The sequence below is a fragment of the Rutilus rutilus genome, assembly GCF_951802725.1.
Source record: "Rutilus rutilus genome assembly, chromosome: 18".
Lineage (NCBI taxonomy): Eukaryota > Metazoa > Chordata > Actinopteri > Cypriniformes > Leuciscidae > Rutilus > Rutilus rutilus.
The window spans coordinates 26,049,821-26,121,121 of NC_140231.1; the positions used below are offsets into that span (position 1 = coordinate 26,049,821).

At 37.4% G+C, this 71,301-nt stretch overlaps 7 protein-coding genes across 7 annotated transcripts in view; 3 read left to right on the forward strand and 4 right to left on the reverse strand.

The window, feature by feature from the left end:
- Positions 1 to 899: 899 nt before the first annotated feature.
- ubap1 (ubiquitin associated protein 1) lies at positions 900 to 9,645 on the reverse strand. Its single transcript, XM_084386523.1, has 7 exons — positions 9,445 to 9,645; positions 7,727 to 7,775; positions 7,490 to 7,614; positions 6,622 to 7,410; positions 4,334 to 4,492; positions 4,112 to 4,213; positions 900 to 1,904 (listed from the first exon to the last, which is right to left on the reverse strand). The coding sequence occupies exons 2-7, from the start codon at positions 7,764 to 7,766 to the stop codon at positions 1,764 to 1,766; spliced, it is 1,356 nt and encodes a 451-aa protein (XP_084242649.1). The 5' UTR covers positions 7,767 to 7,775; positions 9,445 to 9,645; the 3' UTR covers positions 900 to 1,763.
- A 1,061-nt stretch (positions 9,646 to 10,706) lies between these two features.
- Positions 10,707 to 18,238, forward strand: ube2r2 (ubiquitin-conjugating enzyme E2R 2). The gene is made up of 6 exons (XM_084386760.1): positions 10,707 to 11,435; positions 12,190 to 12,390; positions 14,427 to 14,513; positions 14,651 to 14,748; positions 15,617 to 15,751; positions 17,217 to 18,238. Exons 2-6 carry the CDS (start codon positions 12,214 to 12,216, stop codon positions 17,470 to 17,472), a joined length of 753 nt encoding a protein of 250 aa, XP_084242886.1. The 5' UTR covers positions 10,707 to 11,435; positions 12,190 to 12,213; the 3' UTR covers positions 17,473 to 18,238.
- A 2,224-nt stretch (positions 18,239 to 20,462) lies between these two features.
- On the reverse strand, positions 20,463 to 23,827 carry nudt2 (nudix (nucleoside diphosphate linked moiety X)-type motif 2). Its single transcript, XM_084387140.1, has 3 exons — positions 23,651 to 23,827; positions 22,781 to 22,907; positions 20,463 to 21,558 (listed from the first exon to the last, which is right to left on the reverse strand). Exons 2-3 carry the CDS (start codon positions 22,902 to 22,904, stop codon positions 21,248 to 21,250), a joined length of 435 nt encoding a protein of 144 aa, XP_084243266.1. The 5' UTR covers positions 22,905 to 22,907; positions 23,651 to 23,827; the 3' UTR covers positions 20,463 to 21,247.
- A 308-nt stretch (positions 23,828 to 24,135) lies between these two features.
- Positions 24,136 to 26,657, forward strand: rfesd (Rieske (Fe-S) domain containing). The gene is made up of 4 exons (XM_084387139.1): positions 24,136 to 24,279; positions 25,507 to 25,685; positions 25,889 to 25,923; positions 26,036 to 26,657. The coding sequence occupies exons 2-4, from the start codon at positions 25,535 to 25,537 to the stop codon at positions 26,345 to 26,347; spliced, it is 498 nt and encodes a 165-aa protein (XP_084243265.1). The 5' UTR covers positions 24,136 to 24,279; positions 25,507 to 25,534; the 3' UTR covers positions 26,348 to 26,657.
- Positions 26,658 to 32,960: 6,303 nt separating this feature from the next.
- rhobtb3 (Rho related BTB domain containing 3) lies at positions 32,961 to 57,159 on the forward strand (the record flags this gene model as incomplete). Its single annotated transcript, XM_084387379.1, has 12 exons — positions 32,961 to 33,460; positions 34,296 to 34,536; positions 34,759 to 34,951; positions 38,231 to 38,388; positions 40,838 to 40,946; positions 42,865 to 43,254; positions 47,626 to 47,735; positions 49,956 to 50,058; positions 50,391 to 50,564; positions 52,660 to 52,826; positions 56,348 to 56,444; positions 57,041 to 57,159. Coding segments are annotated over exons 1-12 (1,863 nt in total). The 5' UTR covers positions 32,961 to 33,458.
- On the reverse strand, positions 56,952 to 59,055 carry glrx (glutaredoxin (thioltransferase)). Its single transcript, XM_084387380.1, has 3 exons — positions 58,765 to 59,055; positions 58,334 to 58,449; positions 56,952 to 57,174 (listed from the first exon to the last, which is right to left on the reverse strand). Exons 1-2 carry the CDS (start codon positions 58,966 to 58,968, stop codon positions 58,336 to 58,338), a joined length of 318 nt encoding a protein of 105 aa, XP_084243506.1. The 5' UTR covers positions 58,969 to 59,055; the 3' UTR covers positions 56,952 to 57,174; positions 58,334 to 58,335.
- A 1,403-nt stretch (positions 59,056 to 60,458) lies between these two features.
- ell2 (elongation factor for RNA polymerase II 2) overlaps positions 60,459 to 71,301 on the reverse strand; it is a 15,445-nt gene continuing 4,602 nt past the window's right edge. The window contains exons 3-12 of the mRNA XM_084387626.1: positions 69,827 to 69,948; positions 69,577 to 69,740; positions 67,546 to 67,805; positions 65,584 to 65,708; positions 65,378 to 65,444; positions 64,018 to 64,684; positions 63,517 to 63,580; positions 63,118 to 63,289; positions 62,946 to 62,990; positions 60,459 to 62,865 (exon numbers count right to left, since the gene is read on the reverse strand). Coding sequence (XP_084243752.1) covers positions 62,749 to 62,865; positions 62,946 to 62,990; positions 63,118 to 63,289; positions 63,517 to 63,580; positions 64,018 to 64,684; positions 65,378 to 65,444; positions 65,584 to 65,708; positions 67,546 to 67,805; positions 69,577 to 69,740; positions 69,827 to 69,948 — 1,803 coding nt within the window. The 3' untranslated portion in view covers positions 60,459 to 62,748. The remainder of the gene's footprint in view (positions 62,866 to 62,945; positions 62,991 to 63,117; positions 63,290 to 63,516; positions 63,581 to 64,017; positions 64,685 to 65,377; positions 65,445 to 65,583; positions 65,709 to 67,545; positions 67,806 to 69,576; positions 69,741 to 69,826; positions 69,949 to 71,301) is intronic.

Consider the following 71,301-nt stretch of genomic DNA (forward strand, 5'->3'; position numbering starts at 1 on the left):
AGTATGAGGTTAGACATTGGATCTACATTTGAGTCAAAAAAATTCAACCGGAGTCAGATATGTTAAAAATGATGTCAGTAAAGTTCCTACATTGCACAGTTTCGCCTCTTTTTTCTGCTTTCCTCTAAAGAGAAAGCCATTCTCTGAGCAAGTTGGCCAGTATTTTAACAGACATACACTTTACCTCTTGTGATCAAAGCTCAAAGTCCATTCAAAGAGTTTCTACTGGCCCAAAAGATGTGCCACAAGAATTCACAGTCTCAATTTCAGATCTATTGCACAACTATCACTTAAGGACACTACGGCTCAAAAGTTTGGGGTCGGTAAGATTCATTCATGTTTTCTAAGAAGTCGTCTCTTATGCTCACCAAGGCTGCATTATTTGATTGAAAATGCAGTAAAACAATAATACTGTGAAATATTACAATTTAACTGTTATGTGCTGTTTGTTCAAGGCGTTCACGTTATATCAATCAATTTCCTCAATTTGTAATAATTTACATGTATACATTTATATAAAAAAGACACATTTTATGTAAAAAAATCTTGTCTAAAGAGTCACATGATCCTTCAGAAATCATTCTAATATGCTGATTTGGTAACATCTAATTATCAAACTGAAAATGGTTGTACTGTGGAAATTTGGTTTCCACATATTTCTTCAGTTCGATTCTTTGATGAATAGAGGATTTATTTGAAATAGAAATCTTTCTAATCATAAAGGTCACTTTTGATCAATGTTTGGCATCCTTGCTTAACAAAAATATACATTTCTTTAAAACAAAATCTCACTGACCCCAAACTTTTGAGTGCTAGTGTATACCTCCATTTTTCTTGTGCCTCGTCCAATAGATTTCAGAATAAATCTCATATTAATGTGTTAACCTCAGTAGGGTGTGTTAATGTTCTCAATTTCTTTATTACAGATGGAAACCGACAGTGTATCTTTACAGATCTTTAAATATGTTTATATTAACATCTGTGATTCAGTGTGCCTGTGCAGTATTCGCATGTCATTTGTATGAAAACGTGGCGGCATTATTAAAATTTTGCAGCTCCAGCCGAACTTACCAATTTCTCTTGCCGAGTGTGTTCATTCCAGTGCAAAAGCCAACTGGGCAAACTTACATAATGCTGATTAGTTGTTAAAGCAGTTCCTAACCATAGAGCAAAGAAACACAATCTCAAAAAAGGACAAAATGAAGAAAGATAAAGTATTTCCACCTGTCAAACATATAAACAATGTATGAACAAACAAACAGCAGAGACAGAATAGAGAGAGGGCACTTCAGTGGGGTTTCTGTTTAGCCATGGGTTGTATTTATGAGTGTTCAGGTTTCAATTTTCGAAAGCCTGCGTCCAGCAGCGGGAGATGGCAGCGTAATAGCTTCGAGTGTCACTCCGAGTCCGTAATCTGTCAAACCTGGCGTCAATGGGGCTCCGCTCAATTCTGTTTCTCCAGTCCCGCCCAGTCCAGCCTGTCACCATGGCAACAGAGACACTAGCCAATGCCGATTCTCGGAGGAGGGTTTGGGCTCCTCCCACTCGTCACCGTTCTAAGATCACTTAACAGACATACAGCTGAAGAGGGATGAATGCACAGTTGAGCGGTGCCATCAATCCCTACTCCAAGAGGTATATCTTTATTAGGATACAAAAATCAGTCGTCCTGTCTTAGAGATAAGAGAATCACACCCTTCCACAGCCAGGACCCCTCGGAGGGCCAGGGGAGGGGTGGCTCCAGGTGGACGGACTCTCGAAGCTCAGCTCGCAGCCGCTCGGGCCATCAGATCCTCCAGCGCCTTATCCTGGTCATTGTTGTGCACGAGTAGTACCTCTTTAATAGTGTCTCTCTCAAAGCCCATTTCCCCAAACCGTGACATCAGCTGCAGAAACTCAAGAGCCTATGGGAGAGAATGTTGCATAAATATAACAACGCACAACTGAAATGAAAATGTCATCATTTACACACAACCTTGTTTTGTTTAAAATATTTATGACTTTTTATTCCATGGAATATAATACAAAATGTCCAGAATGGGCACAGGGATCCAAAAACAACCCCAAAAAAAAGAGACGACAAAAGTAGCCGATATATTCCAGGGATTCAAAAACCGCTTTGTGTGAAAATAAAATGTTTAAGTAAATGTTATATATATATTTAATGACATATTTGAACTGGATTTTTTACTGAACTGCCATATTTAAACTGAATTTGATTAAAACTGATTTTATTAAAAATACAGTAAAAACAGTAATATTGTGAAAATGACAATTTAAAATGACTGTTCTCCATTTGAATATGTTTAAAAATTAGGGATGTCCCGATCCGATCCACGGCATCGGTATCGTGCCGATACTGGCCCAGAACGCTAGATCGGATATCGGAGGGGAGAAAAAAAAAATCCGATACCTATGATCCCATACCTATTAGGGGTGGAACGGTACGTGTATTCGTATTGAATGTACGTGCGTCACGCTTCGGTGCATGGATTTACACGGAGAATACAGGTATAAAAATAAATAAAACTTGCGTGCACATTAATTAATGTAATGCGGAACTACTGTTAGATACGCGCATAGACATGCAGGTTCTTTAGGGACATCTAATCTGTAGCCCCGCCTTAGCGAATGGATTCAAACTGTTCAAGCATCGAACTAGACGCGATAGACACGAATTTGACGCTCTATTCGCGTTTGGTGTGAACGCAGCAAAATGAACAGGCTGCGATGTCAAGATTGCAATGCTGGAATGTGTATGTGTGTGTGTGTGTGTGTGTGTGTGTGTGTGTCAGAGAGAGAGAGAGAGAGAGAGGCACGGGCGCGATCGAACAGTGGAAACATAAAAAAACATAGGCTACTCCGTCATTTTATTCATACAGGACATCATTAAAACTGCAAAAAGTGTTTAGCCTACTTATATTTGTGTAAAACACAACATTGTGCTTTTGTCAAACTGTAAACTTTTGTCAAACTGTAACCTACAACTGTCACCCAACCAAAATCACACACACACGCGCGCGCTGTTTAAAAGCAAAAATTATCTCATCATTTGGACATTCATCATATTGCATTGGTTTTCATTTCTTGTCCTAAAACAGAGCACTAATCTGTTTATTTTGAAGTTACACATTCTACATTTATTAAAAAAGAAAATCAAATGTGTTTTTAATGGTAGCCTAGTATTATTTTATACAGAAATAAATTATTTATAATTCAGATGAAAATAACGTTAAAGTTAATTAAAATTTTAAGGAAACAAATTAATTTTAAATTCATTCAGGTACAATTACCAAACATATCTCAAGGTCTTTTGAATAAAGGGTGGCAGTCTTTCATTATCAACTGTTGTTGTGGACTATATAGCCTACTGGAGAAGTATTTGTTCTCCATTTGAGTGAGATGTTTTTATGTGGCTAATTGAGCAAAGTGCTTCCATATATTTTATTATTAGTAGTATTAGTTTAAGAATAAAATAAAAATATCGGATTGATATCGGTATCGGCAAATAGCCAAAGCTGCGGCATCGGTATCGTATCGGAAGTGAAAAAGTGGTATCGGGACATCTCTATTAAAAATGTAATTTATCACTGTGATGCAAAGCTGAGTTTTTCAGCATCATTACTCCAGTCTTCAGAGTCACATGATCCTCCAGAAATCATTCTAATACGCAGATTTGCTGCTCAAAAAACATTTATTATTATCAATGTTGAAAAACTGTTGTGCTGCTTAATATTTTCATGGAAACCAGGATGCATTTTTTTCAGGATTCTTTGATGAATAACAAGTTTCAGAGTACAGTAAATATTTTAAAACTAACCCTTTAATAAAACATGTTAATGTTATTATGATTATTGTGAGCTAATGGTCAATAAAAGTTTGACTTTTGATCAGACAAGTTTTGTACGTTTGCATCTGAAATGAACTCTGTTATGTTGCTGTAAAGACATTATATTTACCTCACAGACTCCTAAACGACACTTGGTTCACACAAAGTATAATTCTCTTTAAATTCTTTATAGGATCAGTGTTTTCAAGTATAGATGCAAATGTATATTCAAATGAGTAATTCAGTCTTTGTGTGTATTTGTGGCTGTCAGAATTCACCAACCTTTTCCTCTGAGCCCTGGTACATCTCCAAGCACTCCTCCACAGCAGTCACATCAAAACCTCGATCGCACAGTCGGCTGAGAGTAAACAGGTAGTCCAGCACCTACGAATGAGAGAAGTGGAATAACAACTAAGTAATTATAGAGTCTCATTTAATCGTTTACATAAGCAACACTATTACAGAGACTGGTAGTAAGGATAACCAAGCCTATAAAAAAGTGACCTGTTCCACATTCTGTCCTTGTCTTTGCATGGCTCTGAGAACACCCTCGTAAGAATAACCCATGCCCACAATTGTCTCCACGCACTGTCGTTCACTGGGAGAAAGGCCGAGAAGGATCGTGGCAGCAGGCGGATGGTTAGTAGCTGTGACGGCGTTTGACTGCAAAGACGTTTAGAAGAAAATTAGTTGAACTACTTTCAACCTTGGCCCATTGGAAAAACGTGGCTCTTCCTACATTGTGGCAAAACTGTAACATAAGTACATAATATAGATAAAAATTCACTGCAGTTTGACCAATAGTGGCAGTAAAACACCAACCTTTATTCCTTTTTCACAGAAATTATGATTAAAGGGCAGATTATTATAGATTGCTTAAAGTCCCCCTGTAGTCAATCATTTTATCCTTTAAAATTCATCTTTGATCACCAAAATTGATCGTTAAAAAATGTGTGAAAAAACATTCTTTGTGCCTTAAAATAGCTTGAATGTAACTCTACACCCTTGCTTCATTTAGTAAATGCAGATCTATTAATATGCTAATTAGCCCCACCTCCACTCATTCACACCAGCTCACAGATTCACTCAACTTAGGCAAACGCTGCACAATGGTATCGCTCTTAACCACGTCGGACACATCCCGGTAATTAATATAATTAGCCTTTTGCTCGACTGTGTTATAAAACAGCTAATAACGTGTTGCTAATGTTACATGAACCATGTTCCCGTTCGCCATCTCAGAGTCAGACAGCTGCCTCAGAATCCTTAGAAATGCTTTGAACAGAAGAAGAGGGAACTTATTTACATATGATTTGGGAACGTGCTTTAGCTCACCCATTCTGATGTAAAATTCTGGCAGTACTTGAAGAGTGGATGGGGTCTAATTTACCTGTGGAACCACGACTATGCCTTCTTGCCGATAAATCAGTGATGCCCAACATAGCAAAAAATACATTTACCGTTTTTATTACAGCTGCCAGGATGGTTTTATGAAATTGGAAATGCCCCAAAACCCAAGACTGGATTGATGGGATGATTGAAATTGCTTCATATGAGAGCATGTTGGGGAGACTGCATAATGAGGGAGAAAAATAAATAAATAACATGGGATCATTTTTGGCAGCATATAAAAATGGTGTAAATGAATAGGGCTGCTTAACAATAGTTTAATTTCCATGTGCTTTTGTTTTGGTTGTTTTCCACTGATGGTGACTAGTGGCTGAATGTGTAATCGCAAATCTGCTTACTGAATAATGTGGTGATGTACTCTGTAGTTTTGACTGTTGAACAATAAAAAAAGTTGAATTATAAAAAATAAATGCTTTGAACAATTCAGAATGTCAGTGTAGAAAGGCATATAGTTCATCAGAACATCGTAATATACATAATTCCCCTGTTATAGTGCTAAATCTATCTGATTTTTCATATCAACAGAAAAATATACCGGGATAACCTGGCTTCTCTTGAGACTTCACTGCTTCAGAGCGGTCATAGTTAATGATATGCTAAAGCCCGCAAGCAAATATGCGATTGGTTACATGGTAGTTTGTGACGTCTTTAGATCACCAGTGCAGTTTTAAAGAGAAAATACTCAGCAATACTGTTGCTTCACGAATTTGCACATGGTTTGTCTTAAAGCATATTAAAAACACCACATAGACAATTAAAAACTTGATTTTCACCACAGGGGGACTTTAAGAAAGACTTGATTTACTATGTTATGACTTGATTTGTAGTGAATGATTTGTGAACTAATACATTTGGCGTTCGCATCACATAACCAGCTCCATTTGTATGGCTTTTCTGACATAGTAAAATTGCTCGGTAGCTCACATGGTACAGCTAGTCAGCTACCATTTGATTCAAGTGAAACGAGTCAAGAAAAAGGGCTCAAAGCAAGCTAAAACAGCATGGTCGCTTTAGCAAATACTTTGATGTCTCACGTTTGCTTTTGTTAACACTACCGGATAAGATTAGGGTAGGGTTCAGTGTAGGAGCTATGTTATTTTCAAATGCGATTAAGCACGACTCACTCATTTCACTTCGATACGTACAACAAGCAATAAAATAAAACGTTGCCAGATTCAAGTTCATGGGTTTCAGATAAAACTGAACACGCGTTTAGCACCACTCACTGGAGATTTTACTTTTTGCGAAACATGCAAATTCTGCGTAATATAATTTTGCAGAAATGTCGTCACATTCGTGTTTTTCCACTGAACCTGGGTTGACTATTTTACATGCTAACAATCAGCACTGAAATGCAAATGTTTTCATCTATTTTACGATACCTGCTTCGTTGTTCCATTCTGAGCATAGACAGGTTGCTCTTGGGGGAGTGTCGTGTTGGATGCTGTTCTCTGCAGGGATGGTGGCATGCCGTTGGACAGACTGCGTGGTGGGTAAACGCTGAGAGGAGGTTCTGAGGGGGAGTCTCCTGGGTCTGAAAGCTTGGGGAAAGTCAGTGAGCGAATATTACATGGGCGGTCGGCATCAATCTGTCCCCGAGGGGTCCCCACAACCCCACCTCGTTCTAAGTCCAGCAGTCCAACCAGTCCATTGGGTTTATGGAACATTCCTGCTTTGGCCTGAAGAGGAGGCGTAGTACTTGGAGAAGTGGGGCGATTTTCGGCTGGAGGAAGCTGAGGAGGCGAAATGGATGACTGCGGTTGACTCTGCAGGATATTTCGCAACTCTTCTTTGTCGTCCAGTGTCTTAAGCTCAAGTTTGTCAAAAGGGTCCTCCTCTCGCTCAAAGTCAGCTAAGTTCAGACTCTGCGGGGCCGGGCTGCTAGGTGCTGGTTGCGTCGGTCCAAAAGAGGGGGCTGGGAGAGGCGTAAGGATTGCGTTGTGCCACAGGCCAGCTAAAACCGGGTTCAATGCTGGTGGGAGAACGTCCTGCTCATCAGAGGGGCGGGCTTTCTTCCCCCCAACCAATCCGACATCTGCATCCTGAACAGCAGCCTGCCTTTCATTTTCAGAGTCCACCCGGGCGACCTCCGCCGCTCGAGCTTCGGCGGCTCGTGCTTTGGCAAGCTCCTCCCCCCACTGAACGCTCCGTCGCTCTAGACTGAAGTCATACTGGAGGAAAAGCAAAGCGTTCATTATTTCTGACAAAAACACTTATATGATGAAAAGTTAGAGGGAAAATCCGACTTACTTGCAGATCTAAGAGTTTGGAATTACAGTCGGACAAAGAGAAGCCAATGGGAAGACCCACTTTTGAGGGACAGCGGAATTTCTCATTGAGCTTGAAGGGAACATCCTCAAGGTAGCTGACGGGTCCTTGAAACATCAAGTAAAGTAACAGAAGAACAAGGAAACCAAATGAGTTAAAATTAAATGTTGTATTTTTAAAACATAATAAACAGTCATGACAGCTGCTTGGCTGACTCACCGTTGTTGTGGATATCTGATCCAGACTTCCTCGCAGCCATTTAGAGTAACTAAAGAAATAAACAAACAACATAAATTCACACAAACTGAGGACAGTTACCTATTTTCTCTTCCTTGTACTTTGATTTTCTCGACAGAAGTAACTATTTTAACATAGGAAATTACAATATATATATCCAATATCACATAATAACAAGCAAGGTTTGAGAAAATCTTTTGGTTATACTTTGCTAAGAAGTATAAGAAAGACAGAATTAGAATGATATTGTTTAAGATAACAACAGAATTGCTTGGTTGTGAGTGATTATGCCAACACAATACTAAGGAGATTTAAGACTCTACTGAAATATGCTATTGAAATTCAACGTTAAGAGCTGTAGTAATCTTACTATTGCTCTTAAATACAAAGAATTACACAAACTAAATTGAAACTATGTCATAACCAATGGAAAAAAGTTTGACCTATATTATACACTACTGTTTAAAGTTTGGTGTCAGTACAATTTTGAAACACTTTTTTCAGGCCAGGGCTGTATTTATTTGATTAAAATACAGCAAATTCAGGAATATCATGAAGTATTATTACAATTTAAGACGAAATGTATTCCCCTGATGGCAAAGCTGTTGATGTTGAACGCTGAAAACAGAAGTGATACTTTTTTAGGATTGTTTGATGAATAGAAAGATCAAAACAAAAACATGAATTTGAGTTTTGAATTTTTTTTTTTGAGTTTTGAATTTTATGAGTCCTGACTGAACAACAACAAAAAAAACTCTAATAATGTATTGTGTATATTGTTTGCATTATTACTCTTTACATAACATTTATTCTCAAGTGTAAAATGCATACCGGTTTAAGTTTAACAGTAAACCATTCCCAAAACAAATATTGAAAACAATAATAATGCATATTAGGGCATGTTGTCGTTGTCGAATGATTTGATTACGTCAAAATGTACAAATTGGTACTGCATATTGGTAATCGGATACTGTCGAACATTTAAAAAAACAATATTGTCAGATCACTAGAAAACAAAGCATAGGCATAGTCCAAACAGCATTAAGTTACAAGAATCGCTTGGACTTTTCTTTTGAAACTGTAAACACACAAGCTTCTACATTTACAGGAAGTTTAGCACAACTAACAATCTGCTTCATGATAACCAGGAGGGAACTAGCCCAAAACTGTATCACATGCTGACATACAGGCTGATAAAACCGGTTTTGAAGCCATTTCACCACCCATGATGTCTTACATAAAAAAAGCATAACAGCTGATCGTCTGTTATTACTACATACAGCCAACAGATCTGTTGCGTACTAAAGACAATGAAAAATACATACAGACAGCATGCTAGATGAGACCAATACCAGTTTAAATTCAACAATAAATCTTTAGATATACTGATGAGACAGTCTTTCGAAGTTGATTTATATTAAAACTGGATGATGACACATATTTGTTCCTGGCATCTTACCAAGCTACTACGATTTTCTCTTTTCGATCTGACATGTCAATCAAATAACGAAAATATGTATTATCTAAAAGCAAAGATTTGGTACTTCAGAACTAGAAGCACAGAAATGAATGTGGACACCTGGTTAAAAACAACTGTCTAGTTTTGTTTCAGTTCAGGTTAGTGAAGCGACCTAACAGGGCCCGACTTCCTCTGCCACCGCCCCTCAAACTGTCCCTGCACGTCCCACCGGTGTCCTTACCAATATCTGCTCTGTCTTCAGTCTCCGAATAAGTCTCTCACTTGTCCTCGGACATACAAGCTCCGGTCGACGCTCTCAAATGAGGAGATTTACTGAAAACCGAGTATATTTCCTGCTTCATCGCGGAACGCCATCTTGGTTTGACCGCCTCCTTTGGTTCCTGTGTGACGACATGCGTTGCCACTGAATGATTATAGATTCGACCAATCAGCGAGGAGCAGTTGAGGAGACGTCATCTGTGTCGGACTTTGCACATGGGTTCAGCACGGGTTTGAAAAGGAATGTTTTGATCTATTTTAGTTTGTTAGATATTGTTGGTTAGTGAACTGTTATAACCATTAAGTAAAACATTGATGAAAATAAATAATTTGTGTTTGTCCATACACTTTCAAAAAGTAGACCAGTTTTTCTATCCATCAGCTATCTATCTATCTATCTATCTATCTATCTATCTATCTATCTATCTATCTATCTATCTATCTATCTATCTATCTATCTATCTATCTATCTATCTATCCATCCATCCATCCATCCATCCATCCATCCATCAGGCTACACATTAAAGCTTGATCAACTCATACCAAAAAAACTCATTAAATAGACATTATGCAAAGTAGATTATTTTGACACAATAAGGATGATATACAGGCAAACATAGGTAGGCTTTTTGGAGGGAATTTTATTTTATTTCCCCTTACTTTTCCATTTTGATTTTATCTTATTATTAGTATTTTTAAAATCTATATTACTTTCTTACGTTTACATACTTAAATCGACTAACTCTTCTACTCTTAATTCCCATATATATATATATATATATATATATATATATATATGCACATTACTACCTATGTAATAATGCATAACATTATGATGTGTAGGCTACATGTAATACATAACTCTATATGGGACTGTACTATGGAGTGGACTGTACTGTACTACTGTACATTAACCCCAAGTTTCCCCAAGCAGAAAAGGGTTAAGCCTAGTAGTCCCAGACTAAAAAATGTTTGAGCAGTTTTAACTGAAAATAACTTTCAGTGACATATCTTTAAATATGACTATGAGCGTGCCATTGCTTTGTCTCAAGATGCACACCAGTAATGTTTTCTTCAGAGGCACGTTTATAAAAGCTACTTAAATATCCTAATTGAACTAAGGAACACCTGACATAATCTAAACCCTGATTGTGAAAACGGGCCTGAAAGTGTATTTACAGTTGAGTGTCTTGCGTCATGACGCACACGCGTAAAGACGTATTCAGGCACGCACTGTGATAACCGGAAGCATCAATAGACGCGATTGAGAAACGGCGAAAGAAATCATCACCTGTCGATATCGTTCATATCTGTATCTCTACTGCGCTATCTTTAATCTCCATATCCCACTACCATAACACCCATACCATTACGTTAATTCGCTGTCGAGTCGGTCTGGACGGATAAAGCAGAGTTTGCAGTGTAATTCTGTGCGCAAACGGGGGGTTTTGAAGGTGCGTTGAAGCCTCGCACCAGAACAAATGTAAACAAGCAGCTGATCAGCTGTGCGGCCGAAGACCCGCAACGAAACGGCGTGATGACAGCGACCTGCAGGGTTTGACAAACATATTCTGCACCATATAAAGCGAATTTAGAGGTTTATTTGCATGCTGTAGAGTTTTTAGGCGTTAGGGCAGTACACGAGGACAACTCCCGACCCATCGCCTTCACCTCCATTGCGGGCAGCAGTAGATACAGAACAAACGGCTTCTTTATTTTTGTACTGTTTTTAAGGGCGATAAATTGATTGATTTGTCTTTATTTCTGCTTGAAGACTGGACTACTTCACGGCTAACAGGAAAAGCAACAGGATTCGAAAAATAACAGGAAAATTTATGTTAACAATCCCTTCTGGGCCCCAAGGAATAAATAAATATCAGCAACGTATTAATATTTACATGAAGCTGGAAGTTTAAGGAACTCCAACATCACATTTCTTGAGGAGCTGCGCTGGTAATTAACAGTTTATCAACGTTTTTATTTATCAGAATGTTGTTGCATAGTTTTTGCTTACTAATCTAATCATAAATTTGTAAACAAGTGTTTTTGTTTTTTTCTTTTTGCAAATTTCTTTACCTCTCTCTCTCTCTCTCTCTCTCTCTCTCTCTCTCTCTCTCTCTCTCTCTCTATATATATATATATATATATATATATATATATATATATATATATATATATATATGAAGAGTTCAGATCCAAAAGTCTCTAAGTGCCATCTGAAATTTTCTTCTAGAATGATACTTTTTTTTATCAAGCTCGTATATTTAAGTTCAGTAATTTCAATTAAATGGCAATGAAAATTACCTATACCTAAATTTTCAGATGGAACTTAGAGGCTTTTGCATCTGAACTCATATATATATATATATATATATATACACACACACACACATATATATATTAGTGCTGTCAAATCGATTAATCACATCTAACAAAAGTTTATGATGTTTACATAATGTGTGTGTGTGTGTATATATATATTTATATATAATTTATTATTTATAATGTCTGTGTGTGTACACTGTATGTCTTTTTTAGTAGTAATACCTCTGTTAATACCACTATGCATAAATAATGAGTTGAGCAGCAAGATCTTCTGATCTCCTGAAATATTATTATTGTTGTCATAATGGCTAAAAAAAAACGATACAATAATATATTATTCTGTAAAAAAAAAAAAACCTCCACATTTTCTTTGAATCCACAGTAAGGCTGAAGGATTGGGACTGTCATGGCACACCAGCAAATGCCGAGCTCTCAGAAGGCTCTGATGCTGGAGCTGAAATCCCTGCAGGAGGAGCCAGTGGAAGGTTTCCGCATCACTCTGGTGGAGGAGTCGGACCTCTACAACTGGGAGGTGGCCATCTTTGGCCCTCCAAACACACTTTATGAAGGGGGCTACTTCAAGGTAAGCCTGAAAAATGTTCTTGAATGCATACCATCGGACCAGGGTGTTTCGAGTCAGGTCAACAATCACAGTTTTTATAATTATATTTCATTTTATAGTATATCTCACACCCCATGTTCTCCCATGTTTTGCAATCTCTAGTTCTTTCTCTCCCTGGTGGTGTGTTCCTTATACTCTAGATCTCTATTAATAGCCTTGACAGATATTAATGACATCTCAATATGAGAGCTAAAAAGAGAAGGACAGTGCGTTTCAACCATATCCCCCATAGTTATTTATTCTCAGTGGAATATTATCAACTGCAATAGTCAGTACTTTCACAGTGACGCATCATCAACTTTACCACAACAGAGTTCCTCCACTTTCCTTCAGAGTTATATTATTGTATCATAACAATGCCACAGGTCACAGTCTGTGGGGATGTTTTAGTATTTTGAGTTTATGGTAGCAATTCAGTTTGACGGATTCATGTAGTTTTAAAATGTGTCTTTATGTGCACATAAAAATAAACAATAAAATACTTTTTTCAGTCCCTTAAAAAGTTTTGTTTGTAGATTGATCCCTCATGAGTTTTGATCACCTTTTTGTCTGAATTGTAAAACATTCATTATTTTAATGTGGTGCATTTTAATGTGGTTTTAGCTGGGTGATATATGTGATACAGCATGTTTTGAGGAAGATTATGGTATCTTTGTGAGCACAGGCTTGGGTTCCACCCATCAGACAAAGTATTTGCATGGATATACATTTTGCATCTTTGGGGAACAGCATTTCTAGTTTGTTATACATCAAATGTAAAGTTCATTTGACTATATATTTATACAAGGTTTTCCTGTTTCCTAGCTTCAAAGAGCAGTATCGTTTGTTCCCATTTATTCCTAATGATCCCTGATGAAGTTAGATTACATCAGGTTGTTGCTTTCCAAGACTTTCTAAGTTCTTTGACTGTGACACAGATCTTCATTCACACCGTCACAGTCACGCTACACTTAAGCACCAGCCAGTTCATCTGGTCACACATAATCAGCGGCCAGCAACAGTAGCGAGTAGCAGGATTTCCAAAGGCAGAGAAGCAGCAGCACCGCACTCATGTTCAAAGCAATAGTTCACCCAAAAATGACAATTCTCTTATTATCTGCAGGGCTTCGAACATCAAAAAAGATGCAGGAGCTGTAAAAAATGACCATAAAAGTAGTCCATATTACTGAGTATATTCCAAGTCCTACAAGTCATACGTTAGCTTGTTGTGAGGATCAGGCTGAAATGTAAGTTGTTTTCACTGTTATTCACTGCAAAGTGCAAACCATGAGAAACCTGCCATAGCTCTACTTGGTGTGTTTGTGAGCAATGTCTGCATGATCTAATCAAAAAATGTTTATTCTGATCCATTCAATAAATCAGTTCCTAAATCAGACTTATTGTCGCTCTAGTGTAACTCACTCAATTATCTGGTCGGAGGGGAAGATAATATGTTAAACTTTAATGATTTTTTTATGGTTCTTTTTGCAGCTTGAAAGATATTGTTTATTGTGTCTTGAAAGCTTGTGCACTGTTCAGAATTTCTCCTTTTGTGTTCCATGTGAGAAAGAAAGTCGTATTGGTAAATAATGTAGAGTTTTCATTTTTGGCTGAACTAGTCCTTTAATACAGTACTCATAGTCAAATAACAGCGACTGCAGTTGTTATAACTAAACTCAAAGCCACAATCACTTTCAAAATCACTGGTGTTATAATAACCACAATCACAAAAGTCAGCACAAAACAGTACTAGGCCTATATCAACAGTGGACTGGAGAGAGTGCAGCATTTAACACAGCACTGCACTGCACTGTTTAGTCGTCTCAAGCTCCCTTTTGGCACCATATCAGAAACCTGATGAAGAGTACATGATGTTGAGATTCATGAGCATTATATTTATACCAACCCTTTTAGTCTAATGTGTCCTTTCCATTTTGGGACTGATTTATAACGGCTCATTTACTAGCTATAATACGGCTCACATGCAAGCTAAGAATGCTCCATGTCTTTTTCCCCAGGCCCATATCAAATTTCCTATTGACTACCCCTACTCTCCTCCGACTTTCCGATTCCTCACCAAGATGTGGCATCCAAACATCTATGAGGTGAACATGCTTGTGTGTGCGTGCATTTGATGCGTGTTTACTGCACCACCAAATGGATTACAACAGCTTAAAACTTACATTAGTAATCATAGTATCAATGCTGCAATTGTTGCTTAATATACATCTCTCAACCCCAGAATGGCGATGTTTGTATTTCCATCCTCCATCCTCCTGTGGATGACCCCCAGAGCGGAGAGCTGCCCTCGGAGCGATGGAACCCCACACAGAATGTCAGGTATTAGGGTGAAAATACCCACAATTACCCACAAACCGCCCTGAATGACTATGGCTATGCATACACTACTGTTTAAAAGTTTGGTGTCAGTAAGGTTTTTTTAATACTTTTATTCAGCAAAGGTGCATTAAATTCTGTCATTCTTTACTCACCCTCATGTTGTTTCAAACCTGTGTGAATTTCTTTCTTCTGCTGAACACAAAAGAAGATATTTTGAAGAATGTCGGTAACCAAACAGTTTCTTGGCCCCATTGACTTCCGTAGTATTTTTGTTCCATACATCAGTTGTTTGGTTACCCATATTCTTAAAAATATCTTCAATTCATACAGGTTTGGAACGACTTGAGGGCGAGTAAATGATGACAGAATTATCATTTTTGGGTGAACTATTCCTTTATTAAAAGTGACAGTAAAGATATTTATAATGTTACAAATAAGTTTCAAATAAATGCTGTTCTCTTGTACTTTCTTTTCAACAGAGAATCTTGTTTTTTATATAAAAAAAAATCTTATTAACACCAAAATATTAAGTAGCACAACTGTTTTCAGCATTGATGATAATAAAAAATGTTTTTTGGGCACCAAATCAGCATATTAGTATGATTTCTGAAGGATCATGTGACACTGAAACCTGGAGTAATGATGCTGAAAATTCAGCTTTGACATTACAGGAATAAATTACATTTTCAAATGTATTAAAATATTAAAACATTTATTTTAAATTGTAATATTTCACAATATTACTGTTTTTACAGTATTTTTTATCAAATAACTGCAGCCACAATGAGCATAAGACACTTATTTCAAAACATAAAAAAATGTTACCTACCCCAAACTTATGGTAGTGTGTGTGTGTGTTTGTTTGCAGAACAATCCTGTTGAGTGTGATCTCACTGCTGAATGAACCCAACACCTTTTCTCCTGCAAATGTGGACGCCTCAGTCATGTTTCGCAAGTGGAGGGACAGCAAAGGCAAGGACAAGGAATACGCAGAGATTATAAGGTACCATCACTTTATCATTCAAACGACTTGCATTAAAAAAAAAAACAAAGTCAGCTTTTTCCATCAAATTATATTAAATTTAAAGGTCAGCCTGTCACCTTTTTCCTGCTCTTGAATTTTTAATATAAACAAGATTTTGCTGGACCAATTTTACAGAATTTTCTTTTGCATTTTTATTTGTTTCAACGCACAGTGTAGAAAGTGCATAGCATATGCATACAGTTAAATGATTAATATATTATTTGAGATGCTAGCTAAAGTTTTTAAACTCTAAGTATTAAACTTCAGTGTATAGCTTTTCCGGCACTGTCTGTGCTACTACAGAACTGAATAATATTTCAAAGTGTGAGGCTTGTTGTATCAGGCTTATTGTAGCCTATTGAACCGTAAACCGTGTGAAAAAAATCCATAGACTTACTTTGAAGTAGGAGAACTAAGACATTTCTAGAGATGAGAATATCATAAAGACCATGTATGCTTTTGATCAGTTAAGCAGTGAAGCTTAATTCATTTGTTGAGTGCAGTGATCAATTCATCAACATACTAACACACAAAATCTCAATAGCAACTGTATAGCAATGCTCTAACAGCAACATGAGGATCTACAACATAGCAGCGCTACTTACATATTCTTCAGGAAATGCCAAAATTGAATTATACCTCTGAAGCTGGCTGGGATCTAGAGTAAACATTGGCTGAGGCCAAATTTTGGCCCAACACGCTTACATTGCACCATCCCACTGAAGTTTAGGACATACTGTCCTGAGTGTCTTTGTTCCACTTTGGGCAAGTAAACATTAGTGGAAAATTTTTGAACTTTTCTCTTATTGACAATCTTTTCTAACAAAACATCCATCAATAGAAAACTGAATGATTTTCTTGTTCTTTGGAAAAAGAAGTGAAATTATACAGTAACGTTTAAAAAAAAAATATATATATATATATATATATATGTTTTTGAAAGAAGTCTCTCACCAAGGCTGCATTTATTTGATAAAAAATACAGTAAAAACAGTAATGTTGTAAAATATTATTGCAATTTAAAATCAGTGTTTTATTTATTTTAATGTGATTTATTTCAGCAACATTACACCAGTTTTCAATGTCACATTATCCTTCAGAAATCATTCTAATATACTGATTTGCTGCTTAAGAAACATTTATTATTATCAATGTTGAAAAGTTGTGCTGCCTAATATTTTTGTGGAAACTGCAATATTCTCATGATTCCTTAATTAATGGATAGTTCAAAAGAACAGTATTTATTTGAAATAGAAATTATTGATAACATTGTAAATGTCTTTACTGTCACTTTTGATCAATTTAATGCATCCTTGCTGAATGATTTCTTTACCATTCGAAATTATTTGGTCTGTAAGTTTTTTTTTTTGTGTATATTTGTAAACTGTGGTTACATTTAATAAACTGAATTGATTTTCTGACACTGTGTCTGCGTTGTACACAGGAAGCAGGTGATGTCCACTAAGGCAGATGCAGAGCGGGATGGAGTAAAAGTACCAACTACGCTAGCCGAGTACTGCATCCAGACCAAAGTGCCTTCGCACGACAGTAGCTCCGACCTGCTCTACGACGATCTATATGACGACGATATAGAGGAGGATGATGATGACGATGACGAGGCAGAGGCCGTTGGGATTGGCAGCGAAATGGTCGGGGACTGTTTTGGCGACGAAGACGACTCTGGCAATGAGGAGTCTTGACCTCCTTCCACCGTTTCCGTGACACTGACCTTCGCCTTCTCACTATTCTTTACCCCGACAGCCTCATGTTTCAGATTCTCTTTTCTCTTTTCCTATGCTTAAAGCTTTCATTTTTCACTCTGTTCCAAAAACCTTCAGATCTCTGTCCTTACAGCACCTCCCAGTTCCTCAGTAAAGTACACTATGGGTTCATAAAACCAGTCATTTGTAGTTACATTTCACATCCCACCTTCTCCTGCCTCTTAACCTCAGGGCTTTTGGATATTCAGAGCTTGTCAGGCCACCTTAAACATGTTCATTTAAAAAAAAATATTAAAAACTTTAAGGGCTAGTTCCCACAAAAATTTAAATTCTGTCATGATTCATTCGCCCTCGTGTTGTTCCAAAACCTGTAGGACATTCTTTCTTCCATGAAAAAAAAAAAAAAAAAAAAGAGACATTTTGAAGGATGGTTGATCTGCTTTTTCCCATAGATTATAACCAAAAAATACCTGCCTCCGAATATGCCTACTTTCCTGCTATATAGTAGGTGTAAAACAGTACATGAAAATAGTATTGATAGTAAATATCCGGATGACCTACTACTTCCAGCGAGATTCTAAAGTGAGCATCTGATGGACGCTTTACTATCCCACGAGGCCACGGGAGAGGAGTTGTGGCGTCAGCTGTGTTGCTTCACTGCCATTCACAAGTAACATGACCGTTGCAAAGTTCGTTCTTCGTCAAATGTGCTATGTGATTTCAGACAAGCTCCTAAAACGACACTAAAAACACCATAATAGTATGACTAGTGAGCTACATTCTAAATGTTTTGTAGCCATACGATGGCTTCAGAAGAGGAAAAGGCCAAAACTTAAGTTGTTTCATTTCATTTAAGCATTCATGTGCCAAATTTGCTTGATTCTTGCGGGTTTCGTAACCGAATTCAGTGTGCCAGTTTGAATCAAGGGAGCCACACAGGTTTGGAATGACATGAGGGTGAGTAAATAATGATAAAATATATATTTGAGGTAACTAACCCTTTAAACTCAACCATTAGCTAGTTATGCCTGGTAAAATCACCAACAAATGAATGTTCTGTTCTTTTCCCAGATTCTTCATAACTGTCTTTACAGTATAGGGCTTCACTGATTCCACTCTACAGTATGTACCTAATTTACCACTTTTCCACAAAAAAGGTAAGTATTCAAGGGTGGAAAAAATGGACAATGAATAGACTTTTTCTTCCTCATAAAATTTAAGTGTCATCATTTTGATCAGCCATCCACATCAGCAGGGTCACCTTCACAACTACTAACTACACACACCCTTTTATGCGCAGCTCGTACCCCCAAATCACTTAAGCTTTTTGAGCCATTAAATCACGGTGTCAGATTATATGGCACATGAAGGTGCTTTCAAGTGCTCAGCAACACAAGCATTACAGCTACTTCCAGCACACCTTCGTTCGCTGACCCAGAAACTATGAGGAGACTGTTTAAGTCACTACGATGATGTCCCACGTTCGGCTCCGAATATTTGATCCACCGATTTTGGCTGAAGGTAATCATACTGTTATGCTTTTAAGCGTACACATACTCTTGGTAAGTGATCACGTATGACTGTCTGAGCTGCTGTACCAAACCATTTCTATTTCTCCTTTTCCTCACTGATTTTGGGGATAATCTTGGGTGTTTAAGTTCGGGGTTTGAGATCAGTGACTGCTGAGGACATTTCGCTTACCAATGTGAGCCCTCTCATCCCCGGTCTTATGCTTTTTTTGCGTTGGCCACGGTGGGCCGTAGCTTTCAAGAGCATGCTTGTGTGTTTTAATGTGTTTTATATGATGTGTCAATCATCCAATGAGGCACGCGAATCCCTAAGGTCTCATTAATGGGGGTGGAAGCGTATACGTTTATGCACATGGGGTCTCAGGTACACCTTTATTCCCGCAAACCAGCCAAGGACACGGATGCTGATTCCTCGTCCTACGAAACCCCTCCAAAAGGGAGTGTGGATCTGAGGATCTTGAGGGAACGGTGCTCTCTTATTCTGCCGAGCATCTGGAACTCACTGAACTATCGAGAACAATCGTTCCCGACTCAATCGCTCTCTTGAACCTCCGGACTATGAGCCAAGGGGGCTCAACAGGGATGCGAATCGATTAAAACGGACTGGATTTTTCACGTTCAGCAAGAGACTCTGTGTATTTACACCCCTGTGCACAGCAAAACAACCAAGTTCATTTCAAAGTGTTGTGACATTAGTCAACTGTGGATTTGTCTTGAAGGATTTTATTATTTGTGTCATGATTGTGTTTTTAATGTTTCATTAAGGATTTTTTTGTTTTTCATATGCTAATTCTTAGACAGGATTTGTGGTCCTCATCAAAACAGCCGAATTCATTATTTGCTCTTAAGTTCAATGTATTTCCTTTTTCTTGTAATGTTGTTAAAGGGAATATCATTCTAAAGATTCACGTAAAGAAGAATGGAAAAACAGTAAGAATGAATCTAAATTGATACCTATTTCTATTCTAAACGTAAGTATTTGAGTTTTGTGGTGGAGGTGCGGGTCGGGTCGGGTCGGGTGGGGTGGGTGGGTGATATGTCCAGTATGATCATTTTAAGACTGCTTGTATGATCACAATTCAATTCATTTTTGTTTGTGTGTATGTACAGGAGTTAATGCTCCTTAGCAATTAAACCATTAGACAACACATTTACAGGTGCTTTCACTTCATGACAGTGTTGTAATTGTTATTAAAATTACAACGCTGAACACAAAATTACAAAAAACTATTACAAATATTTTTGTTAATTGAAACAAAGCAACTAACAGTAGCAACTTAAGTTTAAATTTAAGTACTAAAATAATTTAGAAATATATTTTTAAAACTAATTTAAAAAAATTACAAAAGCACATAAAAACATTATTTAACTAAAAGCTAATTAAAAATATTATTATTATTATTATACTATAATATATAAATAATACTAAAACAGCACTGGTTCACGAGCATTGTTTTTTTTATTTACTGGCTTCATTATAATTGATTTAGGACAATCTGCATGATTCAGGAGTTCACAAAATAACTTGCATACAATTCACAAATAATTTCTGATTCACTTGCTTAATTACTAGTCACATAAACTGCAACTTGGAAAAAAATTACAGTACGCAGAGAAACTTTTGTGGAAACAAGTGATAATTAGATTGGATGGTTAGGTGTATAAAAAGTGACCAAAGACCACATTGTCTTCTCTTGCAAAACTTGCCTTAAAGAAACGTTTCAGGTTAAATACAATGCAAGCTTTATGAGGCACACTGTTGATTACCACAGATTATTAGTTTTATTTTTTTAATTGAATATGTTTTACAAGCCTGGTAGACTTCCATTTTAAGTGTACTTTTTCAGTGCGTTTTTTTTTTTTGTAGGGTGACTCAAAATTATTTTCTGTGGTAATTAGCAGCTTGGCGTCATTAGAGCTTAACTTGTATTGAAGCCGGAACATTCTTTGAAATGAATGGCAGCTTTGTTTTGTTTGTTGGTGGAGATTTAGTGGTTGTGAGTTTATCTTAACATTTTTAACTATGTGGAAGCAATTTATTATGAGTTCAAATTAAATTCAGCTTAGCAAGTAGAGACGCAAAAAGCTTGGGAGCAAAAAGGACGGATGTCAAATGTCTCTTTACACATAAATAATTTTCACTATAACAAATTTAGAAAGATGAATGCAAGTATGTCAGTATGTCAACTCTGTCAGTGTCTAAATGTCAAACCCAAGTGTAAATGTTACTGTGTTTCTAGATGCCGCTGTGCTGCTGTAAGTGTGTCCTGTAAATCCTGGTATTTTGCCAGCTTGCAGGCTTCCTCTAGTTTTGCCCAGCGGTAATCCTGGTGTTCTTCTGAGAGAATGACCTGTGTGTTTGGGTCACGGAGCTCTGCCAACCAGTAGAGGACTTCTTTGTCCTTTCCCCGGACCTGATAGCGCAACCTCTGCAGGAAGCCATCGACAATTTGCAGGTGATCTTTACCTAAACCCGCTTCTTCCTGTGTTTCTCTCAAGGCGGTGGTGAAGTCGTCCTCTCCAGGGTCAACGTGACCTTAGAGGGGGAGGACAATGTTATTCTTCCAGTAACAATACTAAGAAATTGCAGATAGCCACATGGTTTTACTAATAGATCATGTGACAAACTGTAAAAAGTTGTAGTTGATTTAAAAAATAATAATAATTTCATATTTAAAATAGAAAAATCCAATACACTGTTAAATAATTATTTGTTTTATATATATTTTTTAACTCATGCTTATTAGTGTCTGTTGACATGGTGCATATCTTGACGTTGCAGTGTGTGAGAAGACCTATTGTAGATTATTTTTTATTTAGTTATTTTTGTAGAATTAGTCTCTCTCTCTCTCTGCTTCTGGTCATGTGACTTAAAGGTAGGGTAGGTCACTAAGTTAAGTGGTCTAAATGTATTTCTATGTGTATATATCGTCTGTGGAAGGCGTAGGACTGTAAAATGTTCGCCCAATGCAATGATACGATGTCCTACCTGCCTGTCAACGTATGTACTTTAATACCTCGAGCACGGAGCGCGCCGGCGCAGACATCACACGTCATCAGTGCGTTTCATGCTATGCAGAGTTAGACAGACGTCAGTCACCGAGCACCGCAACCGAAACAGCAGCCACCTTTCACAGTTCCCCCTGAACCAAAACAACGAGTTTATGCTGCTTTCACACCATAACTACTGTAATTTGGAAGAGATGGAAACCTGCGACGTTATACATGGAGCAGTTAATAACTTGAATTTATGCGTTTCAATGGCAACACTATCGACGCCGAAATGAATCTGCAGCAGTCAGGCGGTACAGGTCTGTGCTCTTTAAGCTGTTTATAATCATTATTATTGTAATGACATGATGCAGTTTAACACCATCTCTCGTCTCGTGCTCTGAAAGGATCTTATACTTTCAAAGATAGCTTGCTCTTGCTAGCCACTCCAAAAACTGCCTACCCTACCTTTAATCACCAGTACTTGTGGTAGCGGTTGTGGTTTACTTTAATTCCTCAGCAAAATGTTTTTTATTTTATTTACTTGAACTGTAAATTTCAAGTGAGGATATTTATAGGTGGAGGATCTTCTGGTAATGCCTTATGGACTAATTTTCTGTCAGTGGAGATAGACTCTATGTTGAAAATAACCCATAATATGTTCTTTTAAATTGGCAGAACTAAAGGTAAAGCTTGTGGTTTCAAAATAAATTGATAGTCCAGTGAGTTCAACACTTAAAAGCATCATGAGAAGCTGTGAGATGCACCTTTGGGTGGTGTCCAGTGGTGTTCTCCATAGGATGTCTGCAGCAGCAGGAACTCTATATTATCAGGGGGAGGGTGCTGGGCCAAACGCCGAAAAATGACAAATCCACATGCCCGCAATGCCATGACCTGGAAATACACACTCTAGTAAAGCACATGCAACTGTCAATTATAGTTTTAACATAGAACATGTTTCACTTTGCTTTCTTTATTAAAATTATATAATAATTAAAATCATAGTTTGAGATGAGACAATGTTTGAGAAGGCCTATCATAGCTGATTTATCTAGATATTTTATTTTTATTTATTAGAATAAAAAATGGTTCTAAGTCTTGGTAAATCACATGCAACTGTCTTACAGTTTTAACACAAAGAGGTTTCACTGTGCTTTCTAAAAGGAAACTGCAAAATACCTACCCAAATACCCAACATAACTACTCTTTTATGCTTTGATTTGTAGAATCCCAGCTGAGAAAACCACATTAAACCACTCAAAGTTGGTCTTAGCAGGTCTGTTTTGATGGTTTTATAGGAGTTACAAAGTCTTTACTGTCATGTTTAGCACATCGCATGGCAATGGATATTTATGAAAAACAACAGTGAAACATAGTAGACAATTTGGGCACAAGACTTTTAAACCACCTGGTTAAAGATGATTTTTGCCCACGGCCACAGGTAATGCGCTCTACAAGTCTCTTGAAAGCGTTTTCAGTTATTTAAAATTGTGGGTTAGAAATAATAATGGACTAAATTGGACTCGTAAGTGTAACATGCATGTACTTCCTGATCTAGACAAGACAGCAGGCTAACACCATTCAATAGCTAATCTTAAATTATGGTTTGTTTTAATTTAAGGAATTATTCAACTTACGTCTAGCCGGTAATGATAGAATGTTCCTTTTTGTTTAGAACAGATGAAACATAACCTTGTTCACATTAATAAGCGAATGACACATGTAAAAGAGCTAAATATGAAGGCTACTTTCTGTTTTGGCTGCGCAGCTGTGGCGCAACGATGATGTACAAGAGTACGCAGTCTGAGTCGCTCTCTGATTGGCTCCCTAAGTGTAATTTAAATAATAGGAGTCTAGGCATTTTATTGTCTGTTTTAAAGGTAAAACATATATAAAATGTTATTTGGATGGGTAGGACGTATTATTTAATAAATAAAAAAAAACAAGAAATAATTGGTTTAAATAATGTGATATGATGCCACTAATAGTTGGGCAAATTCCAATCAAATGCAACTTTTTAAAACTTCGTTTTGGTATGTTAGATATCGAAGTGTATTAATCTGTCAGTTAATGATGTGACGTTAAGTTTTATACATTAGACATAGATAATGTTGAGCGCGTTGAGTGGGTCCTGATCTGCAGGGCTGATAGTGCTGGACGCAACACCCGGTGGGCTTGAGATAACGGGATCCTTCAGACCAGAAGACATTTAAACGTTACTGGACGCACATTTCACAAGGTTCACAACGACCAAGACAAGGACAAGGTAAAACTGTTTACAAATTTTGATCAGCAATGTCCATATATATTAGCATATATATGTACAGTTAACGAGTTAATTTAAATGATGGATTAAAACGATTAAATGTGTTAAATGCTAATGCATTTTGTCTTTTTAACTGATTTGAAACGTGGTTTGAGAAGCCTAGCTGATTTATCTTATAGATATTGGACCTATTTTAGGCCTACTTTAGAACAATATCAGACTACTTTATACAAAATTTGATAGTATATAATACAAATTTAGAATTTTGTATATTCTATTTTATTTGTAACTAGAAGGCCTGTGTTTTATATAATATTGCACAAACATTGGCACTTTGAAAAAAAGCCTAATATGCCTAATAAAGCCTAATATGCAGGCAACTTATTTTGATGTGTGTGTGTGTGTGTGTGTGTGTGTGTGTATGTATGTATATATATATATATATATATATATATGTATGTATGTATGTATGTATGTATGTATGTATGTATGTATGTATGTATGTATGTATGTATGTATGTATGTATGTATGTGTGTGTGTGTGTGTGTGTGTGTGTGTGTGTGTGTGTGTGTGTGTGTGTATATACCAAAGACTGGAGTACTTGCTGATGAAAATTCAGCTTTGCATCACAAAAATAAATTACATTTTAAAGTATATTAAAAAAGAGAACCATTATTTTAAATTGTAATAATATTTCATAATATTCCTGTTTTTTTTTGTTTTGTTTTTACTGCAGGCTTGATGAGCATAAGAGACTTCTTTCAAAAACATTAAAAATAGTAATGTTTCCAAACTTTTGACTGGTACTGTGTATATATATATATATATATATATATATATATATATATATATATATATATATATATATATGTATATATGTGTGTGTATATATGTGTATATATACGTATATGTATATATATATGTGTGTATATCTATATCTATATGTATATGTATATATGTGTATATATGTGTGTATGTATGTATGTGTGTATGTATGTATGTATGTGTGTGTGTATGTGTGTATGTATATTATGGTGAATTCAGGTTGATTGGGACACTGACTGGATGATATATATATATATATATATATATATATATATATTGTAAAATGTCACTGAAATTATTTATTATAAATTTTGGTGACTAGTAGGTGGATTGCATTTTGGTGACTAGTAGGTGGATTGCATTGAAATAAGTGAGTTATATTTATAAAACTGTTTCCACAGAAGACATAATTAAAACCCCACCACATCCATGGATGAAAAGAACCCTTCTCGTTTGTATTTTATCGGCAAGAAAGAAGATCTCATTCAGGCCAAGAGAATGACTGTAACTCTGGACGGAAGAGACATTCTTATTATACATCATCAGAGAACTTTCCACGCAATGGACCTGCAGTGTTACCGTGAGTAGCATGAAAAGCATCTTTGCTTATTTTTCTGCACTAGAGGGAGACAAAGTAGCAGACTGAGCACTTGTAGCATTGCTGTTGAGCATGTGTGCCAACTATAATACTAACAGCATAAGCAAAGAACCAGAGGTCATTTGCTCAGGTCAGATGATTCTATATGTCTGCTAATGACACTTTTTTTGTTTTTTTTTTAACAGATGCTGGCAGTAGCTTGGAGACAGGAGATATTGAGGTAAAACCATTTCTGCTCAAGCAGCTGAATCATTCAGTGATCCATAGAAGCACTTGAAACGCTTTGTTACCTCCCATTTGACATCTGACCCTGTTTAATGTTTCATGCATAGGAAATCAACAACAAGCACTGTATTGTGTGCCCAAAGCACAAGTATAAGATCACTCTGGCTGAAGGTGAGGGGTTATACAGGGCTAAAAACCCCATGGAAGAAGACCCTACCCTGCGGTGGTATTCCAAAGGCATAAAGCAGAGAGTGCACAAAGTGACGGAAGTAGATGAAGACATCTTTGTGACGTTGTCCCATTGCCCCGGGTGGATTGAGTCAGACTATTATCAGACTGAGACGGGCAGGGCAGAACTGAGAAAAGCGCAGGAATCGGAGGATGGAGAAGCAGACGTGTATGCAGATGAAGATTTTTAGTCTGGCAGCAACAGTGAGACGAGAGCTTCAGAGATCCTAAGGGAACTGCATATATTAAGATTGATGATTTCAGAGTCAGGCTACTTGAATAAAACTGCCATTTGACATCATGAATCAAAAAATATCATACCCTTTTTTGTGACCGTGCCAGGCTCTCTGTACACCTCCATGATAGTGATGGCTGTCTTTCAGCCCAACTGAACAATGACATAATTTTAGTTTTTGCAAAACAGGAAATTGTTTTGTATTAGATGAAAAAGTGCATTCTTAAATGGATAATTTTTGGAAAAATAAAATATATACCACTATATATATATTAGTATACAGTATACACATATTTTGTGTAGGCTATGTATATATACTTTTTACATTTATGCATTTGACACATGTCCTGAATGCTCAACTGTTTTAGTGACAGGAATGCAATAATACTTGTAAAATATAGAAAATGAGACATTAAAAAAGATTTTAAAGAAGTTTTAATAATAATAGGCCTACACTTTTCTCGTATTATGATATCTTCGGGTATAACAGAAAGTTGGTTCAATCAATTTTTTAAGCCGTGAGCTCATTGACATTGATAATGCCATGTTTAGTTTCCAAATTTTCAATTAATTACCAAGTTGATTACTGCACAAATATTTAACTTTGCATTCGATTATTATTCCATGCATGAATTATACTGAAGAGAAACAATGACCATCAGGCGAAGCAGAAAGAGAAAATGGCAAAGTGCAGGAAATTAGACAGTCTTGGCATACATCATAATTAATTTTCATATTATAATAAATAATTCCATTTGTTTGGCTCCTGAATTCCTAGACATCGTCACTTGTTGGAATGGTTTTACATTATAGCATAGTCTGAATGTGTTGTCTAATGGACTAGCCTACTTGCACAACTATTTCCGCGTTCTAGTTAGTACATATCGGGAGTTTCCGGTTAGAGCTTTCAGCGTTCCTACATTCATGAGAATGCAGATTATCACTATATGGCTGCCAAATTAATTAAAACAATGAATAATGATCTCTGTATTAATTATCTTGAGCCTGCTGAAATTTTCCTGTAAATATATATTTTTTTCCAACTGTGCATTCTGAATAAGAAATAGGCTAAATATATGTATCCACTATGCTGCAGCAGTCATATGCTCGTCTTCTCATTAACAGGTTTTATTTATTATTTTTTTTAATGAAATTGACTATTAAAAGGATTGCTTGTGTGAGCAGGTGTTTATTCCAGTCTTTTAAAATAGTTGAATGAATGCTCGCGAGGTGCCTGTAACGATGTTAAGGCAGGCTATTTAATCAATAACGTACACTGCATAGAGGAGAATGACAGTCAACCACTTTGAATATTATAGCATTTTGGGCATGTAAATAGAGAACATTGTGACATTGAAAAATGACACAGAATGATTAAAATATTTAATCCAAATAAATAAATGTTCATGGTTCGTACTGATGTTTTTCATCTGTTCTCCTACACTTTAGTGTCTCGAACACTGACACCTTGTGGTGAAATAATGGCGTATTTTTAACACGCGTTGCTTTCTCAGATCGGCTTGGGTTGGATTAAAACTAAATGTTCCGATAAGTTTGGAAAATTCTGCACACAGTAAACATCAGAATATACCTTCTCCTGTCAACAAAAATTGCCAAATTTTTAAATCTGATTGCGGACACTCATTTTAGGTGGCTTTTGTTCTACACAGTAGGCTATATTGAAAGTGAACATAACCGGAAATAAGCGAGACGTAGCCTACTATTTCCAAACGGAAGTGCGATTGCAAGTGGTCCATTGTCTCTCATCTGATACACACTGACACCTAAAAATTGCCACATTAGACCCAGCCGAGCACAACTCGAGACAATGAGACAAGGCCTTCTCCACACCTCAGTCACAAATCCATCTCACCCTTGGTTGCCAAGTCTCGGGTTATCCCGTGGAATTGGTCTAGTTTTAAACTTTTTCCGTTGATTCCCCCCTCCTACGGGGTTTAAGGGTTTGACATAATGCATAAATTCTGTTTGACAGAAATGCTTGTTTTGAAAGATGTTTTCTACGAATGCTAAAACTGAGCTAGATGCACTGATCAGTGACTAGATGTTTTCTGAAGAAGGGCATGGTAGGGACCTTTTTGAGATGCGTTTATGATCACTACAATATAGTAGGCTAGTTAACAATTTGCAAAGCAGTGACTGTAAAATATGTATTTTAGGTGTGGGAATGGTATATTTTGAGTTTTGATATTTGGGATATGACCATTAGGCTATTTTTGATTGGCCATTGGATTTTGTTACACAGACCTGGCAACCTATTCCACACTTCTCTTTGTACTTTACAACTGACCCTTTTGCTCCTCAGGACAGTGGGTCCAAGATCAACGCTGAACCACCAGCAGATGTCTTAGACCAATGGAAACTGCTGGACTGTGGGGTCGCAGATAACATTTGACCTATTGAGTGTGGTTAGTATGGCATTTACTTTACACAAACGTGGGTTTTGAAATATAACTGCTTCTCTTTGTGCTGATGCATACTTGTTTAGCCTGTATACTTTTGTGAGTGTTTTGAGTATGCTTTAATAATGTGCAGTTCTTAACTCTGCAGAATTGACAGACCTTTATTGAATACTTGATTCTGATTGGCCAGTAGGCCTGTATCACGTTCACTTACAGTAATACTGTTCAAAAAGTTTATGGTTGGTAAGATTTTTTAAATAGAAATCTCTAATGCCCCCAGGAATGCATGTATAGATAAAAAAATACAGTAAAAACAGTAATATTGTGAAATATTATTACACTTTAAAATAACATTTCTATTTTAACATATTTTTAAATTTCATTTTAAAGCTGGCTATTCCTTCAGAAATCATTGTAATATGATGTATTGCTGCTTAAGAAACATTTATTAATATTATCAATTGTTGAAATTTTTTTTTCACGATTATTTGACACATAGAAAGTTAAAAAGAACAGCATTTATTTGAAATAGTAATATTTTGTAACATTATTAATGTCTTTACTGCCTCTTTTGATAAATGTAATGCATCCTTGCTGAATTAAAGTAATATTACAAAATAATGAATAAATAATAAAATAAATGTAATGTAATGTTGCATAACTTGCCACAATATCTGGAAGATAATGCCATGGCATTCACTGGTTTAACAAAAGATAAACTATGCAGCAGTGTGCTGAGTAAGTGAAATTTATTAAATGATCCAGAATTATTGATTATGAATCTGTTTAGCTGAGAGCAGAATCTTAAATAAACTCAAATGGTGCCTTTTTAACAAATCCCATGTTTCTCTCTTACACTAGGAACAAAAAAGACAAAAAAGACTACCTAGTCTTGACCAACTATAGATAGATATCCATTCATGCCTTATCTTCTCATACTGCAGTTCTGGACTCATAAACATAAACGGCCTGTTGTTGTTTAATGTTACTGAATGGACTGTTATTCCCGTTCTCAATGAGGGATAATGTGTGTAGCTTGTGTAAGATCAGGGGTCACACTTCCCTGTGGTTGTGATCTCCGGGCTAAGAATGTACACGACGGGCACGTGATTGTGCATTGGAGTAGAAATAAGATTCTGCATGGCAGATGACCTACAATAACCCACCCTGCCTTTTAGAAACAAATGTTCTCAATGGTACTCCAACCAAGCAGCCTTAAAATAGCATATACACCTCTCAGCAATAGCGTTGACAAACAGAAATAATTAATTTTTGCTTGAATGGAAAGGACTGTAGCTTGATATCTGTCATGATAAATCCTCATTAGATCATGAGTTCTGGAAGTTGAGAATACTATATTTAAAGTAAATCCAACTGCACTGTAAAAAGGGATTTTTTTTGAGGTTGTCAAAATGTGAGTGGTGCTCCCATGTGTAAACAATGTTATGGTGCTGAGATATGGCTTGTTTATGTTGCTATATGGTTGCTAGGGTGTGGATAGGCAATTGCCAGGGGGGGTATTTAAAGACTACTTGGCAGTCAGAGTCAAAAGAGCAAACCCTCACATCTTTATGTTGTTTTGATCCAGAGTTATGGCCCACTCGGTTTACTACACGATTGCTAGGGTGCTCTTAATGGTTGCTAGGGCGTGGCTAGACAGTTGCCAGGATGAAACCTAAAGCCTACTGACATCCTGTATCAAAAGATACAACTTACATGTCTCTACGCTGTTCTGCACGTTGTTATGATAAATAGAAAGTGTCTCTACAGTGTTCTGATCCAGAGATATCCATCTCATTCTTTTTCAGTGGACGTCTATGGGGTTGTATCTAGAGTGCTGTAACTGCACTGTTTAAAAAAAATTAAAAAATTTGTTTCAACTTAAAAAAGTAAGTGTTTGTGCTGTTTAGTCAACTTGAAATGTGAAGTTGTACTAAGTGACAACTTAGATATTTGAGTTGACTAAACTAGACTACATTTAAGGCAGCATGAACACTTACTTTTTTAAGTTGAAACAAAAAAACTTTACAGTGTGGTTGCTAAGGCATGGCTAGGAAGTTGAAATGACCCCATTTATTGGCTGCTTGCCAGGCCGAGTGAAATGAGCCCACTCCCAAGTCTCCACCACAATCTGATGTGGAGATATGATGTCACAAAGTTTCACATTGTTTCACTTCGCAAGCTCCACTAATAAAGAAAATACTAGTTTGATTTTTTTTACTATTTCAAAATTTCACGTTTAATTCAATTTATTGCTTGCCGTTTCTTTGTAGTTGTTTGTGAAATTTACTAGCAATATCTGAATGCAAATTGTTTCTACACCAAATTTTTTCAGTGTAGGTCAGTGATATGAAATAACAACACCTCTATTGCATCCTATAATTCAGCAATCTTCCTGCATGTAACGATAATGCAGGCTTTTCTCTGTGTTCAACGTCGGTGATGGACTATATTAGACCTGTTTGGATAAAAAGCTTGTTATGGTAGAATTAAAATAATCCTTTCAGGAGATCACAGACTGACTGATGGAAATAAGGTGGAATGGGAGCTTAGACTCGCTGCGGCTCAGGAGAGATGATGCTATTTCGGGGATCTCAGGGGGGGATCTGAAGGGTGCTGAGGCTTTTTTGATGTCATATTGTGGCAAACAAGGCAAATTAAAATATAGACAACACTTGGCTGAAAATAGAAGTGTCAGATTTACTGAAGTAATGCAGCTTGTTTATGAATGGCATGTTGGGATAGAATTGTGGAAGTCTAATGGCAACTAATTCCTGGAGACGAGGAGAACAAACAACAGCTTTTATTATTTGCAGATTAGGTTATAGGGTCAAATGCTATTTTTAAACAGCGTTTTCAGCGTCAATACTTTGCCTCAAGGAAATCAACTCTGAATTTACTACACCTTTGTTCTACACCAGTGGCTCACTATAGGGGGCTTCAGTTAATGAAAAATGTTTTAAAAGATTTCGAACAAATCCTCTTGTTGCTGCAAACAATATTTAAAATATTTGTATTCTCAGATAAAAATAGATCGTTTTTCACTATTCAGAGACTGATTGAGCTGAAATTCTATAGCTATATATATAATTTCATTTATTTATTTATTTTATCTATCTATCTATCTATCTATCTGTCTATATATACAGTGTGTATATATATATATATATATATATATATATATATACAGTATATAAATTTAATAAATAAATCAGTTACCTGTTCCCTTTGTTCTAGTTTCCCGCCACTCATTAGTTACTATGGACACTCGTGCCATCAACACACCTGTTCGTCATTTAGTTTGTTATCATTGTGTATTTAAATTCCTCCTTATGTTCAGTTCACAAATCGGCACAGAATGATTTCCGAAGGATCATGTGACACTGAAAACTGGACGAATGATGCTGAAAATTCAGCTTTGCCATCACAGAAATAAAGAAAATTTTACAATAGAAAACAGTTATTTTAAATTGTAATAATATTTCACAATTTCAATGTATTTTTGATCAAATGCATAAAACATTATAGAAAAATCTTACTGAACAGCAGCGCAGGTATATACAGTGCATATATATATACAGTGGCCTATACTGTTTTAGCTTGGCAGATAGTCTGAAAAAAAGCCTGTAATGCTCAAAAATGGAGCCTAATCAATGTTTATTTGTTTATATCATGCAATAAATGCCTATTATTACCACTGCAACCTTTTATTAGCGGTTCAGTGCATTGAAAGCCCATAATATTGAGGTAGTACAGTTGTGTGGGTCAGTACACAACTCGTCCCACTCGCATCATACAGTGGTGTCAGCATGCGGCATGTCTAATTTGTGTTGCTTGTGAAAGCAAAGCATAAATTTTGTTATCTCACACCCAAAGGGCCTCTTGGTGCCCCTACGGGCCCCTGCCATGTCTCAGCTCAGGCATTGCGGTGGGCTTTTTTGACTTTGGCTAGTGTACTGAAGGACTGTGGCGGGCTCCCTGGGGCCCAAAACCGATGTGTTTTGTTTTGCATGCGAGCCTTATATGCTTGTGAAAATCTGGCAGATAGACTGCGTTTTTATTTGTTGGGAGTAACAGTCAAAGACTTTATAATATCATGTATTAATGACTGAAAGTGCCATTGGTTTGAACAGACAAAACAGCAGAGGCACAGCACTAACACGACCAGCCTGTGTGCGGTGTGGACAGCAAGTGTTCACGTCCGTCCGATCGTTTGCTGAGTCAGGAGGCTCCCACTCGCGCTGCCGCTGGTCTTTCTTGTTTAACCCTATATTATTGTCTCATTGACCCATGAGCTTTGACGTTATGCTCAAGTGACGTCTGGTTACAGTGCTCACATCGTGCCATGCGTCCCGGGAAGCGCTGGATCCCTGTTTTCTGTGGAGTATGAACTTGTTTCTTCTAGCGCAGGATCCACTGGATCTTTTCTGCCTGGATGTGTGTGTTTACAGCCGGATCGTTGCGCACCTGACACTCTTTCACTTTTACAGCGCGTGTTTAATGAATGAACCGTTCGCTTTTTCATTCTGCTGACGGATTGTACCGTGTCCGACCTTCATTGCGGAAAAAAGCCGGAGACTGATGTGAAAACCCGCCGCTGAAGTACGTGCTCTACGAGCCTTGTTCCAGCGGACTGCTGTTGTGATCATGTAAGTATGCATATGATTCATGCTTTGCCATGACTGAAGCTCCGATAGCGCAAAATTGACAGTTATGCTACAGTACACTGAGGTAAATATTAATGCACTGTAACTGTTACTATGCATTGACATTTGCACGCATGCATAGGTTGCGTGTGCTATAACAACAGTTACTATGTATATAGAAAATGGTCGATAAATAGATTATAAAAATGTGCACTATATGAATATAATACATGCATATTAATGCACTATAACATGCAATAATTATATGAGCCATTTTGGGCTCATATGTTATTATTTGGCCCTGCTTATTTTACCAATCAAAATGCTCATAAAAAAAATAATTGTAATATTTTACCATAAAAATGTATTCTCATTAAATTGTTAATTTATACTTATCTTTTTTATCTTTAACATTATTTAACAGTACAACTACTGTGGTTTTATATATATATATATATATATATAGCCTATACATATATATATACACACACACCGTAAGGTTACTTACAGTTTTGCGAAAATTTTCCCGTTAAAATTAATTGCAAATTTTTGTTTATTTTAAGTTGTTAGATCCAGCTTTCTCTGTCATCTGTTTATAGGTAATTCATAGTTTTTACTTTCAAAAACCATACATTTACCAGTATTTTACTGTTCTTCACCGTATATGGTAAGCTGTGTAAGTAGCCTATGCTACAGTAAGAACCCGTTAATTGGTTAACTGTATGGAGCATTTTTAGAGTTACTTTAGAGTGTATGAGAGTAACTGAATGACTGTGTGAATAGGCTTTGTCTGCTTATAAAAAGACAAACGGTTGTATTATAATTTAAACCGCTGCAGGTCTATACACATAGTGGCGCTGGGTAGTGAGTGTCCTGGGGGCGTCGGTCCTGGGGATGAGACTGCCGGCCCGGGACAGATCCAGAGTGGTTTGTTGTGGAGTTACCTGGGCCACGGAGCTCGGGAATTGGATCCAAACTCTATGACGCCATCAAGACATCCCCTGAACCCTGCGTTTATAGAGTACCAGTCAAGAGTATTCGGGGATGTCAGAGTGATGGTGCGGGATTGTCCCAGCTGGGTGAGTAACAGAGTGAATGAGAGAGGGATGATGGGATTCAAAAGCAGGATTAGGGTTTCTGCAGACTCTGGGAAGGGAGTTGTTTTCACAATGATTGGAGGACTAAGAGGAATTTAGCTACAGCAGTGATATCCATAAGCTGATTGATGGAACAGATGCTGAGCTACTGAGATATGCCCTCTAAAACATCCCAGGTCGTTTCATCCTTCATTTTAATCGCAGGACCTTTTGGACAGTGACTGGGCGAGCGTGCGGAGCGTTCTGGAGCAGGCCGACATCGTGGTCATTAAGTACTCGGTCAACGACAAACTGGCCTTTCAGCAGGTTAGAAACGGCTATGCTCCAAGACTTCGCCCTCTTCTTCGACACTGGGGTCTTCCTGTGATTCTGGTAGCCATTGGGGCAAGACTAAATGGTGAGACGTGATTTGCTGTTTCTGTTTTGCATTTGTTTAGTGTTCATTTCATTTATATTTTCTATATTATGAAGTTCTAAAGAAAACTAAAAGATAGTCAGCCTTTGCAGTGCAGATGTGGAAGATAATGGACTTAATGGAAACAATTTAACTAAACTCTGGTTAAAAATTGCCATATGGTTTTGCTTATGGAATGTGAGCTTAAGTACTGTAAGCAGAGCAAATAATGTCAAGCAGTAATGATGGTATGCATTTAAGCCTAATTACTTAATGTCAATCAAAGTATTAGACACTTAAATTGACTTTTAAACATTCCTAAAATGACAAAATGCAACATTCAATTCATTTAAATGGATGAAACACTATGGTACTGTGATGTTGAACTGGTTATGCCTGCTACAGACTGTCCGATTTCGGCAATCCTATAAGATCATTACAAATCACACTGTACAGCGTGATCTAATAAACTTGGGTACGACATGCAAGTCACTAGACGTAGGTTGTAGCAGCAAAAACTGTGAGATGAGCATGCTAGATTTATGACACTCTCAGAAAATTATCGCAGGCTATCTTTGGTTGCAAGGCCAAGACAGTGGCCATCTTTGAACCTCTCTCGCTGTACGACCACCGTTTAGGAGCCACGACCACAGAAATCACCACAATTGGTCATCTTTCGTCTGGGACAGGCCAAAATCGTGCAAAATGTATCTACAAATGCAGCACAGCACCAAATGAGAAGCTTCTGACTTCAAAGAAAAGGAAAAAGTGTGATCGAGCTGAGATTTGGCACTCTTTTGATGTGCTGAGCACGGTTGCACCATGAGCGTTTGTTGAATATGCTCATAGCATAAACATTTATAGACTCAAGACTCAAAGCACTTAGACCACAGATTTGGCTCCATTCACTGTAGAAGTGGCGGCTCTCTGCTCACTGCATGACCTTTGAGATGTATAATTCAAGATGTGATTTCATCCAGCCACGACATTTATCCTGGAAGGATAATGGAGAAGGAACAAACATATTGCAAAAAGTTCCTGTAGCACAGGCTTTCTTAAACTGGGGTTCGCGAGTTGATGAAAAGCTAATAATTAATTAAGTAAAATTTAAACAAATAAAAATAAAAACACTTACTAAATATTTAGTTTACCTGCATGTCATGTGATTATTAACCAACATTTGAACCGTGAATTTACAGAAATTACTTCGAGTAAATGTTTTAGGTCAAAGGAGCTCAGCTGACAAAACTGCTGTAAAGTTTTGCTTGTCATAACTATATTTTTCATACTGTGAAGATAATGTGTGTTGCTTGCCCATGCAAAGCTCAGTTTGATGCTAGGGTGTTGTCAGGGTGTTGATATGCAATTGCTAGGATCATACGTTCGATCACTAGAAAAGCAACAAGCATTTGTGTATTACAAACAGTGCAGAATGAGTTATGCAGAAAGTTTAAAGGGATAGTTCACCCAAAAATTTAAGTTCTGTCATCATTTACTCACCGTCATGTCATTCTAAACCTGTATGACTTTTTTTCCTGTAGCTACATTTACATGCACCCAAATAATCAGATTGATAGCTCAATCAGATTGAAAAGCCAAATTTCAGACGATCCAATTAAACCCAATATGAATGAAATTTCTTGGAGTGGTGTAGACCTGAAATAATCGGATCAACGGGGAAACAATTAAGCATTTAAACACATGAATCTACAGTAACTATTTTCTTAATCGAATTCAAAAATAACTTGCATGCATGTGCAATACCGTGATGCCTATATTTACATTCGTTTTGTCAGACGAATGTTCATATTTATTTATATCTTATGTCTTACGAATTGGTCAGTGGATGAGACTATATTTACTAAATATTTGCTAAAAAGCCATTTCTCTTTTTAGTTATGTCTTCAAGGCAAAAATGACAATTAGCTCACAGCAGCAATGGTGATATTCTCGTGGTTCTAAACGTTGTGCACGCGCTGAAGTTTTGTTCTAAATCCATGTAAATTAATGCAAAAGTTGCTGCCTTAAATTTTTAAGTACAATCAACTTGGATGTTTAAGTCATTTCAACTTAAATTACATTAAACTGACTTAAAAGATGAGTTGAATCTTGTATAACTTATAATAATAATAATATAACAAGTTGACTTCAAATAAACTTATTTTGATGAGATAAAGCTATGTAAAAACATACTGTATGTTGTCATAACTTATTGATCATAATTTTTTTTACAGTGAATATGTGAATCAGATTGCAACATTTGGGTTCATAACAGAACTTTCAGAATTTGAAATCGGGTTGGATTTACAGTGCATGTAAACATACTATGTTTATACTATGGTAAAAATACAATGAAAGACAGTTGGGTCCCATGTTATTCAGAACCCAATGACTTTCAAAATATCTTCTTTTGAGTTCCACAATAAGAAATAAAGCCATGTAGGTTTGGAACGACATGAGTTGAGTGAATAATGTCAGAATTTACATTTTTGGGTGAACTATACCTTTAGGACTTAAACTTAGTGGTTTGTTTATTTCTAATATAAGCATGAGCAATAGTAATATTGATGCTAATGAATTCATGTCATGATAATCGTGCTGTATTTGCTTTTGCTCTGTACTGGAGAGACCCAAGGCAAAATGAGAGTGTAAACATGGTCAAAAACATGCTCACACATACTCGCACAGTACATCTTTTTCCATTTCTCTGAGGGGGGTTTATTAGCTACAGTGATTCATATCTCTTCCTGCCCGTGCCCTGTTCAAGTCTTTTTCTTCCACTCTTCAATTCTCACTCAATCTATCCCTCTCTCCATTTAGCTGTCTTTTCTTGCTATCATTTTACTGGCTCTTCTTTTCCCTGAGGCATTTACCCTACTGGCCGGCCAACTCCTCCTAACACACACACACACACACACACACACACACACACACACTCACTTTCACACACACACACTCATTTTGTTTTTATCCAGCTATCCTGCTCTCTCATTCTGTCACTGCCACTCTCTCTTCACCCGTCCCCACAAACACATGATGTTTAAATTTACGCTGGTATAAACTTGAACTGGCATGCATTGTTACGTAATAAAGACTCTGATTCCATCGCTCCATATGTCTGCCAGTTGACATGGCTCTGAATGTTATGTAGTCTCTGTCAGTACGAATCTAGATGTTTGCCTGCTTTATTTGGCCCCTTGCTCTACAAATGTCATTTGTGCTGTGCCTCAGTAATGCGTTTATATATGCATATATCACGTTTTTATTGTGTATCTTCCACAGATGAAGGCCCGCCGTGCACATGTCCTCTGTGTGCGTCCGACTGGAGCAGCTGTGTGCCCCACAGTGAAGGGCTCCAGCTGTCCAGGGACCTGGGGGCCACTTACCTGGAGCTGCCCTCTCTAAACAACTTTTTTGTGGGTCGTTACTTTGGCAGTGTGGTAAGTGTCTCTTTCTCTCTTAATCATTGTTAAAAAGTCTCATTAGTATGCAGAGGAACTACTTGAGGTTTAGTGGTTCCGGGCTAGTAACCATAAGGTTGGACGTTCAAACCTAGTAAGGGGTAATTTAAAAACTCCATGCCTGGGGTGAAACATAAAACCCATCCATCTCCACTAAGACCTTGAGGCCCGGTTGCTCCAGGGGGACTGTAATAAGCGTACTGTAAGTCATTTTGGATAAAGGCTTCTGCTAAATGACTAATTAGAATTTATGTTTTGGGAGCGTTTAAGGTTTCTTGTCTATCTATCACATGCAATAAGGAGGCAATCATTTTCTCATTCTTAAGCTTGTAAACCCAAGCAAAACATGTTTATAGAAATGTTCTTACAAAGGAAGTCTATGGGGCAAGACATTCCGGAACGAACCCTCAAAGGCACAATATGTACGATTTTTGGATTAAAATATCCAAAAACCACTAGAACAATGTTACATATTTTGTTGAATTGTGTACTTGCATTATCCCAAATGTTTCCAACAATGTTTAAATCCAGAGAAATCAGCAAATTAAACCAGTGTAATGGCCTTGTCATTGTGTCACCTGTCAATAACTTCAAATCTGCGTTACCCTCGGTTTCCATAATATATTATGTGTTTTATTACACAGGTGAGCAACTGTTTGGATACCTTTATCCACAGAAAAATAATCATTGTTATATAGCTCAACACTGTTAGTCTTATTGTTTGAATCTCTTGATTTCTTGATTTACCGCGAGTAACATGTTTGTACCATGACTCTGAGACAACACTATTTTGTCAAGCGGCTAACATACTGTAGCAAAATCAGAAAGAGCTTTAATTGTAGTAACAATAATACAGTATTTTTTTCTGACATACTACAATATATTTTAAAATTAACTGTATGCCGTTTATAAACACATCATCCAGCTTTTATTAATATGATATTCTAATATCAATCTAGCTTACTGCAATGTGCAACAAGTGTCTCACACAGCCACTGAGCGAATGCATAGAGAAACGTTATAACACAACTTTCAACACTCAAATGTGTTTTCAGGATGATTGTTTTGACCGGGTAAAACAGCGCTGCTTTACCTCACAATTTTAATTAGTCAAATAAAGTGACCTGAATACGGCTTTTTCATAATAATGTGAATTGTGGTGGTAATTGAGTCACAGATGCTATATTGAACATGTATGAAATCCGGATTTCTTTTATTGATGTTAACAGGGTTCCCACGGGTCCTTGAAATCCTTGAAAGTTTTTGAATCTGGAAAAAAAAAAAAAATTGGCCAAAAAAAGTTTTTCTGCATAGTTGTGTTTGACAAAAAAAAAACTGTAACAGTGTATCTTACAAGGTAACACGATGTAACCTTGCTCTCACTTGAAATGTGTCCCCACATTAAGTCCTTGAATTTGAGGATATTGGACCTGGAAAGTTCTTGAAAGGTCCTTGAATTTGAAGTTAACCAAGGTGTGGGAACCCTGTGTTAAAATGTCAGCAATATCTATTTACACTGCAAACTCCATGAACCACTTTTCAGAGAATTTATCTATCGCTAATCTATCACTTTTTTTGCACATAGTGTAAAAAAAAAGTATTTGTTGCTATTTAAACTTGGTGCAAACTGTATCTACGACTATTCATACTCAATGCACAAAGCATCTAACAAAAAACTGTCAAAATTAGTAACTTTAGAGTACTAATATTCCCCTTTTATGGGTAGATAAGGTACAAAGTTGTCCTTTTAAAGGAACACTCCACCGTTTTTTTAAATAGGGATTCACTTGTATTCACAACAAGTACAAATAGTGATGCAGATTAACACTAGGCGATTTCCTATGCAGATATTGACTTGGGACTATATTAGGGGGAAGCACAGGCGAAGCACTGCTACTTGGGCGCAGAGATATCACGCCCAAGTAGCAGTGCTTCGCCTGTGCTTCCCCTTAATATAGTCCTTAATATATAAGTCAATATCTGCCTAGGAAATCGCCTAGTGTTAATCTGCATCACTATTTGTACTTGTTGTGAATACGCAGGCCACAAGAAGTAATTAGGTGGGTTTTTATTATTTTTTATATCACTTTTACTCAGGACATGCTAGCTGGCAACAAAGGATTCCATTCATTATGCTAAGCTAAGCTAGAGCCGACCCTGTCAAACTAAAACAATGCATGCACTGAGACAAAAATGCATTTGCCCACCTATCTAAATGTAGGAAAGAAAGTGAATAAGCCCTATTTAAAAAAACGGTGGAGTGTTCCTTTAAGGGTACTGCCTCATCGACAAGCTGATGTACCCCTAAAGGTGAAATTTTGGCACAGTTTTTTAAATCTAAATAGCCACAAATATCCCATTATATTACTCTTTGTGTGATTGTGGTATGTTTAGATGTTATTTACATGACCTTTGAATCTTCACACAGCTGGAATACTTCATGATTCAGTGTCTGAAGCAGAAAGCCAAAGAACGGCCAGACAAACGGCGAGGTCACAGGCTCAACGAGCCCCGCCCCCCTCATTTGGACCAGCCAGGTTAGTGGCTGCTGAGATTTGTCCTCATTATTATGTACATTATGCGTCTAGACGTCGACCTTCCATTTTACTATAGGATATTTAGGCATCTTTCGACTTTTCTGTTTCCCTTCAAACCTGCATAATTTTGGCTAATCTCACTATTGACTACTTGCAATTAGCTGGACATTTTATCTTAATCTCTGCAAACCACTCGGGCAGCACACAGTACGCACAAAATGACAATATTCATCAGTAACTGAGCCAATGTACTCGTCTGCCATTTAGATAAAGGACTGTCTGCTGAAGGCTAGTAGCATTCTGCACGAGATGAGCATTGCTACCAGCACTGACACTTAGAAAGAGAAGCCAAGGCTTTCTGTAGTCTGCTGGTGTGGCTCCAGCACCACTTAGGCTCTTTTTATAGAGCACAGCACATAAAATATGAAGGGTATTGAATGCTGGGAAACCATTGGTGTGGCCTCAAATGAATGGTTATGGACGAGTGCATAAAAGTACAGCGGTAATATATAAAAAATGTGCCTATAATACAGACATTATAACTAAACAACATCTGTTTGTTGTACTTGTTCTGTTTCTTTTTAATGCCTGGTGTTAATGTGCCCTTCCCTCATTTGGGATTTGCTTTCACGTCACTTTTCCTGTCGCTCCCGTCTTATTACATTATCCCTTACTCATCCCGTCTTCTCTGCTTTGCTTGTCTCATCATTCTTTTTCTCCACCTTGTTTCCATCACACTAAAAAATTCCTTACCCGTCATCCTCCTCTGCTTAGCTCACCTTGTTTATCCCTCTCTTTCAACTATTCCTTTTATCTTAATCCCGCTCACAGCCTTTGTGCATCCAACAGTTCCCTACAGGAAACAATTATCACAAATTAGATCTTTTTAATATCTCAGTTGATTCTCCCAGACATCATTCAAATTAATCTGAACAGCTGTGAGCAATATTGAACACATGCAAGGATGCATACTTTGAAAATGCATTGGAACATACTATGATTTGGAATTTGAGAATATTATTTTGAATTCTGATTTGAATGTAAGCAAGTAGAATTAAAAAAAGAAAAACACATTTAACTATATTTTTCACTAGAAAGCTTGAATGTTGGAATAAAAAAGTGTACACTGGAAATAGTATGCGTCCGAGCATCTTTAGCATACTTATGTCAACAAACTATGATTTCTATAATACTATGATCTCTGACTATGAGATTAAATGGAGAGCAAATGGTCAGTTGGTCAGTTTACCTACTTTTTAGGGTTTTTTTTCTTGAGAAAAAGACCCCAGTAATCTGATAAATTACCGTTCAAAAGTTTTGAAGGAAAATAATACTTTTATTGACCAAGGATGCAATGATCAAAAGTGACAGGAAAGACATTTATAATGTTGCAAAAGATTTTTCAAATCAATGCTGTTATTTTGAACTTTCTATGAATCATGAAAAAGAATCATGAAAAAATGTAGCATGCTTTCCACAAAAATATTAAGTAGCACAACCGTTTTTGACATTGATAATAATTAGAAATGTTTCTTGAGCAGCAAATCAGCATATTAGAATGATTTCTGAAGGATCATGTGACACTGAAGACTGTGGTTTTAAAATGCATCTTATAATATTTTCATATTGTCATTTTAAATTGTAATGATATCTCACAGTATTAAAGATTTACTGTATTTTTGATCAAACAAATGCAGTCAAGACGCCAAAGTCTGTAATCAGAAGTCAGAGATTACCCTTTGAACGCATCTACTTACTGCACGTCAACAGCCGTCTCATTTGTATCTATTTTAAGGTATTAAAGGAGAAACATCTGCGATATGAAGTTAACATATGAATGAATCCGACCAACATTTAGTCGCCCGAGCTATGAAAGAGCAACATCTGTGCAATAAAGCTGTTCTATAATGTCTTCTAGCGCGTCTTCCCCCGGTGAGAGTGGAGGAGTCCAGCTTCTCTCAGGACCTGCAGTGGCTGCTCGAACGCGGCGTTCAGTTCGCAGACGTGGCGTTCTACGCTGGGGACGCTGGGAAGGAGCTGGGCTGGGCGCACGCGTCTGTTCTGTGTGCCATCAGCCCATACTTCAGACAGCTGTTGGTGGGACGGCAAGCCTGGGAAAGGCCCATCTCGCGCTGCACCTGTAGGGAAAGAGATGGCCCCCCCCACTCGCTTTTGTCCACCTGGGATGGAGGTGTTGATGATCTACCCAGAGCTGACGGGCACCCTCCAGGACACCTCTCACGGCTGGTTGTGAAGGACCCGCTGCTGTGTTTATGCCTGTGGGAGACGTTAATGTTTCTTTACAGAGGTGAGAGAGAACGTGCACTGCTTGCAATATTACGGCTGGTGTTGTTCAAGGCAACTGCTGTTAGATAAAGGTTACAATATATTGACGTTTAGACACTCAAAAAAAGGTTTAAGCCTTTTTGTCAAGATTTACACATTTTAATTAATTGTAAAATTACATCAAATTGAATTGAATAATTATTACATATTATTCATATTATGAATGAAGAGCAAAAAAAAAAAAAATAGAGCTTAATCTTAAAGACCCCCTGTGGTGAAAATCAAGTTTTTAATGTTGTTTATAATGTCTATGTGGTGTTTTTAATATGCTTTAAGACAAACCATGTGCAAATTCATGTCAACACCTTTGCTGAGTATTTTCTCCTTAAAACTGAAAGTGAAAAAAAGACAGTCGCTGGTGTTTCTCACGTCACAAACTACCTTGTAACCAATCACGTATATGCTGACGAGCTTTAGCATATCATTAACTGCTGTGTGAAGCAGGGGAGTCTCGAGAGAAGCCAGATTATCCCGGTATATTTTTCTGTTGATATGAAAACCGGGTACATTTAGCAATATAGAGGGTGAATTATGTATTGGATGTATATTACCATGTTATGATGACCTATATGCCTTTCTCCACTGACTTTCTGAGTTGTTTAAAGCATTTCTAAGGATGCTGATTTTCAGAAGGCAATGAGATGACTCTGAGATGGCGAACATGGTTCATGTAACTTTAGTAACACATTATTAGCTGTTTGATAACATAATTACTGTTATGTAGATACATAAAACGTGTTTCCATTCTGATACATCAAGCTTGTATGGGTGAGTGGAGGCGGGGCTCATTTGCATATTCATGAATTTACATGTACGAAATGAAGCAAGGGTGTAGTCACATTCAAGCTATTTTAAGGCATGATTTTTTTTTCACAGGAAAAAACATTTAAATGTGCCATTTTGGTGATCAAATATGAGATTTAAGGGATACAATTATTGACTACAAGGGGACTTCAATCATAAAAAAAAAAAATCCGCATAAGTCGCATAAAATACATTGTCCAATCCCTTGTTCCATTAAGATTTTTATTTATTTTTTTACTCATTTAAAATTCTTAATTCATAATATTAATAATATGTAGCCTAAGGATTATTTAATTCAATTTGATGTAATTTTGCTATTAGATGAAATGCGTAAATCTTGAACAAATTGAGTGTAGCTTTTCATATTCATAAGAAAATAAAACAGATTCTCAGTACTTTCTTTCTCAGTACTCAGCTGTTTCTGTTAGACGAAAATGAGATTAAATGGAGTGCAAATGGAGACCTTTGCACAATAATAAGTAATAATCAATATGAATGTGAATATTTGTTTTAATTTTCTAATTCCTAATTCTCCTGAGCTATGAAAAAAACACTAATAATATATATATATTTTTTTTATTAGAGAACCTATTCTCCTGAGCTATGAAAGAGCTCGTTTCCTCTGGGAACAGCTTTTATTGCTGGTGTGCTGGCGGCGTTTCTCTTTCCATGTTCAATCCTGTCACAACTGTAAATATGAAGCGAGATTAGCATTATTGAAGGAAACAGTTTGAAAATGCTTCCTCGGTTCTGCTGGTTTAGGCGATATAATTGAGTTACGGTTGGAATTTTCTCTCCCTTTCTCTGGCTTATCTCTTCAGCTCTGCAATTGTGTTTTCTTTTGTGTTTGAAAGAGATTGATATTTATAGGATTGTTTCAATATTAAAATGGCCATAGTTTGGAGGCTGTCTGTTTGTGTCCAAAGCCTGTTTGATTTATAGTTCTCTACACGTGCGTGTATGACGACAGTCCGCTCTATGAGACCCTGGAGGCTGATTATCATGGTTGGGAGGACAGAGAGATCTGTGTGTTTGTGTGTGTGCGCTTGTTTTTCTGCTTAAGTGTGTGTGTGTGACTGTACATGCAGATGAGGAAAATGAAAGAGAGAAACCAGAAGATGATCATAATTATGTATACTCAGCAAAAAAAGAAATCTTCTCACTTTTTAACTCACTTTTTTCCCAGCAAAATTCAACAGCTGAGAGCATGTCTATGGCATGTTACACATGTAATCTGGGATACTGGGCATCTTTCTCCTGGTGGTTTTCAGAGTCAGTGGAAAGGGCTCTAGTGTCCTAAATTATTGTAATTGTGACTTTAATTGTCTACAGTCTTAAAGACTGTTTCACTGGTGCATGTGCAATAATTGTTTATGGTTCATTGAACAAGCATGAAAAACATTGTTTAAACCCTTTCCAATAAAGATAAAGTTTATTTGGATTTTACATAATTATCTTTAATATACAGTATTGCGAAAAAAGGGATGTTTCTTTTCTTGCTGAGTTTATGTGCCTCTAGAATGTTTTGAGTTTATGGTTATGGTCAAAAATATGCCATATTTTATTCCAAAATCAAAAGAAAGAATTCAAAAATTATGTTTTGTTTAAAATTCGGACTTATTTTGGACCGTTAAGATTTGTTGCTTTGTGACATTATTTCCATGACAGTTAAGTTCATTTTCCTCCCAAATTCCCATTACAAACAAACTAATCAAAATAAATAAATGTTATATAACCCAACATTAAAAGAAATAATAAAAAATTGTTTTGTTTAAATAAAATGTTGACTGTTTTTGGAACATTAAGATTTTTACCATTGTGACAATATGTTTTTATGACAATTAAGCACATTTTCATCTCATTACCGTAATGCAAAAATAAAGCCTTTATTTTGCCCAAAATCAACAGAAAACTTTTTTTTTTTTTTTATGACAATTAAGTACATTTTCCTAATAAATTCTCCTCACCACAATGAAATAAGTAATTCTATACATTTTAAATTGTAAAAATGTATATTCCTGTCTTAATTTATTAAATTATATTTATGTAATTTACAGTACAAAATCGAATGACATACAACTCAATAGTGGAAATAACACAACAATTAAAAAATGAGGATTGCACTCAGTAATTTTTTGTTTATGCTGGCTGCTATATGGCAAATGTTTAATCTTCCTATATATATTTTTTTTATATAAATTTCCTATATATATATATATATATACACGTAAATATATGGTGTTTACTGTACATATAGCCTATATATATATATATTACTGGCACCTAGTGGTATAAATACAGCATCATGCAAAAGCAAATGTTTTCAGTTGCTGATGCTGTTGTAGAAATGTGCAGTCAGCCATGTTTAATTTATTCTGTGAGCTGAACTGTCTGAAAATAAGGAGGTTACCAAAATAAAGCAAGTAGGATTCAGCTGGTCATGTGATCTCAACATGGCTGCCTCCAAGAGGCGATGCACTCCACGTGTAAACAGCTTTTTTTAGGCCATCTCATGTCATTTTAAACAAGTACTGTTAATTTCGCTACGTTTAAAAAACTGAATGAGGGGGAAATCACTTTTAAATGTCATGAAAATAATGTCACAGAGCATTTTCCATATGCAAACTATATTTTTTTCTTTTGATTTTGGGCTGAAGTGTGTTCTGGACGTTTCTGAGGTGTGCTCTGGATGTTTTCGTGACATTCACCCAAATACACAATTGTGATTCTATGCTCGTATAAGGCCGCCACAAAAATGCATTCCTCATAAGCCTGGAATATTACCTCCTGTTCACCGTTCTTTGGAACCTCTGATGCAAAATGGAGGCTGGAAGGATGGATATGCATCTCAATCAGGAGGCTTTAACAGTTCAGGAAACAGGAATGGATATTATAGACTCATTTATCAGAGTGAAGCCATGCTCAGAAGGTGAGAAGGTGAAGCCCATACTGATGAGACCATCTCACCCCGCTGATATACCATGTGATTTTGCAGAGGCCGTTTTCATCCCTTGAGCCAAGGGCGGTCGTTACGTTAACAGAAATGATGCACAGAAGTTCAAAACCCGCTCAGTCTGTCTACGTGTCTAGACAGATTTACGAATAAGGCTGGGTTAATATTACCTGAGCTGTGATGGATGAAAATTTGTATGTGATAGAACCGTGGTCTTCACTATGAAATAACAGTTAATATAACAAGTTAAATATTGGTTTAATATTCTTAGCTGTCACCAAGAAGAAGAAAAAAACATCTTTCACAATTTAATTATTATGGAAAACAGCTGTATCACCTCTGCTGCTAGTATATCGAGACGAGAATGCTGAGAAAAGTGCTTGTTTTTAAAGTTGTAACTGAATTCACCAGCTCTGAGAGGTTGAGCTATTAGTGAAAGTCCAGCAGATCTGAACAGCCAGTGTAAAAGGTCAAGATTTACTCCACGGTCAGCCGGACAGCCAGTTAATGCACGTGCGAGCAGGATGCGTTCATGGGTCAGTGCGTGTTGGTGATGATGATGTGTCTTCTTCGCAGGAGCCTGGGAATGGGAATACCTGGAGGAAGCCATCGCTGAAAAACTGAAGAACCCTTTGGCCGTGGCCCAGCTGATGGACAGGATACGCTCATTCGTTGGGAGAGAAAAGGTATCACTCTGACAGACAGGAGGATGATTGGATCTATAGAACTGAGGCTGCATCCGAAATCACATACTCTCTTGAGTAGGTAATTATTTTAAATAAGTACTAACTTTGTAAGCGCTAAAAAAGTATGTTCTATGTAGTATGAATGCGTTTAGTATGAATGAAATCCGGACGTACTACATGTTGTCATTATCATGTGACCTACCAGTGTCAGTTAAAGGGATACTTCACCGATTAGCATTAAGCTTTGTATCAGTAGAAACCCGGTAGTATTTTCCGATGACGTGCTTCCCTCCCTCATGTCCCCCTGAGACGAGAGATTTCTGTATTGTGTGTCTGGAAAAAAAATGTAATTTTGCGTCATCGGAGGCTTTTTTGGCCAGAGGCTAGAGACTACAGACTACAGCCAGTAGTAGGAGCTCGTTCCGCATGTTTTCAATCCGCCCATAGGGGGATCTCACGATAAAACGGCGTCTTTTCAGTTTCGAGTCAACTAGTGGCCTAGTTGTATCATTTCTTCCGATACTGCCCTCTGTAACCGGTAGGCGTGGCTTGGGAGTGGCCTCGTAGGGCAGCGAAGCAAGTGCATTCTGGGAGTTGTTGTCTTTCATCCACATGAGCCAAAAATACATTTTCTGGCTTTTCTCAGTTTAGAAGGCACCAACTTCTAAAATAATTTCACATTTCTACTACATAAATTAGCCAATTTAAATACACATTCATCTTTCCAGCGGTGAAATATCCCTTTAAGTCGCTTCACTGGCATTTACAAATTCTCTCGCGAAAAAAAAACCAAAATAAAAAAATCCTCTCCCGTGGCCTCATGGGATAGTATTGGATGTGAAGTGTCCATTGGATGTGCACTTCAGAATCTCGCCGGAAGTAGTTGGTCATCCGTATACTTTTTATCCGGGTACTGTGAATTTGGATTATTATTTTTTTTGGTCACTTACTGTTTTTCGCCTACTATATAGAAGGGAAGTATATAATTTCGGATGCAGTCTGAGTTTTTGTTTCGCTGGCTGATACAAGACTCAAAACTTTATACTGACACCTTTTGGTGTGGTTGCAGCACTGAGTTTCTACCAATGCCAGAAATTGCCTGTTCTGGGATTTTATTATTATTTATTTATTTATTATTCACCTATGAATTTATTCTGTAACCAAAAGTGTCCAAAAATAAGTGTGTTACTGAGATAAATTAGCATTTGTTAGTCTAAGTTAATACATTATAAATAATAATTATATTAAAATATAATTTATATTATTAGAGGTGGCTGATATGACCAAATCAACTGTAAATACAATACACTGGATAGTTGTCATTGCATGAATTAATTAAATATACATTTATTCTTTTTTTGAAGGTACTGAAGTTATTCAGTCAAGATCAATGTGTAATTTCCTTTTTCTTGAGTTGTTTGATTAACATTACATTTCTAATTTATTTTTGTTAATGTGTTTTATATATACATCCATAAAAAGAATCTTTACTAACAATATGAAACTTGATTATCACTTTTTATCAATTGAACACATCTTTGATGAATAAAAGTATTAATTTCTTTAAAAAAAACCAAACTTGTGAATGGTAAGTGTATATTGTTACAAAAGAAAGCAGCATAACTGTTTCCAAAAGTAATAATAAATCAGCGTATTAGAATGATTTCTGAAGGATCATGTGACACTGAAGACTGGAATAATAATGCTGAAAATTCAGCTTTGATCACAGGAATAAATTATATTTTAAAGTATATTCAAATAGAAGACCCTTATTTTAAATTGTAATAATATTTCACAATATTACTGTTTTTTGTTTGTTTGTTTTTATCAAATAATTGCAGGCTTGATGAGCATAAGAGACTTCTTTCAAAAACATTAAAAATAGTAATGTTTCCAAACTTTTGACCAGTACTACTGCAGGTATGATTTTTTTATTTATTATTATCTTCATTGCTACTTCTAGCACATTTACGGCATTTGTATAAAATCTACAATTACAAATGCCGTAAATGTAATAGTAGGAAGATTATTTATTTATTATAACAGTTTCCATTTTTTTAAATATCACACCTGCAGTTGGTGTTACTACAGTCAATCCAGTGTGAATTTTTCCAAGGATTTGCATGGCTAACCTGGTTTCTCAATTATAAATGTTCAAGGTAGTACCAGTATTCATCGCCTCAAATTGTGCACTGCAGTGTTGATTCGTTTTGGTTGCAGGCCCCCAGGGACACACCCACATCCCGCTCTCAACAAGGTCCTTTGACACTGGGAAGCCTCTTCAATTCCCCTTTGTACTCTGATGTCATCTTCATGGTCCAAGGCAAGAGTCAATGCTATGTGCATGGACATGTTAACACACCATTATAATTTTTGTGCTATTTATACACAATAGTAGTTATTAATATTTTGAATTGGCTTTTATATTTTTATTTTAGTTTTAGTAATTTTAGTACTTTTTATTAATTTATTTTAGTTAGTTGCTAAGGCAACATTTCTAATTATTTTTAATAGTTTGTTTTAGTTAACAAAAACAACCCTGTAACACACACACAATGGCACATTGATTCTGAGTTTAAAGTGGTACTGTAAATACAAGAGAAGGGCTTGTGTGTGTGTCAGAGCTCCTCTGTAATGTTGTGCGTGTGTTTTTAGGAAGCGTGCTGCCAGCGCACAGAGCCGTGCTTGTGGCCCGCTGCGATGTTATGGCTGCCATGTTTAGTGGGAAGTACGCTGAGGCACGAAGTCGCGTGGTGCCAATCCACGGAGTTTCGTCTGATACCTTCCTAGCTTTCCTGGAGTACCTCTACACTGACACCTGCTGTCCAGGTAAGGATGTGCTTTTCAAGACTTGTAAAAGGGATAACAATGCAAATAGACCTTATTCAGAGCGGCGCCATGTGACAGGTATGAAAACGAGGCTGTAAGGGAAAGGCTTGCCGTGTTTTCAATGGCATCCGCTGTAAAAAGCTCCTAGATCATTTATAATTTTCCACAGATTATATTGTTGGGAGTTTTTTGTCTACTGAAATTTCTTGGAAATTTGCTGTGTTTTGTCAGCTGAACAATCCAAAAACACATTAAATAACAGTACAAGCCACTGAAGGGGTGTCTATCCCTCACAGCCTTACTTTCATTCTTACTTTTCAAGATGGCGCTGCTGTGAAGAAGGTCTGTTGTCATCATTTACTCACCCTCATGCCCTTCCAAACCTAAATGACTTTCTTTCTTCTGTTAAACACTAAAGATCTTTTGAAGAATGTTTCTGCTTTTGTACATACAATGAAAGTCATTGGAGTCCAAAACAATACTGGGCTCCATTGACTTTCATTGTATGACAAAAAACAACCACCAAAAAAACGTGAAACATTTTTCAAAATATCTTCATTTTGTTTGGAACAACATGAAGGATGAGTAAAGGATGACAGAGATTTCATTTTGGGGTGAACTGTACCTCTAAATGCTCTTATCGAATAGATTGTTCAGGTCCTGGATTCTGATTGGTCAATAAAGTGTTTCAACTGTGCTCGAATACACTATGCGATTCAGAAGACTTAATCTTGGACCAATGTCTGAGTATCAAATGATACATTAGAGGACAAATGAACACTTTTTTTGACCAAAAATCCTGGAATTTTCATTAATAATTTTGCTTCATAAAATAATGCTATTTAAAACGTACAGTAATGCTTAAAAGTTTGGGCCTGGAAAGATAAAAATAATAATAATTTCTACAATTGTGCTTCTAAAAAGGATGGTTCGGAGTAATTTCAACCTAGGGACCTTTGCACCATGACCTCGAGCCAAACACCCCACCCAGAAGCTTTTTTTCCCTTGGTCGAACATTATTAAAGTTAGAGCTTATTTAGAGATATCAGCCGAATGGCTTAGTGCAGGCGCTAATGGATCCAAGGATGTATCTCATAAATTACCCCACTAATAATGCCCGGAATGGTACCAAACTTCTACTGTAGTACAAATAGGTTCTGTACTCATAAAACGAGGCATTGGAAAGTTTCTAAGTACATCAGGAGTACATCTTTCCTGATGGCTAATGCTACCGCTAACCCTGACGTCGAGGTCACTACCGTGATATGGGAAAAGCCCGTAAAAGTCCTGGCAGAAAGCGATGCATAAGGATGTAGTGTAACGACAAATTATTATTTTTTCCGAAGTGTTGACAACTTAGTGTTAACTAATAATTGTTGCAAACTGGTACTACCAACAAAATATTAGTGCATTCCTGGAACTGGGCGTCGTTACACTACATCCTTATGCATCGCTTTCTGCCAGGACTTTTACAGGCTTTTCCCAAATCACAGAAGTGACCTCGACGTCCGAGTTAGCGGTAGCATTAGCCATCAGACAAGTGTTGTACTTACAAACTTTCCAATGCCTCGTTTTATGAGTACAGAGCCTATTTGTACTACTGTAGAAGTTTGCTACCATTCCGGGCATTATTAGTGGGGTAATTTACGAGATACAACTTTGGATCCATTAGCGCCTGCACTAAGCCATTCGGATTTAAAAAATCATACTTACTCCAAACTTTTGAATGCTACTGTATGGTTCTTAATATTTGTATTATTAAGTAATAAAATATGAAATGTTATGAAGTGTGAATGAAGAGGCCTAACAATGGCCTTTTATATTCACTGTATAGTGCAACATAATCCAGATGTTTCAATCATAATGACATGTAGAGATTCAGGTCATATTTGTTTTTTTAAACAATGGTTTAAAATGTCAGATTGCTTTACTCATTCTGTCTGTCAGTGTGTGATGGATGCTTTGCTGCTTATATCAAAGACATTAAACAACGCTTGAGAAAAAAAGATGCAAACAAAAACTGAGCTTGATTGACAGTGGGTGAATATGAGCCGAGGTTGATGGATGGATGGTGGTGTGTGCGTTGTGTGTTCAGCCAGTGTGTTGCAGGCCATGGCCGTGCTCGTGTGCGCAGAGATGTACCAGGTGAAACGACTACAGCACCTGTGTGAGGTATGCGTCTGCGCGTATCTTCAGAACATGCCCAGTCGAGAGCTGGCATCTACGGGCATCAGCGTGATTCGCTTACTGAAGAAAGCAAAGGTGGGTCAAAGGGGTGTGTTTGATTACCTTTTAAAGGTGCTTTTTAAGAGTGCTTTGGATCCGTAATATCACTATAAAAGTGCAACTATGTATGAATACTGGGATGTTATAAAGGCCACGTTCACACAGCAGCAGAATACAGTCGTCAGTGCTGCATTCACAGTATTTGAGTCCTTAATACGTACACAGTTATTTACGGTAGGCTATAGCGACAACCGCATTCTATAACCAAACTCACACAAGTACATTTCCAGGACTCACAACCGCATTCTTGGAAAATACCCGCGCTGTGTGAACGGAAGCACACTGGACAACTAGCGGTCTGTCACGTCATACAGTGCGAGAGAGCTGCTCTGGGCTGCGCAGATGTGTGTCAGTCATGTGATGTTGGTTTGGATGTGTGGTTTTGCTTTCGGTAACTTACAGCGATGGGAGATGTGAGGGTTTTAGATCCAGTCAACAGAGCTTCTCCCGTCAGTTTTGTGTTTTATGCGCGACTCAAATGCTCCACTCTCCACCAGATACGTGGTTGACACTCATGTTCTCCTCGTTTCCTGTTTACATTTGGGGTGTTTGGGGTGAGAGCGACCTAAAAAAAAATGTACAGGGATTTTTTTGAATATACAAATGATGTTTTCTTCTCATCTTTATGTTTGTGCTGTGTTTTAGGGGGTATGAATGACTTTTTAACCTATTTACTGCACAACTCCTCAACTTAAACCATTAGCATGCATATGAAAAATCACATATTTATGAAAAAAAAAAAACACACTATAATGATCAAAATTAAATATGTGTTGTTTCTGGATATTTATCTAGGTGTTAGATGCAGAATTCTGCCTTCTGCTGGTTAGAGAAAAATCTGTAGGAAACAGTTTTAGAAAAAAGTGTAATAACCATATACATCCAGCAGAGGCCCATTAGAGATCCATTAATTTTTCTGGATGTGGCCAACTGCTCCTATAACAGCTGTTGTATGCAGTGCATAGGGGCGCCGGACGGGAGGGGGCGCCATTGTGGCAAAATAATTCTTTTAAAATCTCCTATAATAAAACTTTATAAATAATCCAAAATTGTTTGTTAAAAATTATGAAAGGAAACGTTTTTATTTAACTTTTGTTTAGCATTTTGACTGATTATTTTATTATATAAATATCAACCCCTCAACTTGCGACTACTTTATACACTCACCTAAAGGATTATTAGGAACACCATACTAATACTGTGTTTGACCCCCTTTCGCCTTCAGAACTGCCTTAATTCTACGTGGCATTGATTCAACAAGGTACTGAAAGCATTCTTTAGAAATGTTGGCCCATATTGATAGGATAGCATCTTGCAGTTGATGGAGATTTGTGGGATGCACATCCAGGGCACGAAGCTCCCGTTCCACCACATCCCAAAGATGCTCTATTGGGTTGAGATCTGGTGACTGTGGGGGCCATTTTAGTACAGTGAACTCATTGTCATGTTCAAGAAACCAATTTGAAATGATTCGAGCTTTGTGACATGGTGCATTATCCTGCTGGAAGTAGCCATCAGAGGATGGGTACATGGTGGTCATAAAGGGATGGACATGGTCAGAAACAATGCTCAGGTAGGCCGTGGCATTTAAACGATGCCCAACTGGCACTAAGGGGCCTAAAGTGTGCCAAGAAAACATCCCCCACACCATTACACCACCACCACCAGCCTGCACAGTGGTAACAAGGCATGATGGATCCATGTTCTCATTCTGTTTACGCCAAATTCTGACTCTACCATCTGAATGTCTCAACAGAAATCGAGACTTATCAGACCAGGCAACATTTTTCCAGTCTTCAACTGTCCAATTTTGGTGAGCTCGTGCAAATTGTAGCCTCTTTTTCCTATTTGGGTCTTCTGCTGTTGTAGCCCATCCGCCTCAAGGTTGTGCGTGTTTGTGGCTTCACAAATGCTTTGCTGCATACCTCGGTAGTAACGAGTGGTTATTTCAGTCAAAGTTGCTCTTCTATCAGCTTGAATCAGTCGGCCCATTCTCCTCTGACCTCTAGCATCAACAAGGCATTTTCGCCCACAGGACTGCCGTTTTTACCTTTTCACACCATTCTTTGTAACCCTAGAAATGGTTGTGCGTGAAAATCCCAGTAACTGAGCAGATTGTGAAATACTCAGACCGGCCCGTCTGGCACCAACAACCATGCCACGCTCAAAATTGCTTAAATCACCTTTCTTTCCCATTCTGACATTCAGTTTGGAGTTCAGGAGATTGTCTTGACCAGGACCACACCCCTACATGCATTGACGCAACTGCCATGTGATTGGTTGATTAGATAATTGCATTAATGAGAAATTGAACAGGTGTTCCTAATAATCCTTTAGGTGAGTGTGTAACGTTTCTTATCAGCGCAGTATTTTGTTACAGAATGATTATGATTCAGCGTTTTGAACGAATCGTTTGAACGAATGACTCAGTTATTAAGGCGGCCACTTGCCGCCACCTACTGGCGGTTTAGTTTCATGTTTAAAAGTATAATTGAATTTTTTCTTGTATATTTAAACATTTATTTAAAACATTAATCTCATAACATTAGGCTATTTATTGCCGTTACAATTTTGCAGTGTATAGGCTAAATTATTTAAATTGATTGGTAACAGCCCCGTTCTATTATTATAACTGAATTTATTGATCAAATGTAAGAATTTGACATGAAAGATGATGCAAACATTTAATAAGGTAAAAATAAAAATCAGCGCCTTTATAAAGGGTAAATAACGCCCTGGGGTAAATATAACAAATATGCAGATTTAAGTATGTAAAAGTTGATAGAACGCTGATGAGAATATTGCTTCAGAATACATTATATGTATACCCAAAAAATCATCCCGGAATAAAATACTGTTATTTTACATTTGATTATTCAATATCTGTGCGTGAATACTGTGAGACCTACCTAAAAATCTTAAAGCTGTGTTTATTTAATTGGTTTCATTTAATCTGTTTCATCTTTGTTCTATTAGATTTGTTCTGGCCATTGCTTGAAATTAAATTTATTTGTTCTTTTTTACTTTTTTGTTAAGTTTTTTTGTTCTTTTTTTATAGTTGACTATAATAAAGTCTTTGGTTATAGTAGTTTTGCTGTGGTATCGAAAATGTCACTGGTAGGCCTATCCAAAAATGTTTTGCTTATTTATTTGAATAAAAGGTTTCAACTTCCAAAAATGCCATTGTTGTGTTAAAGCACATTACAAAACGCTTAAAAAACGTTCCTTTTTAGTTGGTGTCATGTAAACGGCCCCTACTAGTTATATTTTATTTCAGAATTTGTTAAGTACTGAAAATTACTTTTAAATATTTGTAGTCAAGTATGTAAACTACACATTTTATCACCTGTATTAGGTCATTTGGTTTTGCTTACAAATTTGCTAAAAAATTCTATTTTTATGGTAGTTTGCTATTTGAAAAATACCTTCTGTGATACTTCCAACTTGTTTGTTAGTTAACATTCTATGTGATCTTTTGTCACTCTCTGTCATCACAGTGTCACAACGCTGAGCAACTATATGTCTGGCTCCTCCATTTCATCGCTAATAACTACCTGATCTTCAGCCACAAGCCTGACTTCCTGGAGCTATCAGGTGAGCCGTCCGCTTGACCGCCTGGAATGGATGTTTAAGCGCATTAGAATTCAAGCACACACAATTATCTCTGACTGCTACAAAAACCAGTTACCAGCGTCCCGAGAGCGCTCCGAACAGCTGCTGCTGCAGACAAGCCCATGCAAATCACGACCGGCTTCTGTCAACAGCTTTATTATGAAACACTAAGAGCATTTGTAAGGTCACTTTTGAAACAAATGAATCATTTTCACACCCTATTAGTACATCTTGCCCTTCCACGTGCACTTGGCAAATAAATAAAACGGTCACCTCACGAATGGTGTATAGATTTGTGAGTCAATGAATACAACAAGCAAGCAGTGACAGGAAAAGTTTTATTTTCATCATTCTCCCTTTGGAGTTTTAAAGCAACCTTATAATTTCTTCATGCATTATCTAATGAGAAACACATATAGACATTATAGAGACAATTACATTTTCAGCCTATATTTCAATTGAAGTGCGAGATAGAGAAATCTGGTGGACGGATTAGATGCTTTTTCAAGGGGTGGGTGGCAGCCAGGAGGTGTTGTCGCAATACTTTCTTAGTCCCGATGATGCGTTTTTTTTGGCAGATGAGGAGCGCGAGCAGGTGGAACGTCTGCGCTGGCCCTCCAGAGGTTACCTGCAGGAGCTCAGCGAGTACCAGCAACGCAGGCGGCAGATCCGGAAGTCTCGCTGCAGCATCATGTGACCCCTTCTTGACGCCCTACGGACCGGAAGGGAGGGCGAAAAACAGAGGATGCAAGATTCATTTACATGCAGGATAAAAGAGACCTATGTTTGACCTCTGGTGGATTCTGATATACTGTATTTACACGTGAACTTTGACCACTGAGCCTGTGATATAAAGCGGACAGCTGTGAACTCTCACTGGATTTGAGTGGATCCTGTGTGACGATGTCTTATAGAGCCCTTCTATGTGGACACTGTATCTTCTGTACAAACGATTACACCTGATTGGTGCAATAAACTTCCTCTGCGATGGATTAAACCCCAAAGTATTAAACAGGGTAGAGTCAACCTTATACTCTTTCCAGAGATTGATATTTCACTCTCATGGTCAGCCATGTTTTGTCATGGTGAGATTTCTTTCTTTATGAATTCAGTGGTTACTCCGGCAATATGACTTGAATAAACTTCAAATATTTATCCCCCCCCCCCATGAGATTGATTTGAATTTGATGCAACTATTTTTGTAACATGTACATCTGAGATTTTTATTTCAACTAATAACATACGAAGTACGCATCCAGCATGTGGATCGTCTGTTAGTGCAGTTGGTGTGGTCAACGTAGAGCCGATTCTGGCTGTCTTTAGTCTAGTCCAGTTTTGTTGACCATCATCTCATGATGAATAAAGACATTTTAGAAGGATGTGTGTTCGTTCTGAGAGTCTGTGACTTAAATCTAAACCTGTGGTTCTCAACGGATGGGTTGCGATCCAAAAATGGGTTTATAGGTCTGGGTTTATAAATCAAAACAGATTTATAGGTCTGTTCTGATATGGTTGGTGATGATGGGAAAAACAATGCTACTGTAGATAAAAGCTGTTATATTAAAAATATGAATAGCCTAATATATAATCTCAATGATATTAAAATAACACTGGAGCCAGACTGCATTTAAATTAGAGGACAAATATGTTTTTTTTTTTTGACTATGATATGTTTTGTGATATGAAATTACTTGATGCTGAGAGAAAAGGCAGTTTTTGAAAACATTTTGTGTACAATACACAATTTTGGCACTGTGGCCACTTCAGATCCCAATGTAAAATGTGGGCCCTGAAGCAAAACCAATAACCACTTGTGTAATTATGCTGTATATTATTTACAATATTTCATAAAGAAGGACTGTGAAGTATACCCTCACTGCAGAGATCCGATAGCTTGCAACATGCCTTTCAGTTCTCCAGAACGGTCAAGACTTTCGACATCACTTCCTCCTCCAATACACTTCTCCCCTATGAAGACTCGAGGAACCTACACATTGTACATGAAAAAAAAAAAAAGCCTACGTCTACATAAACATAATAAATGACAATGGAAATTAATCAAACATAAATACTCATAAAGCATTTGTAAGTTGAAATAAATACGCTATATGTATTAAATATTTAATATCTGCAATGATCATGATTCATGGCCACGTGTGCAGGTCATGCTCTTTGGTGACTCAGCTAAAAATTCGCTAATTAAACTTTTTTTTTTTTTTTTTTAAAGTTATTTAAAAAGTCGCACATTACACTTTTTAGTCAATGTAATACGGTCTTATAATAACATTGTAAAAGTACTCACGGTGCGCCCGCCCGTGATCTGTTGCAGATAGTCTTGTATGCTGCCCATGTCATCGCGTCCGCTGATATCGATCAACTCCAAATGTCCGCCTTTGAATTTATACTTTGACAAAACATCCTTCGCGAGTACGCAGTAAGGACAGGACGGCTTCAAAAACACAACTACTTTGTCACCCTTAATTTGCGCTCTAACAAATTCTGCCATTGTGCTTTACGTAACTAGCACTGCTTTTCATCACGGGAGTCAGCCCTAGTGAAACAGAAATGATTCTTCCTTTGTTTACACCCTTAAAGGGTAGGGCGGGATTTAAGTTAACCACTCCTTGATACAATAAAAATAAAAATAGACAATTTGTTGGAGGGTTTGTTAAAAGAATCCGGGTTCTGGAACGAATCCTGTAGAAAACGAATAGTTTTATTTCACTTTTGTTCACGGATGTCTCTTTTTGAACTGTGTGACGCATTCCTGATTTCACTTCACAGACTTATATGGCCCGAATCAAAGGATTCGACTGTGGACTGTGTTAGAGTATTTAATCGGTTGGGTATATGTAAGGAATAATTGACGACGGGACTATTCCACTTTTTTTGTGGGGGAATATATTTATTTATTATTCAGATTGCAAAGTTGGAAAGAAAATATATGTATAGGAACATTTGAGCTGATTCAAGATGATTCATGTTAACGCAGAGAAGATTCATTATTTTAATTAAGACAGCCATAAAACATAAGGTTGGAGAAGGTACTTGTTTTGAGTAAGTAAATAGGCCTACTTCACGACTGCTAAAAAAAAGTACGTTCTAAATAGTATGCATGTAATCTGGACGTACACCATGTTGTCATTATATCATCTTGACCTGCTACCAGCATCAGTTGTGTCCCTTCACAGCCATTCACAAATCCTCTCCCGTGGCCTCATGGGATAGTAGTGTCCATCTTATGAACACTTCAGAATCTCACCAGAAGAAGTAGGTCATCCGAGGACTTTTTGCCTAGTCTTTTGTCAGTACTGTGAATCCAGACATCCTTTGTCACATACTGTTTTTTGCCTATAGTAGGGAAGTATGCAATTTCGGATGCAGCCTAGCTTACTATTCCACTTTACTATTTGTGAATGGTAGTGAAGTGATGAAACTGACACTTGTAGGCCACATGATAATGACAACATAGCGATTGTAGTACATCTTGGATTACATTCATGCTACACACATGTATAAAACATATTTTTCAGCGCTCGCAAAGGACCTAAAGGAAGCCCTAGTATGCGGTTCTGACTTCAGACACTGTAACCAGCTGTGGCATAAAGATCTAACCTGCAGAACCAATCACTGAATGAGAACAGATTCATAAGATTCAAGTCACTAGGAGGAATCAAAATGTCTACCTAAACATTTAAATAATAATAGCATACTACTCAAATTTTTCAATTACATCACAAAAATGTTGAGTATTTTGAACAAAATTGAATAAAAAGCAAAAAAGATATGAAGATATCTCAACACTTGAATTATGCTGAGTTCTGGTCCTGTTAATACCAGTTAGATGATCGCAAAACATACTCATTTATCATCTTCCAATTGGTTAATTTAGATCTTTGCTGCACGTTTTTAATGAAAAACTGTTCCAAACCAATGCTGTGGAAATAGAGTGATGTGCATTCATGGGTGAAAAAAAAAAAAAATCAAGGCAGCAGATATGTTGTCAAGTTCACATTTTATTGAACTGATTTAATATATTTTAGGTGGACAGGTCAGGAATTCTTACAGTCTGAAACAACCCCCATCCCACCTTTAAAACAAGAGATGACAGTGTTATGAGATTCTTGGCTTATTATCCAACATTAACATCTCTCTTTAGTGGTGTCAGAGGCACAGTCTCTTCAAAAGGGAAAGAATACAGGTGTTGGTCACACATACACACCACCAAATACATCCCCACCCAACCCAAATTACACTGATACCAGGTTCTGTGTAGATGCACATTCTCCCTTCCAAGCAACACTTCTTGGTGTCGTCCCAAAATCTTTAGGGTTCAGTGTGGAGGCTATTTGAATGCTGAGGAAATAAGCATCTGTGAAGTAAAGTGCTGCTAAATCTCTGTTAAATAGCCACGACTCGTATTTGTTTGTAATCAGACATTGCGATCAGCCTATACATGGGGACTAAAATGAACAGAAGCTCACACAAAACATCTTGGTGAGTCTGAGAACACGCAAGTCCCTGAACAAAGCAGATGAGATGCCATCTGCCAACCCAAATACTGAAAACCAACATTTGTCGATGGTTATTTTGAGAATGGCTCACCCAAGTTTTTAAACTTCAATTAACAACACTGGAAAACAAAGGGAACACCTCCCCGCTTTTAACAATGGAATAATTATGATTCTAAGACGAGAGAGAGATCATTTGTTTTCAGATCTCAAAACGACATCCTAAAATGTGCAAATACAATGCAGCAAGCCTCAAGAATCAACTAGCCAATCAGAATCCACCATGGAGTTATTTGATCCAGTGAGAATTTGCATAATTGCAAGCGACATTATTTTCAAGGCTGATTCACACAGCTGCATTCTGGATATTTTCCCTAAACAAAGATCACAGAAAATAAATATTACCAAGACGCCGTAAGTGTTCGACCACCGTCTTCTTTTAGATACCAAAGCGTCGCTCAGAGAAACGTGTCTTATTCCAGACTATCAACATAAGATTAAAAGGATTTCTGTTTCCTTTTTATTACTTTTTTGGCAAAACTTCCTACCACACAGGTTTTGTAAACATAATGTTTCCCTTAATCTTTAAGAAGTTTATCACTCATGATACCGTCAAATAAAGACTTCTATTTTTACGTAAATTTGATAAGTTTCTTTTTAATACTCAAAATTCCAGCAATTCCTTTTAATTCAAAAAAACAAAAACATAATATATATTGCTATTCATATTTCATAAATAACTCTGAGACTTGCAATAATTAATGAATACATTTGAAATGGATATACAGGTCTGCCTCTGCTCGATGCATTTCCTCAAATCAGTAGCACCTTTGCCATTAAGATGGTTCGATCATTTTCTTAAACAGAGCAGGCCCAAATTAAGAACATGTAACATGAGCCAGGTTGATCCCGAATGCTCTGACTGTTCAAAGGAGGAAAAAAAAAAATATATATATAGCAGCTTTTTTTGGGCTTTTTGTTTTCCGGTTTTTTTCCTCTTTTAGTCTATAGCCAACCCTCCTCCCCGAGCCTCTCTCTTCCTGTATTTTCTGACCCACAATCCTTCCCAAGAATGAACAAAAACACTGAATATTTTTCACTCTCTCTCTCTCTCTCTCACACACACACACACACACACACTCTCTCTCACTCACTCTCACTCCACACCTTCCATGAATGTGCGGTGGACCTGCGACCAGGTCATAACTTCTCCCCACTGCCCCGGGTGCTTGTAAGTCTCACTGATGCCACATTGTTATGTGTCTGTATTAATACCGTAAGGCATCATTTGCACTGTGGGCGTGAATACTGATGCTGTTCAAAAAAAAAAAAAAAAAAAAACCCGGGCCACAGGGAGAAAGGAAGTCTCAAGGCTCTTGGAAACACCCTCTTCTATGGCCACTTTTCACATACTGGCTCGATCACCCCTGTGCAAAAGGCTTCAAGAAATATGCGTTGTAAGGCCCACGGTTTTGCGTTGCGTAGCTGTTCTTTTTGCATTCAAAAATGTTTAATTTTTCTTTGTCCTTTTTTTTTTCTTTCAAAAAGTCCTTCAAAAAGAAAGAGAATGAAGAATAAAAGGTACGGGAAAGGATGAACAAGGAAGAAAATAAGAAAAAGAGTGATGAAGGCGGCCAGGTATGGGAAACCGGCGAGTGGGGAATCTGTAAATAGAATAAATAAGGAGCTGTTTGATCCCCACACTCCCCCACACAAGATGGTACTCCGGCTGAGGAGCGCTCTGATTGGCCGAGGTGTTTGCTTGGTCCCGTGCCCTACAGCCAGGACTGCGCCCTCCGCTGGTCGAAGTCAGCGATCAGCCTTTTGATGTGGGCCAGTTTGTTGTGCAGGTACTCACAGCGCTGTTTTTCTTCATAGTAGTTTGGGCTATGCTGTAAAACAAAGTGTGTCAATATACCACTTTCATTTGACAGTATGTTTGTTTACCAAAGACATGCTCAGTTACACTTACTTGTTTAATTTTTTTGTATTCTTGCAGCACCTGTTCATGTACTTCCTGGAAGGAAAAGACAGACACTTATTGCATGCAATACAAATAAATGGATACGTAAATCATAGTTCTTCATATAAAAGAAAGTGTCACTGTAATTACATTAAAGCAAAAAAAAGTCTTGTTCTTTTACCTGGTACTCTTTAGTTCCTGGAGCAAGCCGCCTACACCGGTTGTCCAGTTTTGTAAAACGACGCGTAACGCTCTCAACACGGGCATGAAGGATACGATACTCATCATATTCTGCATTGAAGTCATCCTTATAGTGCTGCCTCTGATCCATAGATATCACTGCAGTGTACTTACTGGAATAAAACAACAAAAAAATCAATGAGACTCTAGATAGGCATTTTGTTCATTTCTTACATATAGTTTGTCCATTAAAGTAAAAAAAAAAAAAAGGATTAAATAAATGCATACATACAATTACAATTAAATGCAGAGGGTTTATGCGGAAAAACACTATAAAGGAGTCAAAGTTCACTTCCACTATGCAGAAACATGCACTACAAAGTAGTCAAAGTTCACTCACATTATGTAATCAGGTTTCGTTGGGATTGGCATTTCAGTGCTTTTGACAGGCTTGTCTTTGCCAGCTGTAAAGAGACACACCAGTCATGTACAAACATGGAATCTGCCATTTCACAAGAACACGTAACACATGATCTTTGGGTCTTTAGGAACAGAATAACCTATATGATGTTGTGAACTAAAGTTCATGTTTCTAAGCCAAATGTAGCATAAAGCTATTAATCAGGCCTGACAATATGTTTAAAAATTTTATTCGCAATTCCTGGCATGCAGCTAATCATTTTTGGATCTTTAAAATTTGGCTGTTATTCGACTTAGTGGTACGGTTAACAAACATTGGTTGCATTGCAGGTTTTCTGTCGACTTTGATTCAGATCTTGTTGCTATTTGATTCAATGATTTATTAATTCAGTGACTTGTTCAACCAATGACCGGTTGTCATTAAAATTAACGATCAATTAATCATTAATGCGAATGCCACATGAAGTGCCACAAAACAAACCTTCTTTGTCCGATTCGTGGCTGATGTTGGCAGGAATGTGTTTATGTTCTGCCTCACTCCGGTGTTTCTTTCTGGGCTGTGCTTCCTTGTCACAGTGATCCTCCTTGCGATGCGCTCTATCCCTCTTCCGATCCTTTTCCTTATCCATCTCTCGTTCTCCTTCTCGCTTCTTCTCTTTATCTTTGTGCTTCTTGGACTTCTTGGGCTTTTTGCTGCCATTGCCGTCACGGCTGGCCGTAGGAGACGCGGCAGAGGAAACGTGGAGGCCACTGCTGGTGGTAGTGGTGGAGGTGATGGTGGTTGTCGAGACAGTACAGGTGGAGAAGGATGAGGGGGAGGTCGTGGAAACCGGCTGGCTGGGAGGGCTAGGCGTGTGGTTGCGGGGCGCGTAGCTCTCCGAGGAGTTCCCACATATAGAGCTCTGGTCCAGGGGCAGATCCTGAGACCCCCGGCCCTCCGGCGTGCTGGGGGAATTTGAACTAGAGCCTGTGACAGGGGGAGGGTGAAAAGCGGGTCCAGGGCAGGCGGCCGTGGGTGCAGGTTTTTTGTCCCCCGTTTCCGAAGAATGACGACCAGACGAGGAGGGAGGTCCTCGGTTACTGAGATGGGAGATTCGAGGCTTCTTAGACATCAGAGGATCGATGAAGTCGGTCTCAGGTTGCTGTTTCTGAAGAGCAAGGAACAAAACATGATTCTTGTTTCTGGAAATTTCATTGAAATGCAAATAGTGACTATTTTTGTATGAAGCTAAAAAAAAAATTCCATTATGTAAAAATATTAATATTATATTAATATAAAATATTGTTTATATAATTTTTTTTTTTTTCCCAGTCATTAAACTCCAGAGGGCACAGGCTGATAGGTCCTTTACATCCAATCTGCAAGAAACTAAATCATTGCTGCATGGTACAAGCTCTACTGATCCTGCAGCCAATGTAGTTGCTTGCTTAATATTTAAATAGTCTGCCTCAGTGTTTGCTGGGGGGTAGTCCTGCAGCACATTATCAGAGTTCCTCTGAAACCCTCTACCTCCCCCAGTTCCACCTGTCTAGATCTGCTACGGGATTTATGTATGTCTATTCATGCAGCAGCAGCATATCTATTAGCATAGGGTGCTAACAGATATGTCCCTGTATCTATTAGCAGTAGCAAGTCCATATTTGCTCGGCAGCAGCATAGCAGATTTAGTCCTCCAAGACCAAATACATTAACATTGCCATATTCCGACAACAAGCTAAAACTATTTTGACAGTTGTTATGATTGAATATACACATATGTGCGTGTGTGTGGATATGTATACATAAATAATTTATATATATAAAGAGTATCAAAATTAAAATGTTTATGTATGTGTCATACCAGTGGGGATGTTGGCTCTTTGGTTGGACTGCTGGATGAGACAGACTCTGAATTCAAGCCCAATTTACTGTTGGAGGGGGACAAAATTAAACTAATTCAAGCTTTGCAAAATACTCTTTAGATCTCCTGTACTGGCTCTCAAAAATGATTCATGTTCAATTACAAAGTCATTCTTCTTTTAATTGCATGTGACCCGCAAATCTTACCGTGCCAGGATCCTGTCAACCTGAACCCGTTCATCCTCCGTATAGCCCGGCCAGTCCCTCTGGACCTCACGGAAGATAAAGTCTTTAAGCGAATACGAGTTATCCTTAGGGTTTAGATTGGCCACCTATAGGAATGGAAAATATTGTGTTAATTGCTTTTCCTTTGATTAAAATACATGACATGGAAAGTTTTTTAAAAGGACCAGTTTTAATATAAAAAAAATAAAACATTTTTTTTAACAAACATTGAATAAAGTAATAACCTAGCTCATCTTAAACTGTAAAAATCTAGTAAATTCTCTTTAATGTAAAAATGTAAATGACCAATACGGTTTTATCTACATTTGCATTTTTATTTTTTAGCAACTAAACTACTTATACACATTTGATAGGCAGGAGAATGAACATTTTGCATCCTTGTTTAAGACGGCATACTTAAGAGCGACAGATAAACACACACTATAAATAGTAATGCAAATGGACAGTTAGGCAAAGGGATATAGTGTTACTTCTTACGTTACAACCCAACGAGGGGACCGTTTCAGATTCTCAGTCCTTCCTTAATTTCCAAAGAAGGAGAGAAGCTGTTTTCATACTTCCCTATTCAAATTCCTTCTATACTTGATAGAAAAGGATGAAAACCATGATATTTCTCCTTTGAAACTACTGGGGAGAACCGAAATTGCTCCTTCTACCCCTTTTGATTCAAATATGACTTCTGTCAACAGCATGACCTTGGATCAACTGAAATGAACTATGCAGGTCTCTTCAGCATGTGAGCTGTTTGAGAAAGCATGCCTGTGCATAATTACACTAATAAGGTTAATTTATGGTTGCCTAATCTCCCACGTGCTATACATTCAGCTGTGGTGAATGCAAGTCTTTGTGTTTGGGCTGTTAAATGGTGACTTGCATTACGTGACACTGTGCTTCTGCAAAAGTGCCGTGAGTCAGTAGCCTATTAGATCACAGCTGTGATTTGATGCTATCTATGCTTCAAGTCTGTCACCTATCCTGAACTAATATGATTGATTATGACAGTCCTCAAGCTGCATTCACAGAACTCGCACAGCAAGTTAAGTGCCATTAATGCCTTTCTAGTCTGTCATCTTGCTCTTTAAACATATTAAAGAATATGTGGGTTGAATACGAGTTAAATGTAAATCAACAGCACTTTCAGCATAATGTTGATTCATTTATTTTTAGTCATCCCTTGTTTCCTTTCAAAAAAATTAGATTGCAGTGAGGCACTTACAATGGAAGTGAATGGGGACAATTTGAAGATTTAAAGCAGAAATGTGAAGCTTATTTTGTAAAAAAGCACTCGTCAAAAATTCTGTTTAAACTCTCTCTCCTTTTTACAGTCGTTTTAAGGTTTTAGGCATAGCAAAATTGTATGAATTTGTCAAAAATGTGATTTACCTTTACACAGAAAAGGTACACTACCATTCAAAAGTTTAAACAATTAATACTTTTATGCAGTAAAGATGCATTAAATTAATCAAAAGTGACAGTAAAGACAAAGTTATAAAAAAAAAAGGTTTAAATAACTACTGGTCTTTTGAACTTTCTATTCATTAATTAATCCTGAAAAAATATATCATCGTTTACGCAATATTAAGCTGCACAACTGTTTTCAACATTGATAAATGTTTTATTGAGCAGCAAATCAGCATATTAGAATGATTTCTGAAGAATCATGTGACACTGAAGACTCTGAAAATTCAGATTTGCCATGACAGATATAAATTACAATCAAATATATTAAAGACTTTTTTTAAACTAACAATATTCATATAAATGCAGCCTCAGTGAGCATAAGAGGTATCTTACAAAAACATAAAAAAACATCTTAAACTTAATTGCGTGGTGAATTAACATTAAGTCAGCTGTCGATTGATCTTAACTTCTTGCTTAAATCCTGAGAACTAAACTGATTCCACTCCACAATCTCATTCTCACCTGGTGTAGTGTTGTGCCCATAGAGTTGCGGTCTTTCTGGCTGACGCCATCTCTTTGGAGTCTGGCGAGCACCTCTAGCTTCTTGTAGGAGCGCAGGGCCAGGAGGTGAATGACACGGTCCCGGTACGGACGTTGTGATACGGGGTTGTTGGTAAGGCACTTGCGGATGGTGTTGGCTGGGTTGAGGGGAGTGGTCTGCTTCCTCTCTGGAGCCGGGTCGGGGGCTGAGGGGGCCGGTTTTCGATGCTGGATTTTTTTGTCTATGCAAAAAAAAACATTCACAGAGAGACGGCCAATCAGAGAAGTAGTTAAAACAGTGAAATTTATTATAAGAAATTCTGTGAAAGTTTCTTAGCGCTTTACTGCTTTACTAGCACTGGTATATTATATATGTGGATATATGCAGGATTAGTGCTAAAGATGGTATATAATTTCCATTGGTGGGTAATACTGTCTAAGGGGCCATTCACACAGAACAAGTTTTTTCCATTCCAATGCTCTACTTTTCCATTGTTTTTCTATGTAAAAACGTAGACTTTAACCGTCGCAGCGTCTCGCGCATGACACGGCATCCTAAAAACATGGTGCTCCAAACAATACTGAAGAACATACATGTGCCTCAGAAAAGTTTCCTCAAAAGTTATTTAAAAGATTAAGGGTAGCGACTCTTTAACCATCGCTAACCGACTCTTTCTCTTACAGACTCTCCCTTGGTTTGCCCGAACATGTGCCGATGACTACACGACATCCAGATACAAACTTTCGCTGTCTCACCTCCTGCCAGTCAGGTGAAACTCTTGCGTCAGTGGATAATAAGATTTGGCCGTCACACATGTAACAGTGTACAGCAGACTGGGAGGAATCAAGGAAGGGAGGATCTTTTCAATTTAGGATAATACAGCAAATCTGCACAATTTTGAACTCTTGCTTGTGACTCTCAGATTAACCACACAAACAAAAGAGTGTGACTAGGCTTCCTGAGCACCAGCTGCTGCAAAGCCTTCCTTTTTTTGCACTTCCTTTTGCTGTGAAAAATGCACACGCACCCGATCGCTCCTCCCCTGCGGCTCAGTGCCGAGGGAGGGGAGTGAAACTAACTTTTCCAGTTTTGCCAGCTGTGGTGCGGAGATCGGGGGCTCCCAGAGGGGAGTGACAGCTGAACAGGTGCTGAGAGACAGGTTGTGTCTAGAAGGGGTGAAATATAATGAGCTGCATTTGAGTGTTAGTTAAAGACACTCTAAAAACCCTCAAGGGTTCTCCTTTTTTCCTAAATTGTGATACCTTTTTTTAAAACAGGAGATAAAGCGGGTCTCTTGAGTTTTTAAAACGCAAGAACGGCTGTTTTCATTTAGCAGCCTAAGCAGGTGTCTTTGTAGGTGACAATAACCATATAAGATTTGAAAGATTCAGTCACTTCACAATAAACACTGGGACACACTGGTAATCTCAGAGACATGGGTGCACCACGACTTAGCCACGTCAGATAAATAGGATGAACTTTTACTTGCTTTTTCTCTTGACCCTAATCCATACATCACTCCCTCTAAAGCTCCCAATTGGTTTAACGCACATGGTTACATGCTCAGGGACAATTGAACTGGGCAAATGTTAGAGGTCTATGTGAAAAATGAGGAGATCTGCATGATGGGAGATCACAAAATTATATATATTTTTAAATCCATTCCAATCTGAAAAATTTGCAAACTCATGTAACATTGTACTACACGCAGATCCAAAATGGAAATGAAAACAGAAACCGAAAAGAAAACCGCATCCTGTGTAGAAAGATTTGTTGAAACAGAAACATCTTGACTGAAACTAGCCCGAAATTAAATGGAAATGCTTGAAATGCTAAATTAACTGGACAGAGATAAAGTCCCTTTATGGGCTTTTTACATGTTCAATTGTTAACATAGGGGCATTTTTAATTTAGGATTAATGTAATACTGGGTACTCCCCTTATCTACCAGACCAGAATGTGTCGGTGTGTGCATGTTACAGGAGATAAAATGCATTGGATTAATATCAAACCTCTGAACGGTCCTCCGGGTTTGATGAATTTGGTGCTGTTCTTGCCTTTATCCTCCTCTGCTTTGGTCACGCGCTCTTTGGTCACCTGGTAGGAGTCATTGGTGGCACATACTGTCATTTTGTCTTGAATCGTTCCCAAGGAGGACAGATTGGGGACCCCAGAGCTAACAGGTACAAAGAGTAGTTTAAAAATGAGAAACAACAGCAAAATGAGCAGTGGTTTTTGACAAGTAATTCACTCTACCCTTACCTAGATATGTACTGGTGGATACACTCAAAGCTTCCTTGAGGATTGTCTTTGCCGAAGTTGGACAGATAAAAGTTGAAGTTTTGAGAGCCATCGGAAGCATCTGTCGTTGGGATTTTAATGCGCTGAAGGGGTGGAGATAAAAACAAGTTTATTTGAATGCTAATAGAGGCAATCATCATCACCAAAAAATAAATAAAAAAATATATACAACTAATATTAGATTACTACCTAGACAGTAATTTAAGGCATCTTAGGTTTTTATTTTTTGGCTGTTTCAAAAAGCAGTCATTACACTGCCTTGTACCTAGTTTTGAACAAATTTTAAAGGTATAGCGGAGGATTTTCTTTTTCCGGGTGGATCATCAAGACTATTGGTCCTCCTAAGTGTCAATCATTCTGGTGATATGTTTACGTAAGGCCGTCGTACGTGCTCGTGCACACGATTCACACGATGGCGTGCGCTCAAAACACAGGTTGGGCTTCCCACTGATGCCTCAGTCGCGAAGTTTCTACTTGACAGGTAAAGTTTGACATGCTATTTGGAGAAATCCATTTAAAATCACTGCTAGTAAAAGTTAATGTTAGCTATGATTAGCTCGTGCATGCTCTCTCGTGCACACGTTTAATAGGCGTTCCCTCTCGGGAGCAGGTAGAGTGTTGCGCATGTGCATTTTTTCAAAAAGTGGAGAGGGCGGTTCTTTTCTAAAATTCGGGAAAATCCTCCGCTATACCTTTAAGGTAGCATTGCATTGCAATCCCACAATGACAATATGGCAGATGGCAGAGTTGAGAGAAATTACAGTAATAAATGCTTTTATTTACTAATCACCAATGTTAAAAACGTAAGCTCACTTTTTTTTTTAACAAATTAGGACTGTTGCCTAACTAACTGAGATAAAAAGTTTAAGTTGAGGTACTAAAATTAAAATAAATTGGAGCTAAATAGAAATAAACAAATGTATTAATTTTTTTTACAAAAGCACATAACCACCATAATAAAATTACTGAGACGTAAACTAAAATGGAAATATAAACATTCTAAATATTAACAAATACTACAATAGTATATAAATAATACTAAAACAACACTGCCAATCACCTAGTAATTTCATATATTTATTTTCTGTGTTTAGGGTTATTAGCATAGCAACATGCTAATGCCAAACTATTGGAATCAACAGTCAGCATGAGTCAAGTCTTTTGACCATTTCTCATGAAGAGCACTATTTGCGATGTGCTTGACTGACAGTTAAAGAAACTGGCACCCATGTAGAGCGTTATAAATTATTCACCTATGAGGATCCATCCCTGTTGATGGATCTTGCCTAAGACGACAGCTACCGAGATAGCAAGGCAGTTTTAGAACAGACTCATTGTGACAGAACAGTCAGACTGCAGCACAGACACTAGTTAAGTAGACTATGTATTTAGACAGTATCCATGGGCGTAAAACCAGAACCGTACTCGCCGACCCA

Bases quoted from the DNA above. Each gene is read 5' to 3' on its own strand.
- ube2r2 (XM_084386760.1), top strand. From the start codon at position 12,214: ATGGCACACCAGCAAATGCCGAGCTCTCAGAAGGCTCTGATGCTGGAG. The intron at 12,391-14,426 runs GTAAGCCTGAAA...CTTTTTCCCCAG, and splicing joins ATGAAGGGGGCTACTTCAAG to GCCCATATCAAATTTCCTAT. The intron at 14,749-15,616 runs GTATTAGGGTGA...GTTTGTTTGCAG, and splicing joins AACCCCACACAGAATGTCAG to AACAATCCTGTTGAGTGTGA.
- glrx (XM_084387380.1), bottom strand. From the start codon at position 58,968: ATGGCAGAATTTGTTAGAGCGCAAATTAAGGGTGACAAAGTAGTTGTG. The intron at 58,450-58,764 runs GTGAGTACTTTT...TACAATGTGTAG, and splicing joins AGATCACGGGCGGGCGCACC to GTTCCTCGAGTCTTCATAGG.
- nudt2 (XM_084387140.1), bottom strand. From the start codon at position 22,904: ATGGCATTGCGGGCATGTGGATTTGTCATTTTTCGGCGTTTGGCCCAG. The intron at 21,559-22,780 runs GTGCATCTCACA...TCCCCCTCTAAG, and splicing joins CCACTGGACACCACCCAAAG to GTCACGTTGACCCTGGAGAG.
- rfesd (XM_084387139.1), top strand. From the start codon at position 25,535: ATGGATGAAAAGAACCCTTCTCGTTTGTATTTTATCGGCAAGAAAGAA. The intron at 25,686-25,888 runs GTGAGTAGCATG...TTTTTTTAACAG, and splicing joins AATGGACCTGCAGTGTTACC to ATGCTGGCAGTAGCTTGGAG. The intron at 25,924-26,035 runs GTAAAACCATTT...TTTCATGCATAG, and splicing joins TGGAGACAGGAGATATTGAG to GAAATCAACAACAAGCACTG.
- ubap1 (XM_084386523.1), bottom strand. From the start codon at position 7,766: ATGGCTGCGAGGAAGTCTGGATCAGATATCCACAACAACG. The intron at 7,615-7,726 runs GTGAGTCAGCCA...TGATGTTTCAAG, and splicing joins ATCAGATATCCACAACAACG to GACCCGTCAGCTACCTTGAG. The intron at 7,411-7,489 runs GTAAGTCGGATT...CTTTTCCTCCAG, and splicing joins CCAAACTCTTAGATCTGCAA to TATGACTTCAGTCTAGAGCG.